Source organism: Rhipicephalus microplus, chromosome 5 (genome assembly GCF_043290135.1).
Source record: "Rhipicephalus microplus isolate Deutch F79 chromosome 5, USDA_Rmic, whole genome shotgun sequence".
Classification (NCBI taxonomy): domain Eukaryota; kingdom Metazoa; phylum Arthropoda; class Arachnida; order Ixodida; family Ixodidae; genus Rhipicephalus; species Rhipicephalus microplus.
In genome coordinates, this window is record NC_134704.1 from 166643307 (window position 1) to 166715395 (window position 72089).

The 72089-nt window shown below is 46.0% G+C and overlaps 1 protein-coding gene across 2 annotated transcripts; it reads left to right on the forward strand.

Moving 5' to 3' along the window:
• Positions 1 to 12674: 12674 nt before the first annotated feature.
• Positions 12675 to 45723, forward strand: LOC119174135 (uncharacterized). Of its 2 annotated transcripts, XM_037424949.2 has the most exons (5): positions 12675 to 12846; positions 21894 to 22045; positions 24264 to 24331; positions 30975 to 31058; positions 45525 to 45723. In XM_037424949.2, exons 1-5 carry the CDS (start codon positions 12751 to 12753, stop codon positions 45659 to 45661), a joined length of 537 nt encoding a protein of 178 aa, XP_037280846.2. In that variant the 5' UTR covers positions 12675 to 12750; the 3' UTR covers positions 45662 to 45723. The 2 variants fall into 2 exon arrangements, with proteins under 2 accessions (XP_037280846.2, XP_037280845.2); XM_037424948.2 differs by lacking the exon at positions 30975 to 31058.
• The last annotated feature ends 26366 nt before the right edge of the window (positions 45724 to 72089 follow it).

The following is a 72089-nucleotide window of genomic DNA, read 5'->3' on the forward strand; positions in this document are numbered from 1 at the left end:
GGCTGGCGTATGCAACGACTCGCTCTCGCGAAGAGTTGTCGCGTTGCAGGAGCACGGCTCCTAAACCGCGGCCGCTAGCGTCTGTGTGCAGGAAGGTCGGTGCATCATCGTGAAAATGAGCAAGTACAGGGTCGGTCGTGAGGGCACTCTTCAACCTGTCGAAAGCTGATTCACATTCCTGAGACCACTGAAAGGGCATACCGGAAGCAAGTAGCTTATGAAGTGGTGCGGCTATGGAGGCAAAGTTTTGTATGAATCGCCGAAAGTAAGAGGCGAGACTAAGGAAACTTCGCAAATCTTTTGGTTTGTCAGGGCGAGGGAAGCGAAGCACTGCAGCAGTTTTATCAGGGTCTGGGCGAATTCCGTCCTTGCTCACAATATGACCGAGTACCTTGATAGATCTGCTGGCGAAATGGCACTTTTTGGTGTTAATTTGAAGACCAGCGCCCGCAAGACAAGTCAGGACCTCGTCCAAGCGTTGCAGATGTTGAGAAAACGTCGATGAAAAGACAACAATGTCATCGAGGTAACATAGGCAAGTCTTCCATTTCAGGCCACGCAGCACGGTGTCAATCATGCGCTCAAAAGTTGCGGGCGCATTGCATAGACCGAACGGCATAACATTGAATTCGTATAGGCCGTCCGGCGTTGCAAACGCAGTTTTTTCTTTATCATCTTCGTGCATGGGGATTTGCCAATAGCCTGAACGCAAGTCGAGGCTCGAAAAGTATTCAGCACCCTGTAAGGAATCTAGGGCGTCGTCGATGCGTGGCATGGGGTATACGTCCTTTCTAGTGATCTTATTGAGTGCTCGGTAATCGACGCAAAATCGTACGGAACCATCTTTTTTACGCACCAAAACCACTGGAGACGACCAAGGACTGGTTGAGGGTCGGATTATCTCCCGTTGCAGCATATCGTCTACGTTTTCCTCAATGATTTTTCGTTCGGCTAGGGAGACGCGGTACGGACGACGATGCACAATGGATGTTCCGTCGGTCTGAATACGTTGTGCTGTAGCAGTTGTCTGACCCAGGCTGGATGAATGAACGTCAAAAGAGTTTGCATGCTTTTGCAACAAATCAAGCAGCTGCTGCTTCTGCAAGTCTGTCAAGTCCTTGTTGATGGCTGCTGTAAAGGCCGAGGAAGCAGCATGATCTCCAGGATGGCCTTTAGAGGAGGCAGGGGTAAGAGGCACGACGTACACAGGCTCCAGATCGGCAACGCAGGCGACAGTAGTGCCCCGTGGCAGTAAAATTTTATCTGGTGTGGTGTTCGTAGCAGCGAGGACAGCTGATCCATCGTTGAAGCGAGCCACACCTGATGCCAGAGCTATGCCTTTATTAAGGCAATACGGTGACGGAGTGACCAAAATGTCACCGGAGTCGACGTCGTTGGACAAAACTGTCACTAATTGATGTTCGTTTGGTGGTAACTCGATGTCTACTGCAGCGATGAGTCGAAGTGGCCTGTAGGTTTTGTCGTTGAGCAAGTGGTCCGTGTCAGTAAGATGGACGACACGTTGTGCACAGCAAATAGCCGCAGAAGCAGAGGAAAGAAAGTCCCAGCCTAAAATGAGTTCATGGGAGCACGGGGATAGCACAGCAAATTCTATATGATGAAGAATTTCGTCGATTAGTACACGGGCAGTACAGAGAGCGGAAGGGCGAATCATTGTTCCCTGGGCTGTAACCAGTGTCGGTCCATCATAAGGCGTCGTGACTTTTCGAAGACGGGCACACAAATCAGCACGAATAACAGAAAACGCAGCCCCAGTGTCCACCAAAGCATCAACGTCCACTCCCTCAACTGTGACCGCAATCATATTGTAGGGGCGCGCTGGAGGAATTGGAGTCTTGTGTTGGAATGCAGTTTGTCCTCCAAAAACTGCATCGCTTAGTTTTCCGGACGCCGATCAGAAGTAAGGGAAGCGGGCTGAAGAGGAGAAGAAGAGCGACGGTAGGGCGACGGTGAACGGCGTTGGGTTGATCGGTGACTACTGCGCAGTTCACCCGATGCTGGCGGAGATGGAGACCGACGCGGCGGTGACGAATAACGGCGACCCTGGTACCAGGCTCCTGCGGTATAGTCCCGTTCGCGTATGTCATACCCTCGGCGCTCGTCTTGCTGGTGCTTGCGGCAAAAGCGTGCAATGTGACCACGATAGCCGCAATAATAGCACGTAGGCCGAGTCGATCGATGAGGAGGGTAGTAGCTTGCGCTAACTGCACCAGGAGAGAGAGAAGTCAGAGGGACAGGTGACGGCTCACGCGGTGGTGATGAAAAGCTCGTGGGAAAGCTTGTGGGAGGTGCGGCAGCAACCGACGCGTACGTTCGTGGCGGGGACGTCGAGCTGACGGTGCCTGGTGGTGCGGCGGCGGTGTGCGGGAACGATGGTAGAGTACGAGAGACAATGGGCTGCAGGTTGGCCATGGGGGTCATGGACGTGAGCTCTTCCCTGATGACATCCCGCAATGACGTTGAAGAAGGCTGAATGGTAGATACTGATGGTAGTGTGAATCCCATTGATTCTAATTCTTCGCGTATTATCACCCTTATCGTTTCTCGTAGGTTTGGATCAGTCGTAATACGGGCTGCGTCACTGTCCGGTTGTAGGCGCATCGACTCAAGTTCTTCGAGGCGCTGACAGGTTGTCGCAACGTCAGCAACGGTAGCCGGATTCTGGATTGCAAGGGCATTGAATGCGACGGGTCCAATGCCCTTAAGAAGCTGGCGTACCTTGTCTGACTCTGTCATTGGGGTGTCAACCCGGCGGCAAAGTGAAAGGACATCCTCGATGTAGGATGTATACGACTCCCCTATGTGCTGTTTCCGAGTCGCAAGAGCTTTCCTTGCGAGAGCTGAACGGACAGCCGGTGTTCCAAAGACATGGCGAAGCTGATCTTTGAAGGCTGACCAGTCGGGGATGTCCATGAAGTGGTTGAGGAACCACGTCTTCGCGACACCCGTGAGGTAGAATGACACGTAAGCGAGTTTGTAGGTGTTATCCCACCGGTTAGCAGCGCCGACCCGTTCGAAATCGTCCAGCCATTCCTCCACATCTTCCCCGCGCATACCAGCGAAGGGATGGGGCTCACGCTGGAGGCTGTTAATGACGTGAAAAGGCGCGGCACGCGGTGGCGGAGTGGGAACGGCTGCAGCACCGACCTCTTCTTGGTGCGACATATTTCCGGACACCTGGCCCAAGCGGCGACCTGAACGTAGCTCCAGGGGGTAGAGTGGTCGAGAGGATGGCGGGGGATCCAACAGCACGCTCCACCACGTATGGAGTCTTGGTTTGGAAGACCTTCATTAGGCCCGAAGAACCGGCAGCCGACAGCTGAGATGATCGGACCAAGATGATGATGCTACGCGACAACGATGGGGATGCATGAGCCACACATGATAATGATGATAATGTACCGGTGAAGAGGATGCGTATACTAAATGCCCACAATATATATATATATATATATACCCCATTGAAAATCCAGGGTTGGTGGATGCTGCAATTGTTGGTGGATATCGTGGAAATATTAGTGGATATGGTGGAAACTAGTGGGAACATTGGCTGATGACAGCGAAAGTGGAAAAAGTGATGGCAGATGGTGGTGGTGGTGGTGGCGAGCCAATAGTGGTGACGGTGGAAAATGCCGGCTCATGGTGGCGAGGCAAGACGTGTTCGGTGGAAGGCTTGGTGAGCAAGGTTGATGAAGGTGGCATAGTGTAAGCTTGGTGGATGATGGTGGCATGATGAAAAGCACAGAACAGTATGCGAAATCACTTATTTGTAGTTTCATTCTTGAAGGCGCAGAGTTTACGGTCAAAAGAAAGCAACGTTGCTCATTATGCTTTCTAGTTCTTTTTTTTAATTCCTGTGGTGTCAACAACGCTTCAATTTGCGTGGAGAATAGAATATGCGGCCGGGAATATGTTTACATTTCGTGCACGTACTTACATCAGTTCGACATCCGCGATTTGTTTCTTTGTGGTGAAGTTTAGAAGACCAGAATTGTCACTGTGAACTTGACAGTGAAGTTTTTACATCGGCGTGCAGCTGTCGACCAATAAATGGGCTCCAGTTCGCAAACGCCCCTTTCAACGTTAGAGCAGAACACAGCGGTCCCTCGATGTTGCCATGCTAGAAACGCAACTCTGGTTATTCTTGCACACTCTATTGTTAGGGCAGTACCTTTAAGTTAACAAAGTGTGTGTGGATATGCATAAACTTTCACTTTCAACATTCTTCGAGATGAGCCCCAGCGAATTTGATTCTTACCCCTGTGTTCTACCACCATGATTTCCACCAAAAGTTAGTCATACTGACCGAGCCCGTAAAGTGTTTTCGGTGCTTCTGAGTTTCAGATTACCCAATTTTGACGAGTAAAAATGACAATACTGCACAGCTGCGGCATCATTTAACATAAATGAAGGCTTTCTCATCGTGGACGGTGTCCTCGCAAGAAGCGACAAACATCGATGCGACGCGCTTGCAGCACTTCGACCAAAGGTACGCCTCCCCTCACCGACGAGCCACCGGTCGCACTCGCCGGCACTTTACTGGCTCTTATGCGAGAACAAAGACACGTCATTTTGTATGCTTACTGAACTAATATGATAGAATAATGTTTCTGGCGCACTGCATTCGTTTTGGCCAAGCCGTTATGTAGTCGTTTCTAACGACAGAGCAACAGCAATGCACTGGGACAGCTGCGCTCTTTAGTTGCGCGAAAAACATCAGAATCAATTGTGTGGGCGTATCTATCGAATGAGCATAGAAACGTCATAAAGCCTGAACTGAGATCGCTCTTTGGAAGGAGCGAGAAACGAATAATAAACTTAGCAGTAACAAGCGATAAACTCTACCTGCTCCTGAGTCCACTGAGTTGTTTTTTTTTTTCATTGCGGTTGTAAATTGTAACAAAAATATAGCGCTGTTGCCATTCTCGCAGTGGCAATCGTTACAGGCAGGAGTTGTTCGTGTTTATCAAATGAGCCAATTTCAGCAGATGCAGATCCCGTCCCTCCCGAGTCAAGAACAAACAAAACTGAAGTTAAACAGTGACTTCCTGAGTAAACTACCGCTTTAACACCCATACCGCCAACTTTCGGCATGGCGAAACGGTTAATTTGCTCAGTTCAGAGTTCGGAGGTGGCGGGTTCGATTACGCACTGTCGCACCTTTTTTTTGCGGGTGCTTTCTACATCGTTTGTATACAATTATTTTTAATATTTTTGTGGCAGCTTGTCGCGGTGGTTCTGACGCTGCTAAGCATTGCAAGCTGGAGCGAGCCATCCACCATCTGCTTCACCATAGTCACGATACACCATGTGCCACCAACAATTCCACCGCCATAATCCACCAAAATGGTGGACGTTTTTTCAATAGGGTATATATATATATATATATATATATATATATATATATATATATATGGCACAGTGGAAGCGTTGTCAACGAGGATAAATATATATTTTTCCCAAACGTTTCGGGAGGGGTCCTTCCTTCATCGGGAGATGAGCTCATCTACTGATGAAGGAAGGACCCCTCCCGAAACTGTTGGAAAATAAATATATTTATCCTTGTTGACAACGCTCCCGTTGTGCCATATCCCATACCTTCACGAAGACTAACTGGCCCATTGAATTATTACTCCCACTATATATATATATATATATATATATATATATATATATATATATATATATATATATATATATATATATATTGTTACGGAGCTCGCAAACACACGGAAGAGAGGAATGAGCGTATTTCCTATATTTACATGCCAAAGTGACGCTTCAGAGCTGCCAGTCTCTCGCGCGGCGAGTCCACCTCTTTTTCATCGAACTGTTGTCCACGACGGTAGAGCCATGCCCACTGCCTCGTAATATCACCCCCGGCGAACAAAGCGCCGTCACGGCGCCCCTAAGTCAATCAGGACTGGCAGTATAGTAGGGCTTTAGGCGCGACACATGAACAACATCAGTAGATGGTGTAGCAGAGGATGAGTGCGGTTGAACGGGAGTGATGAGGTAGTCGACGTCGGTGACCTTGCGGAGAACTTTGTAGGGTCCTGTGTATCGTGGGAGGAGCTTCTCGCACAAACCTTCACGTCGATACGGCGTCCAGAGTAGGACAAGAGAGTCATCAGGGTAGTCAACGTCGCGGTGCGAGTCATCGTAGCGGACTTTTTGTGCGGCCTGAGAAGCACTGAGCCGAGTGTGCGCGATTTGGCGAGCGACGCGGGCTCGAGAAGCAGCGTCCTGCGCATACACCGTTGGTTGGATAGTAGCAGAAGGAAGGAGTGTGTCGAATGGCAACGCAGGGTTGCAGCCGTACAAAAGAAAGAATGGAGAGTAGCCGGCGGTGTCATGTCTTGACGAATTATATGCAAATGTAACGTAGGGGAGCATTGCGTCCCAGTCACGGTGGTCAGCAGAGACGTACATAGACAACATGTCTGTAAGAGTTCGGTTGAGACGCTCCGTGAGACCGTTAGTCTGGGGATGGTAGGCAGTAGTAAGGTGATGTTCGGTAGAGCAGCTCCGGAGGATTTCGTCGATAACTTTTGCGAGGAAGCAGCGGCCCCGATCCGTCAAAAGCTGGCGCGGAGCTCCATGCCGCAGAATGACGTCATTTAGGAGAAAGTCTGCGACGTCTGTAGCGCAGCTAGTTGGCAATGCACGAGTTATCGCGTATCTGGTCGCATAGTCGGTTGCGACAGCGATCCACTTGTTGCCTGACACGGACGTCGGGAAAGGTCCGAGCAAGTCGAGGCCGATGCGGAAGAATGGTTCCGGGGGAATGTCGATAGGTTGGAGCAGGCCAGCCGGACGGAGAGCAGGACGTTTCCGACGCTGGCAGCGCTCGCAAGCAGCGACATAACGGCGCACAAATTTATACATGCCAGGCCAAAAGAACCGTTGCCGCACGCGGTGATAGGTGCGTGAAAAACCCAGGTGTCCCGCCGTCGGTGCGTCATGCAGATGTTGAAGAATAGTGGCACGCATGTGTTGGGGAATAACTAACAAATATTCCGGGCCATCAGACTTCATGTTGCGACGATACAGAATGTCGTTGCGAAGGACATATTGACGGAGAGAAGGGTCGGAATGTCCTGAAGATACTCGCTGAATGACCTTCTTGAGGGTTGCGTCCCGGCGCTGCTCTGTGCCGATGTCGTGCAAATCAGATATGGCGAGCACACAAGAATCGCCTTCATGGACAGCGAGGCTAGCAGGGTCCACCGGATAACGCGAGAGACAATCAGCATCTTGGTGCAACCTGCCCGACTTATAAATTACGTCGAAGTTATACTCCTGGAGACGTAGAGCCCAGCGACCTAGGCGACCAGTTGGGTCCTTGAGCGACGACAGCCAACACAGAGCGTGGTGGTCCGTAATAACTGAAAACTCGCGGCCATACAAGTAGGGGCGAAATTTCGCTACAGCCCAGACCAACGCAAGACACTCGCGCTCTGTTATCGAATAGTTTCGCTCAGATGTGGAGAGAAGGCGGCTGGCATACGCAATAACACGCGTTTGGCCTCCCTGGTGTTGAGCGAGGACGGCGCCGATTCCGTGAGCACTGGCGTCTGTGCGTACTTCAGTCGTCGCAGACGGGTCAAAGTGAGCCAGTATTGGTGGTGAAATGAGCAGGTCGATCAGCGTGGAAAACGCAGCTGCTTGGTCTTGGCCCCACGAGAAGGGCACGTTCTTTTTGAGAAGATCAGTTAGTGGTCGTGCAATTGTAGCGAAATCGCGTATAAAGCGGCGGAAGTACGAGCATAAGCCCACAAAACTCCGAACATCTTTGGTTGAAGAAGGCAGAGGGAAATTCTTGACAGCGCTAATCTTGTCAGGGTCAGGTCGGACGCCAGCAGCACTTACAAGATGACCAAGGATCGTGATTTGTTGTCGGCCGAAATTGCACTTTTTCGAGTTCAGCTGGAGTCCTGCTCGACGAAAAACGGCTAAAATGGTCGACAAACGAGTTAAGTGAGTTTCAAATGTTGGGGAAAAAACAATCACATCGTCGAGGTAGCAAAGACAGATGGACCATTTATAACCACGAAGAAGAGAGTCCATCATGCGTTCGAACGTTGCCGGGGCGTTGCACAGCCCAAAAGGCATAACCTTGAACTGATAAAGGCCGTCCGGTGTGATGAAGGCAGTCTTTTCTCGGTCTAAGTCGTCGACAGAAATTTGCCAGTAGCCCGAACGCAGATCAATAGATGAGAAGTATCGCGCGCCATGAAGGCAATCAAGGGCGTCGTCGATTCGTGGCAGCGGATATACGTCTTTGCGGGTTATCTTGTTCAAGGCACGGTAGTCAACGCAAAATCTCCAGCTGCCATCCTTCTTTTTCACTAAAACAACAGGTGACGCCCATGGACTTGAAGAGGCCTCTATGACTCCTTTGGAGAGCATTTTCTCGACTTCTCGTTGTATGACCTGGCGTTCGGACTGGGAAACACGATACGGTCGCCGTCTAACAGGATTAGCATCGCCGGTATGTATTTGATGACGCACGAAGGACGTTTGCCCTAAAGGGCGGTCATCGAAGTCGAAAATATCTCGGTAGGTAGTCAGAACGTGGTGAAGTTGCGCCAACTGACAGGGCAGAAGATCAGGGGCGATCATCATCGTGATTTCGTCGCTAGGTGCGTTTGCTCGGCTGGCTGCAGTAGGGGACGAACAGTCTTCAGGGTCCAATGCCACGATGCTACATGCATCAAGTGGGGAAACGTGGGCTAACGAAATGCCTTGCGGGAGAACTTGGGTCGAACTACTGAAGTTAAGGAGCGGAAGCTGAACGTAGTTGTCCACAATAGTCACGATTGTATGCGGCACAGCAACACTTCGAGCCAAGAGCACATCCACCAATGGAGACACTATGTAGTCACCGTCAGGAAGAGCTGGTGATATCGTTAAGGCAACACACGTGGTGGCTTGCGGTGACAGCCGAACATAATCAACAGCGCACAAGCGGTGTGACGGTGAGGACGGCACAGGTCCAAGTCGAGGCAGTTCAAGTTGAAGAACGCCGGTTGCACAGTCGATGAGAGCAGCATGGGTGGACAAGAAATCTAAACCAAGAATTAGGTCATTTGGGCACTGCTCAATAACTGCAAAGAGAACAGATGTGGGGTGATCGGCGATAGTGATGCGTGCTGTGCACATTCCTGTGATGGCAAGACTTCTTCCGTCGGCGACACGAATAACGCCAGGGGCAGCCGGTGTGAGCACTTTCTTCAGGCGGCGACGAAGTCGGGCACTCATCACAGAAATATGCGCCCCAGTGTCAACAAGTGCAGAAACAGTCAGGCCGTCAACGTCGACGTCGATCAAATTTCGTCGTGTCGGCAGTACAAGGAGAGGATTTGAGGTCGGTACCGAGGATGCAGCTTCACCTCCAAGAGCTGCACCGCTTAGTTTCCCTGGTGAGAATTGAGCGGGGAGGTCGGGCGTCGTCGTAGAGGAGAAGGGGACGACGGGCGACGTCCTGGCGGCGAACGAGACTGGTGACGTCGAGGCGACGGTGAGCGGCTGTGCTGCGTATCAGGGGCATCGCAGGCGTAGGAATCGACGGGCAGAGGCCGGCGGTAGTTGTCGGCGATCGGCTCAGGAGGTTGGAAACGACGGTAGCTATCGGTGCGGCGAGCAGTGTTATACTGGTTTCGGGACGAAGACCAATGGTTGTGGTAATACCGTGCGACGTGACCTATGCGGCGGCAGTTAAAGCAGATCGGCCGATCATCCGCAGTTCTCCATTCGGCCGGATTGCGAGAGCGTGGATAAGACCTTTCTTGGGGTGGTGACCTGGGGCGAGGCGGCGACCTTGAACGGAAGCCAATTGGTCGAGACTGAGCAACGGCGCAGACATCGAAGCCCAAATTGCTCAGTTCTTCCCGCACAATCGACTGTACCAAGCAAACCTGAGGTACTTGCAAATCGACGTGGCCGTTGGCGGGAAGAGTAGGTGTAATTGCTTCGATTTCCCGCCGGACAATTCGCGTAATTTCAGACGCTGGTGAAGACTGCCGATGGGAGGACAGTCCATCTTCGCAGGAGGACGTCGCTGCGGTGTTCGGCAGTCGAGTAAATGATCTTGAAATCCGCCTGCTTTTGGCCAGTTCAAAACGCCGGCATTCCTCAATAATTTCGTCGACGGTCGCACAGTTCCGGCACATTAGCAGGTTGAACGCGTCGTCCGCTATGCCCTTGAGGACGTGGCCAACCTTGTCAGACTCCGACATGTCGTTGTCAACTTTACGACATAGAGCCAGCACGTCCTGTATATATGAGATATACGGCTCTGTGGACGTCTGAGCACGTATAGACAACTCCTTCTTTGCAGCCGCCTTTCGACCGATGGGCTTCCCAAATAAGTCGCGAAGCTTTTCCTTGAAGGTGTCCCAACTGCCGATCTCCTCCTCATGGTTCTCGTACCAGACTTTGGCCGTGCCTTTCAGGTAAAACAGCACATTGGCCAGCATAAGAGTCGGATCATACCGGTTGAGAGCACTGGTGCGTTCGTAGTCGGCTATCCAGTCGTCGACATCAACTTGGTCCGTACCGCAGAACGTTCCAGGATGCTTCGGATGCGTCAGCACGTACGTGGGTGGGGGTGGGGCCAGTGGAGGCGTTGCCGTGGATGGTGCGGGCGTCGCCGAAGCCGATGGAGAGGTGGCCGTGGGATCAGTCCCGTGTTCCATCACGGAAACTCCGATTTGACGACCACTGCGGAGCTCCGTTGTATGGCGCTTCGTTACCCAGCACTCCCACCAATTTGTTACGGAGCTCGCAAACACACGGAAGAGAGGAATGAGCGTATTTCCTATATTTACATGCCAAAGTGACGCTTCAGAGCTGCCAGTCTCTCGCGCGGCGAGTCCACCTCTTTTTCATCGAACTGTTGTCCACGACGGTAGAGCCATGCCCACTGCCTCGTAATAATATATATATATATATATATATATATATATATGTATGTATATATCCTGATGAAGGCCAGACTCTAGGCCGAAACGTCGAAATAAATCACGTTGTGATATATATTTATATATATATATATATATATATATATATATATATATATATATATATATATATATTGCAGTGTAGTTGGTTCAAACTTTGAAACTCGACTGGCAGCGCAAACTTCGCTTTTTGGTGTCTCCCATTTAGGTTAGCCTTGAGCTAGTGCAGCAGGTCTAGTTTTCGAGTGTCCTGTACGTCAATGAGCCTCCTTACTATGTGTAATAATGCGCTGTCTGATAGAATCGCTCCTGCAGTGAATATGAGAGAATCGAGGAATGAGCTGGCATTTTGAAGGCCTACTCGTTCCAAACCTTGAGGCGTATTTACTCATCGTCATCATCATCAAAGAACGGCGGAGTTAAGATAGGTGCGCGTCTTGGTTTACGAACGCATGCTTGGGACATCACGAATTTGGCAAAAGCAACAATTATTCATTCTGAAAACTTCCCACTACAAATTGCAGTGGGCATTCTGAAGTATTTCAAAGCAATGAGTTCAACATGTACATAGAGATTCCTTTCTTGAGGTACCATAGAATAGCCGGCAGGAAAGGAAATGTGGGCTATAGATTGATGAGGTGATGCGGACTACGCAGGGCAACACCATAAACGCGTACTAGTTAAGAATATCCTACATGACACAAATAACAGGTACAGAGTTGTCAAAGAGACCATGAAGCTCTGTATGGAAAATACACCCCTACAGTAACAGGAATATGACATACACGTTTTGCGCTAAACTCTATAAATGTCAGCCACAATTACGCACGCGGAAGATTATGAAAACAGGTTTACCAAATATTTGACCTTGGGTCAGCAGCCTCGAGAGCCCACTTGTTAGTTTGACGTGCTCCGTTTGACCTTTCCGGTTATTTCTGATAGAAGAAAGTGTAGTTTTCCTTGTTTGTGTTATTCTCAGTTTTTCAAGATATTTTTCTGAATATTCTTATATATCCATTCTACTTTAGCGCGATTAGCGCTGCAGTAGAAATAAATAAAGAAATGAATGAATAAATAAACAAATGCGGCTCGTGTTACGCTTCCAGAATTGCTCAAATATAAGTTCATTCTTTCCATACATTCTGACTTAGTGTTTAGGCCTCAGAAAGCAAACAAACTTGCAGAGATCCTACTTTAACGGTAAATTTCCAAAAGAATAACATTCATGCGTATTATCCGTGAAAATATAGCATCTTTCATAATGAAATAAGCGCCAATAGGTACGAGGACTCAAAAAGAAAACAAGACAAGCGCTCGTCCTGTGTCCTTTCAGAATTTTCGTGTTCATAAGCGTTTGTTTCATCATGAACTTAAATCAGCATGCCGAACTGGCAGTGATCCTATATGAAATTGTAACATCAATGTCAAAGGTTCAGCAGCCGAACGATAATGGCAGTTTTTCAAAGTCTCTGACACCTATATCAGCTTAACGCCACGCTGCAAACATCCAGCTTTATATCAAGACGCATGACAGCAAATTATATTATGGCTGTCCAAGGATAATGAACTGGTGGAATTCAATTAGGACAGAGTATAATTTTTCTCATGCAGAAGTGACTTTCTGCCTCCTGACGCCAGCAGAGTGAATGGAGGGGGGAGAAGGGTACCTGACGTTTAGCATTAAACATCGACAACCCACAACAGCTGGATATAAATTCTGCCTGGGCAACATAGAGAGAAGCAAACTGGTGATCTGGTGAAGGAAATGCTGCCCTGGTGCTGTGCAATCTATATTGTCCTGTCCTTTCACGAACCAGGACTGGCTTTCCAAGAGCAAAACAATGTGCCAGACGCCTTCAGGGTATGTAATTATGCAAAGAATCGGTTACTGGTAGTGAGCTTTCTGTCAAAACGAGGAATTCTTCATAACCACCACGAGTTATTTTAGTAGTTATGTATTGCCTTTCGTAATTTGGACCTCTCTATTCTAACAAGCCATTTTAGGCTTCTATTCACAAAATGTCGTGTGTTGATGGCGTTGCCGCAAAAGTGATATTACTGGTGCAGACGTTCAACGTTTCATTATAGAAACGGGAGGAACGGTAAAAAGCAAACGGGAATACAAAACTTCATGAAATATGCCTTAGTTTGCGGTTTTTGGTAAGCGCAACAAGGTAGGGGTGGCACAAAGTAAACCTACATTATGGCTTTGTGTTGCAGCTGTTCGTTACTTGGTTCTTAGCAGCGAATTTATGTTGTAAATGGACTTCAGATGTCAACTTTGTTGTTCCTATACTAACATCCGCCTAGCCGTGTTCACCAAGAAGGTTGTTTTGATTTCAAAAATTATCGCTGTTTCTTCTGCTTTTTTTCTACTTTCTTCAAAGCATCAACCACGTTTAGCCTATTTAATTGTTTTTAGAATGTGTGAGCTTCAGCGCAACAAAAAATTTACAGTTTTGTGTTTGCATTTTCATAATCAATGCTTCAACGTATAACAAAAAACAAAGCACTTTATTTTCGCTAAACAGCATGTTTTAGCGAAAGGAGGCGCTCAAATCCTCAGAAAAGTAATTAACATAGTAAATAAAATCGATTACTCTGTGTGGTTTTTCTGTTTAAATATTTTGAATCTTAATACACATCATGAATGCGCTGCAAATCATGAGGGCATTATTACGAGGCGTACATAAACGGAATCTTCAAGCCACCAAAATCACCTTTTGTAATAAGCCGCAGTCATGTAATCTCGTCAGCTGCAGTGAATTTCTCCTAGATGCAGTGACAATTAAAGAGCCATGCCTAGTGCTCTAAACCAGAACATATGATTCTATATGGCAACGTGATAAATACCAGTAGTGATGGCGTATCCCTCTTACGAAGATGTGGCCTGCGCTACTCAGTCAAACTAGGCACACGAGAGCCATCTGATATGGCCTCACATTTCTTGTGCTAGTCATCTATAGGCTCCCGTTCATATTTATCACTGTGCTTATTTCATACGTGTGTAATACTAAAAAGAGTGCCAGCTAGATGTAATGTAAAGAATTGGCCGTGTATATGCGTGCTTCGCCGCAAATGTCTTCGAAAGACTATAGCCTATATACACTCTGGAGCCACTAAATGAGATACGCATACCACCAGGCAGTAATTCTCGAGATAGGAGCTTGTACAGAGGAGAGGTCCACTGGCAGGTGGCATCATCATGTGGTTGGCAGAACAAATTTTTTGCGTAGGTGGCATTTTCGGCATATCGCAAGAAACACCCGCTTTTTCGTCCAAATTGTTGCATTTTCAGCATATTGTAAGAAACAAAAGGGTCTCTAGAGTTTTGTTTATATCCATTTTGCAGTAAAGAACACCACCACGAAATGCTGATGTATTTATATAGTGACTCATGTAGACATTATACTTGATTTTGGATCGACAGCGTTCACAAGTATAAACGCAGTCACCAGATTAAGATCGTTAGGCCTGGAGAAAGTGTATAAATTATCGCTGGCTGGGAAAATTGTGTGACAGAAATCATAGAGACAGACCCACAGACTGACAAAAATTTTAGTTTTAAAGTACCCCATTGAAGCCTATTATCCTGAAAAAAAACGAAATAAACCACAGTATGTTATTTACCTATAGGCAGAACTTTCCGCTGGTGAACTCAATGCTGCGCCTCGCGCACTCTGTTTCCGCACCGCTAGTTACCACTTGCCGCCGGAATCGTCAAATTGTTCACTATTGAGCGGAAAAATTCACCCTTGTCAGTATAAACATTGTAGGCACTCTTTCATCCCAATCAGAGGTTAGCGTAAGACTCATCACTGAAGAAGTGGACAAATCCAGACAATACTATAAAATTCTTCTAAGGGGTCAGGAACTTTTCTAGTGATACCAAACTTTTTGCAGTGGTGCCTATTCATTCTCACAAACGCACCTTTTATTTAGGGCAGGCTGTCGAATTATTCAATTATTAGTAATTTCATATCATAGCGGTAAACCACCCAGAAGCTGACCTCCAGCGTCCACACTCATACCGATGACCTTAGCTCATACCATCGCCTCCTAGAAAAATTATGCCTGGAACATGAGCTGCGAATGCGCTGCCCTTCCCTTGAATGTTACCCTCGCCCTCCGATACGGAGGCGAACGCCTCTGGCGGTCGCCCCCTTTGAACACAGCAACGCTCTCACAGTTGCCTCCGAGCAGCTGTGATGTCACGTGACAGAGTGGTATGGAGGCGAGCGGTCCCACGCGGCCGAGTGTCCCAACACGCGGTAGGAGGCATGGCCTCCAAGATTTTGTGCTGGTAGCAAGCTTTCAATTGAAGAGAGAGCTACGTTCCAGGCAAAGTTTTTCTAGGAGGCTTTGCTCATACCTATTACTCCCATTGCATTTCATCATGCCTTCTCCTAACCTGTTAACGAAGCTTCGCGTAGTCATCATACATTGTCGAAAGCATATGTCACTGTCTTGTTTTTTTCCGCCATTTATTTTTTCTCTCTTTCATTATGTAATTACCTCAAAACTATTTAGGAGAGTCCAAGTACTTTTAAATTAAATGTGCAATTTTCGTTTTTGCTTCATTTATTGCTGTTTTTTGCTATTTGTTCTCATAGGCAGAATTCATTTTCTTGCCCGCGATGTATTTTATTACTTGTTTTTTGTGTTAATGTGTACTGCGCCAAATGATTTCAAGTTTGTACCTATTTTTTAGTGTTGGCAATCTGAATGAGGTTCTTCTTATCCGCAACTTTTTTAAATGATTAGATGAGTAGAAAATCAATTTTTTACTCTGACAAAGTGGCTCAATTTACTAATATATGATATGCCACTAATGTACAATTGATGTGGCTGGCTACAATAATTGCAATAAAATTCTTGAATTAGTCGCTTTTATTTGTAATATGTTGAACACGGGGAAGGTAATTTTTTTTCCATGGCTACCAAGGCTGAATCGTTGCTTTAAAGAAAACTCCGTACTTTATGTAGAACCATGTGGCGGTCGTATCACTTATTGCCACAAGCATGCTTTTATCAGGCAGAGGGAAACAAATACAAAATTCATCAGAATGCTTCTCGCAGCAACGTGTTAGGTTGCTTGATCGCTTCTATCGCTTTTGATATTAACGAAACCTAATTTAAATAAGGAGAGTATCAAGCGTGAATTGAATGGCGTTCTAGCTTCAGTGCGCTCCGGTTTTCTCCGCGCACTGAAGCTAGAACGCCATTCAATTCTAGCTTCAGTGCGCTCCGGTTTTCTCCGGTTTTCTCCGTGCAGGCAATGCGTGGGGTACTATAGCATGCCCTAATTCTAGTTCACTCGCCATGTGTTGCCCAAATAGCTTCTTTTTTCAATATATTGCACTGTTTACAAATTTATTGAAGCATAACGCGTTTATTTCAGACCCCCCGGAGACGTGGAAATCTGAAGCGACAATATCGTGATTTTAAACGAAGCTAGAACAGCTTCTTTCCACGCCTATAGGCAAATGTTTAGTATCAGCAAACTGCTGCACACAAGTTAAGGCAGCCATTCTCACAGGTGAACTTAACTGTTATTAGTGAACTATTATGTTATCCACCAAGTTCTTCAACTCTAAAAGTTGCCAAGTTTCGCTCAGGCTAAGTGCGTCAAACTGCAAATTGTTCTTTGCTCAATACTGGAGGGGTCCTGTGCTGATGCTGCCATATAATGTGCTGGCAAAGCTTTAATTTCAGCCAGTTAGTATGACAGTGTATTGTAGGTGCACTCAACTAAATGCTTTTTATCAACTTTGTTCTTATGCTCCAGCTTTGTAAATCTATTCCACCGTCGTATCCATGCTAGTTCTCGCTGCTCCGGCTAGAGGAGCAGCTGTGCTCTCAGTTGGCTTGACTGCCGCTTCCTAGCTGGCGCACCGCCGCTTAGTTGGACAGGCAGTCAGACGAACCGGCGAATGGAGGGACGAACGCACGGACGGACGAATGGACAGACAGGCAGACAGACAGACAGACAGACAAGAACAGATGGATGAACGGACAGACAGGCGGGCAGAAGGATTAAGCTTCTTCATCTTCATTCACTTCGTAGATATGGTGTATTTTTTTTCTGCGTCCTTTTTGCCTTTCGCTCAGCGTAAATTACACCATCTGTATACCAATGAACCTAATAAATGCTATATGTAACGTTTACGCTGCGCAGAGGCGTCAGTGGTGCTGTGCTCTGCTAAACAGCATGACTGTACACAGAACAGAGATACACTCTATCGCAGCTTTTCTGTACAGATTCCCGGCATGTTAACGTGACATTCGGCATGTTCGCGTCAACTTTTGACGCAACGTCTTCACCTCGCGACGCAACGTCTCCCCTCGCGAGGAGTCGACGTTGTGTCTGCGAGGGGCCGAATGTCGACTCCTCACGGATCCCACACCACTCTTTCAGGTGGGTTGGCTCTGTGATATCCACGTGAGATGCAAACTTCTCGTAGACCACATCTGCTCGGACACCGTCCACGGCGTCGATGCCACCTAGACACTGACGAATCACAGCCAACCTTGTGTCGGCCATCCCAGTAATATCATGTGTCTATCGAGGCACGTGCCTCGCGCTTATAATTCTGGTCACGACCGTACTATAGGAAGTGTTCATGTTAAAACTCGAGGCTTGTCCACACTCGACAGCCAGGGCCTCTTGAGTGTGCCCTTTGCGGTGGCTTCCACCATGCAACGGCGACTTGCAAGTGCGATGAGTGCTGCTTCCGCTGCGCTACCAGTCTACATCGCCGCACTGCTTAAGTGCAGCGAAACTTGACTCGAATCGGGTGGAACCTTGACTCTCTCTTTCTTTTACTTCTACCCCTCCCCTCTCTTCACATATCTTTTTTTTCTCACATTCCTACCACCGTGCACTACAGTTGAGGTGTCCTCCCCTGAGAGAGACTGTTGTGGGAAGCACTTTTTGACTGAGAGGTACGCACCTGCTTTACCTCTTAGTCAAACTGCGATAATTAACGCGATAGGTGTCTCATTGTGTTATAATATCTTTTAATTTAGCTGTCATGGGTCCTGTGATATTTTCTTGGAAGATATACCCCAGTGACTCAACATATTGATACCCCGCTGTAGAATTTTCGGAATATACCTAATTCTCTACAATCGAGTCTAGCTAGGAACCGAATGAATGTGGAATTCTGCAAGGTGAATGAGTCTTTTCCCACAAGGGAGGGCAGTACCATCGGTAAGCCATGAAGCTGACCTAGGTGTCTCTTTACATTGCTGCAGGGGTCTCCATCAAAACAGCAATTAAGCTTATAAGCCCAATGCTTCCGTGATTGTTTACTGGAGCTGATATGAGATACCTTAGAGAAGGTCAAGTTTTCTGCCTGCGTTTTCAAATGTATTATTGTTGGCCGTTTTCATATGAATGCACATGCTACAATGTTACAGTGGGTCACGGTGTCGTAGCATCACTGATGCATGGCTAGAATAGTGGCCCTGCTGCATGGGCTCCCTTGACCCCATTTTCAACCGCTCGTTAAAACAAACCAAGCGGCATATCTAAGGGAAGAGCAAGCCATTTCCTCAAGGCTGATCGAATTACTCAATCCATGCTCAGGAGAGTCTTCGTTGCAATAGGTCCTAAGATCAGCTGACGTAGAGTCGAGGCAAGTAGAAGCGAAGGAGAACATAGCGGCACTGAGGTTTAGGCAGTAGTTTGAATACCTTCCTGAGCAGCGTTCTTAGCTGTTTTTCACGAGGTTTTTTCAAGTCCTTTTACTACAAAGCAAATTCCTAATTTTTCCGCGTGGAGGTACAATCGATGACTGCTAATGTGCTCACATGAATGCCAAATCGTGCGTCACATTGAACTTTCGAGCACTTGCCATCCTAAGATTTTTTCGGCAATGACCATAAACAAAACATTCAGCTGCTTGCATCTGAAACTTGCATCTGAAACTAACATAATTTTGCAGAAAACTCATCTATAGCTAGGTTAAATAACAGAGGCCAAAGTGGGCTGATCTGCCTAACTTTCGGTGATCGATGAACCAAGAGGGACTTCCCCGAATGAAAGTACTGTTATTGATATTTAAAAGTCTTCTATGTTCTCTTTGTAGGTTCTCTTGGTAGGCATTGCGCACTAGAATGATTTCTTAAACTCCTAAGAACATTTCAACTACTTATCACAGTTCCTAGGCCTGGGACGCTCTTGGGGGTTATTTCGCCTTAACCCATATGTGCCCAGTGTCCTAGTGTATGACGCTGAATCTTTTCAGTGTACTGGAATGTTTTTTTCTGTAAAAAAATAGCGCCACCTAATCTGTGTTTGTGATGCCCTCTCGTCGTCACATGCAAGTCTAGGTGATCCCTGGCCTCTAAATGAGGACGTACTTGCAGGGACAAAATGGCCAATTTACGTGCACGTACCTGAGTGCCATACCGCGAAAAAAATATAAGTAGTATCGAGTCAAATTGTTCTTAATGCTGCTGATATTTTTGACGATTGTTTGTTAGTTATTGGGTGGGCAGGAACTTTCGAGTGACAGAGATAGACGCTAATGTTTTTGTTCACTGTGTGTCAAACACAAGTTTCCTACAAACACTACGGTTCCAAAATCAGTATTTGAAAGAGTTTGTTTAAATAAAAGCCTTACTCTGTATTCTGAGGTCGTAAAAGCAATCATTTTGAGGAAATAAATTTGTTTTGGTAATTTCCCTAAGTTTGGGCATATATGGGTTAAGATTCCATACTCCTCTTCAATGACATTGCGGTGGTTTACCGCAGAGATTTCAAATACTTCCTCCACTACAGGGTCAATCTCAATGTTGACCTGGCTGCTCTGGGTGCTCGGTGGGAAGAACCTGTTCTTAAGTGCCTCCACCTGCTTTATGTAGTAATCTGCCCTTCTGGGTGATTTATTGGCGTCGAAGCTGTCGTGTGGAGAAGCTTTTGTTAATCGAGCATTAAGATTTGTAACGTGCTGGCCCCGTAATTCAATTTTCATTCTCGCCATTAAATATTGATGCTCTTTTCCACAGTGCGGTTTATTTTAGAGAGCGTGACATCTGCAATGTACTTGTCAGAATAGCGATGCCATCACTGCCAACTTAGACCAATCAGACCGCGAATGTTGATGATCACCCATGGCCCCGGAAATTTGACTTCGCCTTTCGCTTCAGCCCTCCCCAAAACACTTCAGTGAGGACAGGGAGAGGGGGATTCCCACTGCTTTCTCGTCAAAACCCTGCTCGGAGGTGCACTGATAGACATCTCAACAAGAGGTGCTTTTAAGGCACTCACTTGCAATGCCACTCTGAGAGGTGGCTCGCAGAACGCGGGCACATTATCCTCTTTGTCATTAAATGAACATAGTTTTGGAAAAAATCTGGACCTTCCACGCACCTTATCGCTTATTCCCGAACTCACCTGGGCTGATAGACAGCAGTGGCCTAACCACACGCATTCACAGGAGCAGTGCCATAAGCAGATAGGTGCTCGCAGGGGACCGCAGGTGTTCTGCGAAGAACGAGTACCCATAAGCGTTCGGAAGAAGCCGCGAGTTTCACGGGCGCTTTAACGGCGTTTAAAGATGCCAGGTCAGGTGGTTGTCTAGGCCCATGCCCGTCTTTAAACCTTGCCCCCATTCTCACCCAGGTTAAGCCCCAGTGTCTCAGCCTGGGTGAGACGCAGCGTTTCGCGTGTGTGGCCTTGCCTCGGCTGGCTGTTCTGTCTTATTGAAGGAACTTGGCACATCGCCATGAACATAGGAAAACAGTAATAAATTGAGTGACAACAGATGAATGGGCTGCAAATGTATCCACCTTCTTCGTGTCCACGTGTTTTGCAACTGGCAGAGGCCGTATGCTCCAGCAAATACTCCCTTCAAGAGCTTTGATTTTGTGCATTGTCATTGATCTCCAGCTGCTGAATTCGGACTTACAGCCATGCGTTGTTGTGGGACTGCTTCTTGCGGTACGTTTTTAGACACTGGCCGCACAGTCTGGGCTTTTGTCGTACTTCTCCGATTATGCCATCGCTGTGTGATGCAGACGCTACCACATCATTCATGGTTGCAAGACCCTGGCACACAAAAGAATAAACACCGCGAAAACAACGGCACCAACATGCCACTGAATGTTTTTGAAGACTTGAATGAAGACAGGGAATCTGGGGTGATCGGAAGTACTATAAGACTGAGTCAAAACCGCAACTGCTTCGCCCATCGCCTGTGCACATTGGCTGCATTTACGCCTCAAGCGTGTCCTAATTATGGTTTACCCTAAATAAAACAATGCCTGAATTACGTGTCCCTTTGATGCTTTACGCTAAATACAACAATGTCTGAATTACGTGTAATATTGATCATTTCGGCTAAATACAACAATGTATGAACAACACCATTACGTTTTTTGCATTTACGCTGCCAATTGATTGATTGACATGTGGGGTTTAAAGTCCCAATACCACCATAATATAATGAGAGACGCCGTAGTGCAGGGCTCTGGAAATTTCGACCACTTGGGGTTCTTTAACGTGCACCCGGATCTGAGCACACGGGTCTACAACATTTCCGCCTCCGTCGGAAAGGCAGTTGCCACAGCCGGGATTTAATCCCGCGACCTGCGCGTCAGCAGCCGACTACCTTAGCCACTAGACCACCGTGGTGGGGCATACGCTGTCGATTCTCACCGACTAATTCACCGTAATGCATGTAGCCTGAACAAGGCTTTAAAGCAACGGGTCTCAGATATTGAGTGAGTGCTTGAACTGGCCACGTATAAAATAAAGTGTGCTGCTTTATTTTGTTTTTTTTAGCAACAGTGAAGCAGTGACGCACTACACAGTTACTATAGATTCAATAATGTCTGACCTGGTAAGTTGCATATAGAGTTTTTTCATTGAAGTTTTCTTACTGTTTTGCTCCAATGCAGATTCTCAACCAATTTCCCACTGGCATAGCCATGTCGGATAGCAATAATGATACTATGTATGAATGCCTCAAAGCAAAGAGAATATGGCTGAATGCAGAAGCAAAGAAAGGAGAATACATTTGGGTGCTAAAGGGTGAGCAAGGAAAACCGAGGTAAGTGAAACGCATAGTTGGCAAAGGTCACTTACCTACAACAGTAATACAAGTACTGAATTTTATCTGGAGAATTCATTCATTGAAAATTCTGTAACAAGGCGGTCGGCCTAAATAGAAATCACTGGCTCGAAAATGCGTGGCATCAATGTTCCCGATTTTAAAGAGTTCTTCGTTTTTAAACTTTCTTGAAAGCGTTTTAGGAAGCTATACCTAAGGTATTCTGCATGTTAACCTTGAAAAATTTGCATGATATGATGGCTCGCAAACTTGATGTGATGTCAGCGCTCTGCATTTAGAAAACTAGTAGCGTGAAAACTGCCTCGATACAAGAATTGGCCGTGCTTTAGTAAAACTTATTACTACACAAGGGTTACATAGATATGATACAAAACAATTGCATTATTCCGTACAGCTTCCAAATTTGTCGCTCCTAATGTAATTAGATCACCATCAAGGAGAAAATATATTTCTCACTGAACCTTTTATATGACTTCGTGATGTCTCTTGTGCAAAAGTCTGCTTGTTAAAGACTGAGGGCGGTTTTCTGCTACCACCACTAAGGAGTATTTACACCGCAGGCGTGTGTTCTATGGTCAATAACAGATGTGATGGTAAAGTAAGGTAGCACAATCACAGTCCGGTAGCGTATTATTCGTTTCGTTCTATTAGAGCCGCAATGCCCCACCAAAGTAGATTATAATATGCTCAGGAAATAATAATCATTAAAATGAATGACCGACCCATTAACTCAACGTGTTGATAACAAGCTGTGGGCGTAAACAAACGTACAAACGCAAGCGTCCTCAGCTCGCTTAATATATCTCAACATCAGTGTCTACTAAATCCAATATTATTTTGACATATCACGCTGCCACAGCTATACAGCTTCAGAATGAAAGCGCTGACGGATATTTAGGCGAACTTTGTTTGGCACCGAAACCCAAGACACCTGCAAGTTTTGAAGTCTAGCGCGATGAATGTGTCATCATAAATACCACGAAGCCATGCTGTAACCTTAAGATGCATCTTGATCGATTACGTATCGCAACAAACAACATTTCTTGCCATACTGCAGTGCACCTCTAACGTGTCTCGAATGTGGGAGACTCTGACCGTACTCCCAGTTTTAAGTTGTTATTGAGAGTAGAAGATTGCCGAAAATATTTTTGTGGCATACGTTCGACACAATAATTTTTACTCTAAATTTCTAGCCGACATGGAACAATAAACATATCTGATTTGAGCATCATGTCAATATATAGCATAATCTCGGTTGCAAGAATTCGTAACATGCAAGTTTGCTCCTGACACAATACATTGATACAGTGAAATTGATAGCCAATAAAATACATAACGTTTAGGCTAAAAAGTTTTCGTTTTTTTGTATATTTGAAACAAGATTGACAAAGTAAAATATCTATATGTTTTGTAATAACCACCAAATGATAGGATCATGTACCTGTAGAGTAACTGTGATATATATATATATATATATATATTAATATATATATATATATATATATATATATATATATATATATATATATATGTATATATATATATATATACATATATATATTATATATATTATATATATATATTATATATTATATATATATATACATACATATATATATATATATATATATATATATATATATATATATATATATATATATATGTATATATATATATATATATACATATATATATTATATATATTATATATATATATTATATATTATATATATATATACATACATATATATATATATATATATATATATATATATATATATATATATATATATATATATATATATATATATATATATATATATATATATATATATATATTATAAGGCGTATCTCTAGTCATAAAAAGTACATTGACTAGGTTTCCTCTCGTCATCTGCCTTTTTGACATAAAGCACTAATTTGGTTATGATGCTCTTAATCCTCGCAATACATATTGTACAGCGGTTTCAGTAACATTTTCTCGCTCTCGATTTGTAGTATCAAGTGTACCAGTTATCTGCTCAAAGTGTTTCAAAGTATACCAGTTATCAGCTGAAAGTCTCTGTGCAGATTATCAGCACAATTACATAAGCGCCACTTTAAACACCTGCTTTCTTAACTCAGCTTTATATTGTATATACCACATATTTTGTTCGCACATTAGAGCGAAATGTTTGGCATGCTTGTTTCATTGCAGAAAAAAGATCTCGTTTTATTTAAGCGAAGGAAGCAGCCCTGACAAATTTACATATAAGGCCGGATCAGGTAGGGACACATGAAGAACTGTTTTGTTATAGTCTTCTTTGACTGTGAATGCTGTAAAAAACAGTAGAGAGCTGTGAAGCACTGCAACGCATCATTTTATATACCATAGTTGTTACTGATTACTCAAGGAAGTTAGTATACGTAATTATAACGCACTTGTTTAGTCTCTCGAATTTTCTACGCAGCAGGTTCTAACGTATCATATCTTTGTAGAGCAGTTCAGTGGTGTTCACCACCGACAATGCTCGAAAGTTGTATTTCCATGTGCTAAGCTCAGTGTGTAGATAAAAATAGATCAGGAGCATTGAAATAAGATGAACGTGTTTCCTCATTCCTGTTTAGCAGATGTTCTGGTTAAATAAAAAAAGGAAGAGTTTTGTGAGATGAATTCATGGAACTTATTGGCACGTGCAAGAACATAAAGAAATATTACTAGGCAGAGATCGTTTCACACCTCATTTCTACCACGCTAGCGAAGAAATATTTCTTTATCGCTTAGAGGCGTGGATAAGGTCACTCATTTGGAAGCCTACAATAAGGACGAGTTTTTGCCACTGTTGTCTTGCAAGTGAAAATGCTAAATAAGTAAACATGGCACATCAACGTGCACTAGAAGATCTCCCAATGGTGAGCAATAATAGTGATGCTATGGTGATACTAGGTGAGCAATAATAGTGATAATATCCCCATTTATTGTAGCAGAAAGCTATAAGGGAAACCCTCATGGTCTTCTCAGCATCAAAAATTTTGCTTCGTTCCATTATACTGCCCTTTCGTAGAGTATAATTTCAAGCAGGCATTAAGCTAGCACTCCCATCAATACGCTAAGATTAACAATAACTCGTCACAAGATTGTTTCAGACAGGGAAATTTATTGTAGACGTTTGGAGCATCAAGCCTTTATAACACTTCGTGCGGATGTCTAACGAAACAAGCTGAACAAGAGCCCTCTGAATCGAACCATTTTGTCAGCAACAAAAAAGCTGTTTTATAACAGCATGCGTGCTTTTTCAGTCTCCCTTTGAGCTACCATAAAGCAGATTATCTTATTTTCCGGAGAATAAATGTTCTTTTTTTTCTTTTTAGTTTCTCAAGCTTAGTCAAGAGCTTTATTTTTGCAAGAAATACAACCTATCAATAACACTTATTCTTTTAGCCTGAAATTGAGCTGCACGACTGAAGTCTCAGCGTTCTTTTTTTATCGCTCAGTGCAGTACAATAGGAGTGGGGAACTGAAGTCTAGTCAGATGGGCACTAGAAACACTGTAAATCAAAACCTAAGTTGGTCCGCAGGATATAACCGCTGTCTATATTGTGCTGAATAATACAGGGCTCTCTGTCTGAAGTAAAGATGTGTGTATTGAAGGGTCAGGAATATAATGGAGCTTAAATGCATCAATTTGGATTGACGTGAAAAGAAGAGCAGCGTCGAGGAATAGGAAGAGCAGAAAAATGAGGAAATGAAGAAACGATGGTGATATTAGCCAGTTCCGATACCGGCTCGATGCTCTAGGCTGGAAAAAGCAATGGAGCGGAACGTTTTAGGCGTCAGCGTAGACGTGCGCAAGAGGGGGACCACTGGTGGCGCCTTCCTTTTCCGAGCCATCCAGTGGGTGGGGCGAAGTCAGCCCCATACGAACCGGTCTCGTCACTGATTAGGACGAGAGCTATGTTCACACAGAATTTAGAAGGAAATGAAAGCCGATGGCCCGTGACACTGCCTTTCAAGAACTTTTTACCTCCCATCTTCACTTCAAAAATGCCAGGGCCCAAACGCCACATGGGGAGAAACTGATCGTTGCTTTATTCTTGTCAGTTTTTTTCATTCATCGTGAAACATGCCCCATAAAGTTGATCAACAGAGATGAGGGGGGTGGTGGCGATAAAATTTTTGCACCCTGTCTTAAGGCAAACCCCAAGATCAACTAGAAGTCTTCACCTCCTTTGAAAAAGAAATGCCTTTGACAATCTCGCAATTATTTTGGCAAAAAAGTCGTAAATTACCGGCGTCACCACGAAGGAACGGGATCTCAGTGGGGCAAAGCGGTGTGATTCATAACCATGAATTTGAGAGAGATGAAAACAGGTTCGTGAATTGTCTACAGTTGTACAGTGCATTTGATGAGGCCAGGGGAAGTCACGTTGCATTGATATTTGAAAGTGCAGCGTTTGGTAAGATCTCTCTCTGGAATTACTCTGAAATTGGCCGCGCCTCACGTGATCGAACTTTACCACTAAGAAAAAAAGCTTCTCTAGAGAAATTGCTAAACATTCGTTCCCTCGACTGTCAATAAAGTTTCACTCTATATTTGTTGATCATGCCCATACGTTGTGCATATTGGTCATTTTGATTCATTTTAGCATCAGGTAGAAAAGTGGAATGAAAGAACATAAAAAATATTACTAGGCAGAGATCGTTTCACGCCTCATTTCTACCACGCTAGCGAAGAAATATTTCTTTATCGCTTAAAGGCGTGGATAAGGTCATTCATTTGGAAGCTTACAATAAGGACGAGTTTTTGCCACTGTTGTCTTGCAAGTGAAAATGCTAAATAAGTAAACATGGCACATCAACGTGCACTAGAAGATCTCGCAATGGTGAGCAATATTAGTGATACTAATATATCACTAATACTAATACTAATATACTAATAAATACTAATACTAATATGATACTAATATATCACTAATGCTCACCATTGGGAGATCTTCTAGTGCACGTTGATGTGCCATGTTTACTTATTTAGCATTTTCACTTGCAATACAACAGTGGCAAAAACTCGTCGTTATTGTAGGCTTCCAAATGAGTGACCTTATCCACGCCTTTAAGCGATAAAGAAATATTTCTTCGCTAGCGTGGTCGAAATGAGGCGTGAAACGATCTCTGCCTAGTAATATTTTTTTATGTTCTTTCATTCCGCCTTTCCACCTGATGCTAAACAGAATCAAAATGACCAATATGCACAAGGTATGGGCATGATCAACAAATATAGAGTGAAAATTTATTGACAGTCGTGGGAACGAATGTTTAGCAATTTCTCTAGAGAAGCTTCTTTTTCTTGGTAGTAAAGTTCTATCACGTGAGGCGCGGCCAATTTCAGAGTAATTCCAGAGAGAGATCTTACCAAACGCTGCACTTTCAAATATCAATGCAACGTGACTTCCCCTGGCCTCATCAAATGCACTGTACAGCTGTAGACAATTCACGAACCTGTTTTCATCTCTCTCAATTTCATGGTCATGAATCACACCGGTTTGCCCCACTGAGATCCCGTTCCTTCGTGGTGACGCCGGTAGTTTACGACTTTTTTGCCAAAATAATTGCGAGATTGTCAAAGGCATTTCTTTTTCAAAGGAGGTGAAGACTTCTAGTTGATCTTGGGGTTTGCCATCAGACAGGGTGCAAAAATTTTATCGCCACCACCCCCCTCATCTCTGATGATCAACTTTATGGGGCATGTTTCACGATGAATGAAAAAAAAAACTGACAAGAATAAAGCAACGATCCGTTTCTCCCCATGTGGCGTTTGGGCCCTGGCATTTTTGAAGTGAAGATCGGAGGTAAAAAGTTCTTGAAAAGCAGTGTCACGGGCCATCGGCTTTCCTTTCCTTCTAAATTCTGTGTGAACATAGCTCTCGTCCTGATCAGTGACGAGACCGGTTCGTATGGGGCTGACTTCGCCCCACCCACTGGATGGCTCGGAAAAGGAAGGCGCCACCAGTGGTCCCCCTCTTGCGCACGTCTACGCTGACGCCTAAAACATTCTGCTCCATTGCTGCAGTCAATTGCGGATAACGAACGGAACATAGATGGCGTGCTCCTGCGTACTGACTAAAATCCTGTCTATAGGGAGCCCAGCTATAAAAAAATACCCGTGACGTACGCGCAGCGCGGAAGTCACGCATACAGACGGTTAGAGGAGGTGCAAGAAGGAAAAAAAGAAAAAAAAAGGAGAGCTGCCTCTCCGTCGTGCTAGCCTGGTGCCAGGAGCCGGCATCAACTTACGCAGAACTGTTCAGCCACAACCGAGAGCGCGGAAAAAAAACGAGAAAGAAACGCCCCCTCCTCCTGCCATCACAACGCTAGCTGGGCGCCCAGCGCCGGCATCACGTTCACCGTCGCCTGCATGCTGTGGAATTTGGGCATCGTCATTTCGTCCCGCTGTCTTGTGATGGTCGTTTTTCTACAAGATGGCCTGGGACGGAAACATTTTCCAGTGCTATATGGCACGCTTTATTCAGGGTATCATACATCTCTCAGCATTAGGGCATACACTGGTATGCGCAGCCCCATTGTTACTCTTCCGACTTCAATAAAAGACGACAAACAACTTTTAGTTGTTGAGGTATGACACTGTGTCATGCACTAAATAAAAGAGTACTAGTGCATGCGTGACAGCTTACTGAAACACTGGCGTATGTATGTTGATGCTCATGTTCTACGAAGCAAGTTGAACTGATGATTTTAGGAAAGCAATGCAACTAAAAACAAACCGAAGGCCGCGAGACAGAAAAAGATGAAAATTGAAAATCGCTTGGTCGATGTTTGTTGAGTGGTTGCGTAATTTGATGAAGAACATAAAGTACAGAAGTCAGAAGTCAGGTGTAGAAGTCAGCAGGACAGCCCTACCGCCGTGGTCTATTGGCTAAGGTACTGGGCTGCTAAACCGCAGGTTGCGGGTTCGAATCCCGGGTGCGGCGGCTGCATTTGCCGATGCAGGTGGAAATGTCTTAGGCCCGTGTGTTCGGATTGGGTGCACGTTAAAGAATCCCAGATGGTCTAAATTTCCAGAGCCTTCTACTACGGAGTCTTTCATATACATATGGTGGTTTTAGGACGTCGAACCCCACATATCAATCAATCATCAAAGTCGGCAAGAGAGCGTAGGTGAACGACATTTGCTCACTCCCTTGAATATTAAGTACAGTTCTCATACTCCAGCATGGACTTGTAACAGTGAACCACGACCAAGACAACCAGTGTACTGCTGTGGAGATAATGTACCAGCTATAAAAATTCCCATTTTCTAAAGAGCAACTGCGAGCAGTAACAGTAAATATCTTAAGGTTCGTTCGGCCCCATTTCTTGACCCTAACTGCACGCTGACGTTCGCGAAAGAGATGTGCAGAGGCTTTATTTATTTGGAGGAAGACTGACCTGCCCGTTGCTAGTTTGTGTACGTGATACCTGACTTTGGCGCGCGTTTCGGCATTCATTTGAACAGCAGTGTGATGCTGAATAAAGGTTAGAGTAGCCACTCCCCATAAATATTACCCGTTAAAGACTTAAAATGAGTAAAAACTACTCTATAAGGCGAAATAATGCGCATAAATTATAATTTCAGAAATAAGTAATTGGTAAACTGCTAAAAAGGTGCTGTTGCCCCAGCGTGCAGCTCGCGGCAGTTCGCGCGTATGAAATGCAAATGTTAGAGTGGACACGCTAAAATACTCATGCAGCGTTTACGTGCGAAAGCGAATTGTCTTCAAACAGCTGAGAATAGGCTGCTGTCACTGACACTAAGTACCTCCTGACACAAATCAGCGAAATTTCTCAGAGCACACGAACGTGCGAGAAACATACACAGGTTTCGAGAGCTGAACACAGTCTCGTCCGCGAATTTTGGTGAGCGTAACACCCGCAGTTCACGGGGAAGCACTAAAACGATGCACAAACACACGTTATTCGTTCTTGTGGAACGGCGCACCATGAACCGAAGTCGGAGCCGAAAATGCTCTCCGTTGTTGCCTCGAGTTCATGAAGCCCTACAAACTATTTGCTGATCAAATTCATGCACATGGCACAAAACACTTCAAGGCTGTGAAGACAGTTTGCAAAAATCCACTTGGTAGATTTGTACCCCCACAAGACGACTCGCCTTCATTCGGTGGCGCTGTGGTGCTATGATCAAGACATCTACTTCACGTGCATGTGGTCCCGAGTTAAATTCTGGGGCTGTGCTTTGCATGTTGATCTCGCAAATATAAGTATTTGTGATAATATTGGCTATCTAAATATCTGTAGTTGTTATATCCGCCACATTCTCTGCGAGAAACCGCTCTCATAAGCGTGAAATACTGCTTCCTTTCCGCCACCGCATCAAGGCCGGGTCGCCTACAGAATGTCATGTTTAACCGCAGGCCGTATCTTGCGAAAAAAAATTTGATCTAAAATCCCGGCGATGTTTAAGGCCACTTCAAGTTGGGCCGGTTTCTCTGGGACACGGCTATAAAGGCGCGTATAGTGGCAATAAATTGACTTGATTTCTTGCCTGCCGGCGTGTATTCTAGCCAGGATTTGACTAAGAGTGTACTCGTTTACCGTGAAACTTGAAATCTTCATCTCTGTATTGACACCTTTAGAGACCGGCTTTCCGCACACCTAGCTTTTGCCTACACTTTGTTTAGGTTTATGGTAGACGCTGCAGGAGACAAATTGTGGTTTCGCGTTTTGTGAAGCTACGCAGTACAAAAAAACAGCGACTTATTAGAAGAAGCGAACAATGATGAGCGACTAAAACAGTACTGAATAGAAGAGCAATTTTACATAAATATCTCATTGTTATAAATATGGCTATCAACTTAGCTTAATTACTATATATCATTTTTGCATTCCTAAGAGTTCATTTCACTTTTTTTCTAGAAGGCACCGATTCCGAAGAAGCAACGTTCAAGTACACGGACTATATACACTGCTCAGTACTTGAGATGCCCTTTTACGGCCATCGTGAGTGGAGTAGACGCCAAACTTCATTTGTTTGCTTTGAGTCTTCAAACTGCTTTCAGTGTGAATCTGTCTACCACGCATCAATAAGAAGAGGCTGGTGCTGTAAATTTGACTTCTTTGGGAACGAGGAAATCGGCGTGGTTGAGTGAGGTCATTGAGCCGATGCACCCCTACAGAAAACAAGCTGTCGCGCCAACGTTTAGACACTGCACGCCTATTGAGTGAGCCTAGAGCTTCTTTGCAAAAGGAGCACAACACGCGGCGCCCGCACTGTTGGCGAAATTTGAGAAAGGCTACCTGCTCTTTGGTGTTTACGTGGACTGCCGGTATAGCTGTACCTTCTTACATTTGAAGCTTTGTAGCACCACTCACATCAATTGTTTCTTGGAACTTCGTTTCTTACAGTGATAGCTGTTATGAGATGACAATAAGGGTCCTTTTTGGTGCTGTAGGCGGCCGCCCTCTCCACCGCCGTGTTCGTAGCTAGTGTCGCGCGAAACAGGAAAAAAACGATGTAAATAAAAGCACCTAAAATATTCCAACCCACATTTCTTGCACCCAGCCCACTATTCTACCACTTAGTCATGTCGTTTTAAGGGGCGAAGGTCCGCTCAGTCTAGTCTCGTCCTGCGTCAGGCGTAGCCAGCAGTATCTTCCGAGCAGTGTATTAGATAACGCTTTCTGATCACCATTTCTTGTCTCATTCCCTAGATGGCATTGGTCCAGTAGATTTGTGTGCAATAGGACGGATGAACGGATGCACTAGCAGATAGACGGGCACACAGACGCACAGAGAGGCAGACAGATGAACCGACAGACGGATGAACAGACTGACTGACAGACAGAAATACACAGGATGGGACAGACAGACAGACAGACAGACAGACAGACAAACAGACAAACAGACAGACAGACAGACAGACAGACAGACAGAGGACAAGTAGACGGACGGAGGGATAGACAGATGGACGCTTCGCCCCACTCATCATTGACTCCGTGAATATGCTGTGATTTTTTTTTAATTTCCGGTTTAACGTCACACACAAAGGGACAAGATTATTACAATACACAACATGACAAAAAAACGCTACTACGGGCGTCAAGCACGGCTAAAGCACATCACGCCCTAAAAATTCTTCATAGTAAGCAGGGATTCTACCCTTTCTAACCATCAAAGAACACATCAACTTGTTCTCAATTTCGATAACTGCCTTACCGAGCATATGGCGCTCGCATGGCTAGATTTCACTGAAATTATGAGAGTAGACCAGCGAGACTGTATTTTAATAAAAAGTACGCCAATGTTTGTCTGAGCCGAACTGCTGCTTAAAACTCCGTTGCAAACTGACACCAGGCAGACTTCACGTTGGGAAAAGAACCAAAAAAGAATAGATAATTTTGGTACAGCGAAAGAAGAACTAGGCACCACACTGCGATTTCCATAACGAGGGGTCGTCAGACAATTAAAATGACTTGTCTTGTCTTGTCGCCTAGAAGATCTTGGCTCATACCCACAAGGGGGAATGGCCGCACTGTACCTAATATTATAAAATATTTAAACAACGCTTCCTAAAAAAGAAAGAAATTAGATAAGAACAATAATATCGTTCTTTAAAAAATGAAAAAAGTGAGAAGAGCAGAAGAATTTGATAAACCAGAATATATAACTTATTTGCAAAAATGAAGATGCAGAAAAAAGAGCTAGGTGTAAGTTCAACTACAGAAAATGTTCTAAATTTTGGTGCCTCTGTTTTGGGAAATCGCCGCAGTGCATTCGATGTGGTGTGCAATTTCATTCAAGGTTCTAAAAGTTTTCCAACATAAAGCCCACGTTAACAAATATTCAAAAAATAGCGGGTCAAGAAGTAATTTTTGAAACGCGGATAAATCGGCGACATACCATATTAATCGGGTTCGGCAAAACCAGCTGTCTGGTCAGCTCCTAAAATCAAGGTATAGTTATTAGTGTCTATTTCGTTGTTCATTTTTTTCGCACTCTCTGAATCTTCGTTTTCTTTTTCAGTATACTGTCTTCATTCTACAACTTTCTCTTTCTTTTTTTTGTAAGCAATGGTGCAGTTATCATCCATGTGAGACTATATGTTCTCTAGGCAAATCCCCCAGAGTGGGTATGAGCCATGAATTTTAAGCTACAAACAAATAAACAAACAAAAAATTAGATATATCGGGTGGTACCACTAGCAGCGTATCTTTCTGGTTGCCGTATTTGTCTTCAGCCAAACCATAAAACTTTTCAAAAAATTCCATGCAACTTTGTAGCGCGTGCCACGCTTCTCCGAAAAATGACGAAGGATGGCATAGTGAATGCCTGCTTACAACACCAATGTTACGTTTTATGGTGTGGTGGGACCCTGCCAGTGAGCTTTCTAAAGCTACCCAAGTAGTTTTGAAAAAGGCTCTACAAAGGTCGCTTTTCCAGCTTCTGTCGGGACTGTGCCGCCGACGGCACACAAGCGTGGAAGTTTTTAATTACACTGTTTTTACCTCATTTCTATTTTAACTATCTTCAATTTTGCAAGCACGTCCACTTAATTACTAGGCAAACCTTTTGCTAAAAATCACCAGACCTGTGCGTAACCAACGCCTTCTAAATAAACTATGCCTGGAACGTCACTCTCCTTTTCTTTGGGAACCTGCTGCCAGCGCGCAGTCTCGGAGGCCTATAATCCTGCCGCATGTTGAGGCCGACTGCCGTATGGGATCGCTCACCTTTGTACACTCAGTCACGTGAAAGTACCTCGGCAGTTACTCGGAGGCAACTGTGAGAGCTATAGGTTTGCAAGGAGCGGCCGTTAGAGGCACTCGCCTACGTACCACCGGGACGAGGTAAATTTTGAGAGCAGGTCAGCATGTTCACAGCTCTCGCTCCAGATATAGTTGGCATAACACACAGCCGAAATTCTGAATGAAAGAAAAGCGTCCTTTTTCTATTGATTTATTTTTTCATATTTTCCTAAATATCTCACATGGAACAATACATGACGAGTGGGCGAACAAAAAAACTGTCAGACTAGTTTTTATGACAGCAAATAATGGTGTTCAACGGTACTTTTGGATTGATGAAGATCGGTGATGAGGGCAATATGTGAAGAAAGGGCATTCCATTTTCCTACAGTATGCATAAAAATAATATTGATAGGTTGTGGTGTGCGCATCTAGTTGATTCAAAACATTACGTTGCGAGTGGCAAGAGGAACGATGTGAAGGAATGATTATTTTCTTGTCCTGAAGGCAGAGAATGTAAAAAAACCTAAAAATAAGACTGCACGAGCATTCTTGCGGCGGTAAAGGGAAGCATAGCTCCAATTTTGGGTGGTTACATTCGTCCTGTAGTAATAATCAGAAAGAATGAACATGGCAACACAGTTCTGGACCAATTCAAGAGAATTATTTATATTAACTGGGTTGTTGTAATAGATAGTAGAGTCTTAGTATAGTTTCGATCGGATTAACGGTTTAAGGCAAGTGATTTGAGCGTAAAGGATGCTGATGATAGGATGCTGATGATTGCAGGAATTAGTTAGTTGGCTTCATTGATGGGTGAAGGATAGATCGCTAGATATATGAACTTTGTAGGTATCTAGATGTCGAGTACGGAGCAAAAGTGCTCTTATGTAAGAAGACGCTACATAGTTACTTCAACTATGAAAGGATACGTGGAATAAATCACTTGGGTTGAATCGCATGCACCATCAGTTCTACTGTCTCGATGTCGAGGAAATCCTGTAGAGATAAATAGTCTATTGAAATATTTATTTCACCACACAGAAAACAGTCATGCATAGAGGTATAGATTTGATAATACGTAATTGGCATCTCAATAATACCTTGCCACCTGGAGTTCTGTGCCAGTGAACAGTGGGCCAGTTCTGTGTCAGTGATTGAAGAAGACGAAGACGAGTAATTCGTGCCAGCAGGAGGTGTCCATCTTCGTCTTTGAGACTTTTGACAGTCGCGTCTCCTTGTACGTTTCTTCGAGCTCCTAGTGTGTGACAACTGGTGAAGGTGCTGGGTACCCTATGCACCGAACCCCTACCAGTACAACAAGCTCCAGCCCCATACCAGTGGTTTACGCCTGATCACCGTGCCAGCCGAAGGATATGACGACTGGACACTGAGTTCGCACTTCTCCCACAGAGGATGACGGCTCCTACTATCTTAGGCAGCACCGTCCCAAGTGCCTCCCACCCAGCCGGTATGGAAGGCACAACGCAAATAAACTATACGCTGTTCAAACCACGAATGCCGAATCCCTTTCATGGTGCTGCCCATGAGGATGATGAGGATTTGCTAGTGCGCTGTGACTTCGTTCCCGCTCAAAACTTGTGGGATGACACAGACAAGCTCAGACATGTCTACTTCAGTGTGAATGATGGGGCACGTGCTTGGTGTGAAAACAGGGCGGGTGTGTTCACGTCATGGGAGAACATCAAACTCCGGCCTCTCAATACGTATGCAAGTCCCGATTGCCCAGAGCGAGCTGAGCAGGAACTCCAGTGCCGTATGGAAATGCCAAATGAAAGCGTATGTTGAAGACATGATGCGTCTTTTTCGACGAGCCGACCCTCAGAAGACGGAAGAGAAAAAAGTGCGATACCTGATGCGTGGGGTGAAGGAGCAGTTTCTCGGTGGTCCTGTACACAGCCCATAAGAGACTACATTAGAGTTTCTTGCTGAAGTCTTTCTAATTGAAATCACTCTACGACAACAGGGTGAGACGTACAAGCGACAAGTAACCTTCGCCTCCACTACGGACTACAATGGTGGTCATGGGGGCCACGTTGACTTCTCCTGAGAGCTCATACGCTCTGTTATCCGCAAAGAACTGCAGAACATATCAGTGCCCTTGGCGCCCACTGTCAGTTCTTTGTCCGGCATAGTTTGAGATGAAAATCACCTTGCACTACACGAATCGTCCTGTCAGACAAAGCCACGGCACCCAAGTGACGTACCTCGCATTTAGTTTGCGCAATTTCTGCTCCAGCCAGTGTGACCTTTGGCTCCGCTTCCCAGCCCGGCCCCTGTCATGCTTCCGGTAGACCAAACTGTGCGCCAACCGACATAACATTTCACTCCGCTTGACACCATGGCCCAGCCATGCTTCAGGCATCCAAGTGGGCGCGTACCTCAGTGACCACCGACCAATCCTGCGAAAATCAGACGTGTGGCGGGCCCCCAGTCGAAGACCTCTTTACTATCTCTGTGGTGAACCTGGGCACATCTACCGATAGTGCGCTTATCGAGAGCTGGGTCTTTGAGCTTTTTCGGCCAGCTCTCCACTTCCTAGGTACGGCCAGTGGGCTCCGCAAATTGCTGACTACGTTGGCCAGCATCGCGGATCGACATCTCGGCACCACTCACGTTCTCCATCACCATGGTGATTCTCGCCTAATCGTCGCACCTGTTCGGGTATTGTGCAAGGCCGCTCACCTAGCCCGCGTCGGGAAAACTAGCCACAGCAACCTTCGAGGGCAAGGCCGTTCAGAGTGGTCATGCTCAAGGCCGCCTATCAACGCGGATTCACAATACCAATTATTCATTGAAAACGACATCACCGGCTGATTGTGGAAGAGTTTCCCTAGATATTCCTGTTTTGTTCGATTGTCGCGAAGTCAGCGCTTTAGTGAAAACTGGTGCGGACTATTCCTTAAGTAGCAAAAAACTGGCCGCCCTTTTGAAGTAAGTAACGACGCCTTGGAACCAAACGCCAATTCGTACAGCTGGCTGGCATGTCGTCACGCCACTCAGTATGTGCACGGCAAGCTAGCAAGTCTGCGGATATACGTTGGCTGCTAGTCTGAGCGTTTTCTGACGGTGTTCTTGAGACCTGATTATAACCTTGGATTTTCTCAGGGAGCATGGTGCTATAATTGACATTCGACGACGTCAAGTCACTTTCATGACCACAAATGCCACGACAGCTTCCACGGTCTCCTGCCATTCCCGAGTATCCCTTCGCGTCGTCGACGACGCTGTCACGTTATCACCAAGTGCAACTATTGTGATTCAGGTGGCGTGGGACAGAGTGATGCACTGTGAAGCAGACGTGGTAAGCAATCGCTTACTTCTGCTGTCTCGGGTTGTTTGCGTAGCGAGAAGCCTCATTTACCTTCGTGATGATCACTTCGGTGTTCTTGTCACAAACCACAGCTACGAGTGCCGGCACCTTTTCCCTGGAACTGTCATTACCTACGCCGACCCAGTCGCCAATGTCACCGAGTGTTTTGCTTTCGAGGCCATCGGCACGTCTTAAGCGCCTTCCAGCAGCGTCGACAACAGTCCAACGCTTTTTGAAGACAACAAACAGCGTTTGAGAGAGCTGTTGCTAGAATTCCACACATGCCTTGAACGTTCTTCGAAGATACGCCAAACACCTATATAGACACGCCGTATTACCCCATACGGCAGCAGCCTTAATGTGTTTCGTCAACGGAATGGCACGCGATTCAAACGCACGTCAAGGAAATGCTTCAGGATGGCGTGATACAGCCTTCAAGCAGCCCTTGCTCATCGATGGGTGTTCTTGTGAAAAATAAAGATAGCACACTTTGCTTTTTTTGTCGACTACAAGAAGTTGAACAATGTCACAAAAAAATACGTGTAATTGTTGGCCAGAGTCGATGATTATCTGGAAAGTTTGCGACACGCGAAGTATTTTTCGTCCGTGAACTTGAAGAGTGGTCATTGGATTATTATCCAATCTCGACAAACGGTCGACATTGGTCAAAAAACCTGACCGGGAAAAGGCGGCTTCTGAAACTGTGGGTGACTTTATGAATTTAGAGTACTCCCTTTCGGCCTCTGTTTCGCTCCAGCCATATTCCAGCGAATGGTGGACACTATACTAGCATATCGCAAGTGAAAAAACTGTCTCGTCTACCTTGAAGATGTTGTGTTTTCAGAAACGTTTGACAAGCGGCTTCGTCACCTTCGAAATGTACTCGAAGCAATTATGTCGTCCAATCTCACACTTGAGCTTCAAAAACGTCAGTTCGGCTAGGAAGAACTACACTTTTTTGATTGCTTGATATAAGTGCTTTAGTGTCATGAAACCACCATATGATTATGAGAGATGCCATAGGTAAGGGCTGCAGAAATTTTGACCAGCTGGTGTTCTTTAACGTGCACCCAAATCTCAGCACACGGGCCTACCACAATTCCGCCTCCATCAGAAATAGAGCCACCGCAGTTGGGATTTGATCCCGTGACCTGCGGGTCAGCAGCCGAGTACCTTACTCACTAGACCACCGCGGCGGGGCAGCTAAAGTTTCTTGGTCACAATGCCAGTGCCGCTGGTGTTCGACCTGATTCTGGCGAGACTGCTGCCGTCGCCACTTTCCTAGCCCCAACTGAGAAGAAACGTCTTCGACGATTGCTTGGTCTCCGCGCATATTACAGGCACTGTATTGAAAGTTTTTCTAACACTGCGGAGCCACTATCACGCCTCACGCATGATGGCACACTATTTGCCTGTGCTGACGAACAGCAGACCGCCTTTTCGAAACTACAGCACCGGCTCTCATCCCCTCCCATGCTCGGCCATTTCGATGAAGATGCTGACACACAAGTACGCACGGATGCCAGCAATTTTGGTCTTGGAGCTTTTTTCGTACAAAGACGAGATTGAAGGGGTGATAGCCAACGAAACCCGCACACTGTTTCGTGCAGAATCTGACTATTCCACATCAGAAAAAGAATGTCTCGCGGTCATTTGGCCCTATCTCTATTGAATGCCATTTGAAGTGGTAACTGATTTTCATGCTTTTTGCAGGTTGACCAGTCTTCGAGACCGTTCAGAATGATTAGCACAATAAAGTCTGCGCCAACAGAAATTTCTTGTCTCCATCCTGTGCCGTTCAGGCAAAACGCACAAAGATGCCGACACGCTATCACGAGCTTCAATCCGTGAGTACAAGCGCTAAGAGGTAGGCGCCTACATGGCATCTCTCAGCGGCCGGATCTGATGTCTCTTGAAAGTAATGACGCCGATTTAAGACTGATTATATATCACCTGGAAGGTGGCACCATGCCCATTCCTCGTCCAATATCGCAAAGGTTGCCATCATTTTGTCTGAGAAATGGCGCCTTACACAAAAGGAACACCGGTGCTCATGATAGGTCTCATCTTCTAGTCGTGTCTTCAGCCCTCCTGGTTGACGTTTTATTAGCTTGCCACGACAAGCCCACATCCGGCCGTCTGAGCTACTCGAGAGCTCAGGATCGGGTGCCATAACTTTACTACTGACCTAAAATGTCTGCCTTCGTCAAACGCTATGTGGAGAAATGCTATAAATGGCGTCGCAAAACACCGCCCTTAGATCCTCTAGGCCATCTAAAACCGATCGTTCTACAACGGACACCATTTTACCAAGTGGCAATAGACCTTTTAAGGCAATTTTCTTTGTCTTCTTCTGGAAACAAGTGGATTATTGTCGCAACCGATTACTTGATACGTTATGCTTAGATGAAGGCACTGCCACGAGGGACTGCATCTGAAGTTGCCAGTTTATTTTTATGCATCAAATCATGCTACAGCACGGCACCCCATACTATGTCATCACTGATCAAAAGAGATCATTGACAAGGAAGCTCTTCGATAAAATCTCCAGGTTGAGCTACACAACCCATCATAAGACCACTGCATATCACCCTCAGAGCAAAGGTTTGACAGAAAGACTAAACAAAATGCTTGCCAACATGATCTCTACGTTTGTAGTTGTGCAGCACAAAACGTCAGACGACACACTGCCGTACGTAACGTTTGCGCACAACGCTGCAGCGCAGCGAACTACACTCTTCACGCCATTTCGACTCGTTTATGGTCGAGATGTCAGAACTAGGCTAGACGCCATGATTTCGTACGAGGACATCGACCAGCTCAACCAATTAGCTCCCAACATCAAATAGTAAATTCAGCGCGCTGAAGAAACGCGTCGAATGGCCCGTGTGCACAAGAGAAGTCAAAAGTGAGCAGATCCACGGTGGTTCAACATCCAACATTGAGAAGTTAATTAAAAACCTGGTGGCCAAGTTTGAGTTTGGACGCCCATTGGCGGCGAGGTCTCGGTGAGAAATTCTTTAGGAAGTACTTCGGACCTTACAAAGTACTCAGACATGTGATCGACGTCATCTACGAAGTGATTCCAGACGGAGTCTTATCATCATACCAGCGCAGGTTACCACGCTCAGAGATTGTACATGTCGTCCACCTAAAACCATACTTTACGCGGTAATGCAAATTTTTTTTCGTTTGCAAGGGAACTCTTCATGTGAACAGTGAATGTCGTTTATTTCCGATTGCTGGGCCAAGAACACTTTTTTCTCATATGCTAGTTTGTTTATTGTTTGTTTGTGTTGCCTACTTTGACCCACTGCTGTGCACTCTTTTGTTTGAGCAGCGGGTCGATGCTTTCTTGGGAGCAGGTGTAATGCTACAGGTGTTCTGTGCCAGTGAACAGTGAGCCAGTTCTGTGCCAGTGAAACAAGACGAAGACGAGAAACTCGTGCTGATTTTTGGCGCGAGCATCAATTGATAGAACAGAAAATCGGTACTTCCCAAGTTAGAATACTTATCCGAAATTTGATATAAGAAATTCGCTATTTTTAGAGATAGTTCAGAAAATGTGAAAAAAAGACAGGTTATCACCACCTCTAATTGCCATGGAAAGGCCAGTGGAGTCAGTCAAAAAAACTTGAAATTATCATCTCCAGATTCCGGTGCCATGTTCACCCATTAAATTTTTATTCACACAGAGCTGGTCTCACACTTTACCCCCTTTGTCCATTCTGCGAAGAATCAGAAACTATTGAACATTATTTTGGCTCATGTCGGAACTATGCAGTTATTAGGAAAATACTTCCAGCTACTCAATTTGCGAAAGTAGGTTTGAATTTAACCAAGGAAAATGTCTGGAAATTGCCACAGAGATTCATTCGATGCAGTATGTAATTTTCTTCAAAACTCTAAACGTTTTTCAAAATGAGGCCCACGTTTACAGATACTCAAAAAATACTGGGTCAAAAAGTAATTTTCGAATCTGGATAAATCCGTGACATACAATATTAATCGGGTTTGGCAAAACCAGCTGTCTGGTCGGCTCCCAAAATCAAGGTATAGTTATTAGTGCCTATTTTCTGTTTACTTTTTTCTCCCTCTCTGAACTTTGTTTTTTTACTATACTGTCTTCATTCTACAACTTTTTTTGTTTTTTTCTGTAAGCAATAGTTCAGGTATCGCCCATATGAAACTATATGTTCGCTTGGCCAATCCCCTGAGTGGGTATGAGCCATAGATTCTAGGCTACAAACAAACAAACAAACAAACTAACTAACTAACTAACTAACTAACTAACTAACGTGCCAGCCGAAGGCATCCTTTTTCATGTCTGAAATTTTTGGCAGTCACGTCTCCTTGCATGCTTCTTCTTGCACGCTTCTCTTTGCATGCTGTCTCCTTGCACACTTCTTCGAGCTTCTAGCGCGTGACCATATACAAGAAAGTCTTCAATCCTGCAAGTCAGTGTGCAACTTTGTTGCAGACTCACTTGCGCCACGTATTGCAAGCACGTCTGCAATCTGCCTACATAGTCGCAAACCACACTAACTTTAAAGAAGTAGGGAAGTAGGCACTATACCATGTTCGTTATTCTGTGGATAAACAAAATATACGCAGCAAATTTGTAAGTCACTATGTGCACTTTATGATGAAGCTCATGACGGTGTGGAATTATTGCTGAGCGTTTTACAAGAAATTGAAAGAACCCTACCATCCACTGACTTCACAATTCACATTGTCTCATGCTTTATGGCTATTTGACTCTTGAAGTGCGCCTGTTTAGTTATGTTAAAAAGATATTTACCCGAGAGAACACCTGAGCAGACAGTCTTTGGGAAAGGGTTTTAAAGCACTAGCATGCCGCTACGGTAGAATAACTGACGGTGATGCAGAGAGCTGGCATCCCATTTTATCAATTCCTAAAAGTATTTTTAAATAATTACATTTTTATCATTTGGAACGATACGGTGATTAACACCAGCCATGCCGGCGGCGTATCACTCAAGTGCCAAGATCACCTCTGGTGATCAGACAACAAATTTCGCCATCAATACTTGAGCATCTGCTGCTGTTGTGAGAGGCAAAGAGTTTCCGCCGCCAGATAACTACTAGATAAATCGGTATAAGCGCACATCTGGCCTGGTGTACGGCAGAACAAAGTTGCAGTCGCTTCGGCGGGCACCCAGCTGGTGGGAAATTGGCAGGATGGGCCCGAAAGACCTAAAAATGAGGTCGTTCTCTTTTTTTTCGGGGACGAATTCATATACTCTGTGAGACATGCCAAGGCTTTGTAGATGATGATAGTCCGTAAGATGGTCTAATTTTGCCGTTTTGCCTGATTTTATTGTTTCTTATTTAGCGTGATAGCGGGTAAAGGCACCGCTGGCGGCAGTGGCATGAAACTTCCACACAGCAACATTAACCACTTTTACTTGAATAGCGCTCTTGGTGACCATTGCATGAGGCCGGAAATAGCTGCCGTGAACGCTATCGGTGACTGACACTGCCGCTGACCACAAATTTAGCGCTGCTAATTAGCCGACTCTGATTGCACACGTTACAGACATCTAACATGATCACGTGCTACTCAAAGCAGACGTGCCCTTTCTCATGGCAACGTAAAATCATGGCAACGCCGACGATCAACGGCTGTGAAGTGACCGTCTGTACTGAAGAAGCTTTTCGTCGTTGCCTTCGCCGCAGACTCGGCAGGGAGACGAGGGAGCGCCGAAGAGGAGAGCGATTGGAAAGGGGATGCGCATGTGCAGTAGGTTTATAAACACCAGAATACTGACGTGGCGTTTTGTTGTTTTTTCAGCTCCGACTCAAGATAGGGAGAGAGAGAGAGCGTAGAAGAAGGCAGAGAGAGGGGAATGCGCATGCGCAGCAGGGGTGTGGACGTCCCTTGAAGCCGGGAAAGACAAAGCCTTCACCATAAGCTGCTTCGCATCTAAGAAGAAGTCAGAGCAAGCGATCTACGCAAAGAATAAGCAGCGCAAAAAGTGCAAAAGTGGCACTTAGTCGTCATCTTTATAACTGAGGGTGATGGCTTTGCAAATGTGCAGTGGTCTTAGTCACATTTTTTACAGTGAGAGTTCTGATTAGACGTCGGTCACTCTTAATGACTATCATCATCAACAAAGCGTTTGTACCTTTAGCAGTCGGCAAGGTTCCGCGCTCTCAACTGCGCTCTCAAGAGATGATTTGATGTCATCAATACGGGCGACAGGTACTGCTGAGGACGTGTGGTGCCTTCTGCTTCCATCCACCTCTTACCCGTGTGCTCAGATTTGGATGCAGGGTAAAGAACATCACGTGCTCTAAATTTCCGGAGTACTCCACTAGGACGTCTCTCATAATCATATGGTGGTTTCGTTACGTTCAACACCACATATCAATAAATCAAATCCACCTCTTACCTAACAAATGGTAAAAAAGGCACGGTTTTCCCAGCCACAACTCATGTTTCAGTGATAGCGTTTGGGGCTGACAATTATATGACAAAAAACAATTTTTCGCTTTCACCACAAGAGCCACTTTTATCGCCGTAGGTGACAGCTGCCGCTGGTTTTCATACCCATCTTAGTGCCATGTAAGATTGAGCAATAAGTGGACTGTTCATTGCTCCCAACTCATTACACAAGGCTCAGCCATAAGCCTTCATTGCCATTGCCAATTGCACAGGACGCTTTAGAGATGGGACATTGTCTTCAGCCTTCGCATAATAAAGTGCACATGCTACCTTCTTGCACATGCACTGAATAGCGATCAACACTGTAGCGGCTGTTTTCCTGCCTCATGAGAGTTACGATGATTTATGGCGTAGTGGGTACCTTGTATGCGTACTAATACTAGTCGCCCCAAGATGGTCTACATCGGGATCTGGAAAGGCCCCTCACCATCTTTTGGTGCGACTATGCTGCGTGTTGCGCACAAGCCTTGTGGTTTCTAAATCGCAAGATTTAGTCTTTAGTGTTACGCTGCAGGATGGTGCGTAGCATTAAAAGGGCAAGTGTCATGAAATTGTCAAACATACCTCGTTTCGTAAACGAACTTTTTTGGGGGCAACTTTATGGACGACATCGTAGCATTCACCATACCGGTTTGCCCTGGGCCTGTTTGTTGTTCGCGCAGCATTACCTAGAAAAGAGCATGAGTTATAGCCTGCATTCGTTAGGAAGCTTGCTTTCAAATATTTTTGTAGTACGCAAAAAGAGTGGCATGCTCCAGGCTGTTTTTTAAAGAGAGAAGACAGAATGTTCTTGATACTCTTTTTATGATTACTTCTGAAAGGTGCAACTTTTGGACTAAAAGTGAAGTCTTGCATGTCTACCGGTTCAGAATTACTGCTATCATGCTCCGTCAGAGATACATTTGAGTCGATTACCGGGAGTTAAACTGCCAACCTAATATGGGGAATCGGTCTACAAATCTTCTAAGGGTGTGGAGTATGAAAAACTTGAGCTAGATATTCTAATATTGATATGAATTGAAATGATAACAATGATGAACATTGCCACAGGCAAGGGGATGTATGATTTTGGTGGAGATTGGTAACAATTTGCGTGAGCGATGAAGAGCTAAATACCAATTGTACACGTGTGGCAGAATTAAACTTGATAATGTTGACAATTAGTGATGAATTGTTCCAACTGCCAGACAATGATCGGTAAAGTTAGCATGAACTTTCTTTAGATAAGCGTGGTACTTACAAGAGGGAAAGAGATGCTAAGGAAAGACAAGCGCTAATATAAGCTACGTTCATGGATGACCAACTCGCCCTACCTACTACACTGAAGCCTATTATGCATTTGACGACTTACGAATGGGCTCATATAGGGTGTTATTGTAGAATATTTAGATACTTTACCTTTTGACTTGACCCCATAACAATTCGGAATTGGCGAAGTTATTTCGATGGTTCTGTCACAATTAGAAGATGGCATTTGAGACGTTATTTTTTGTGAAGGTTCTTATAAACTTAGGATTTCAACACCATTCTACTTGACCTGTCCAGCTGCACTTCAGTGTGTGGCTTGGTGAGCCTAAGAAGCGCCACACGCTGTGCTATGTACTGTTTAGCCCACGTGACCACATAGGGGCGTCTACTTTGGCAACACGTCTATGCTTTCCCTGCGTAAATTACTCCACATGTTACCTGTTCTCAGCGGGAAAAAGTTGTAAAGCGAGTTTTAAAGCAAATTTAGAGCGGTGGATAAGCAAAGAAGCATTCCTCAACTGGTGTAAAGTTCGCTGTACAGCTTCTGTAAGAATAAGAATGTATTCTGTGTGTATGTTGTCTGTGTTATAGTGCCGGGCATGTGAGAATGCTAACAAAACTGGCTTTTCGTATGTTTACTACTACTAAATAACGGCTTTCTTCTTTTCAGAGTGCATTCTTTGGTTATCGGAAAAAAGCAAGGACTCGGTACCGCAAGAGTGTTTGGATAAATTTCACACTATCTGTGGGGTTGGCAATACGTTATACCGAAAAGATTTATGTCCGGATGAGGAAACCAGCAACTAACTGCCAGAGAGCCCCTGTTTGGCTGAGTAGAAGAAAATCATAAATAATTTCAAGCTTGTGAAGCAAGTTTCTTTATTTCTCCCCGAAAGGTGTTGTATGCATCGGTCAGTGGACTTTACAAACCTCATGAATCACTTTATATTGACAGTTAGTTTATAGCAACCGACGCCGAGCAGCGACAGCATTTGTGGCGAAGCGAAGACTAAAAAACGTACAAAAAAGAATAATATTGCTTCTTAAGACATCTAAATTGCAGGACACACGATTTACAGTCAGAGTTACGCGAAAGAGATAGTAACATATTGGTGCTTAAGCACCAATAAGTTACTGTGTGATTTGTGTAATGGAAAAAGTGTGAAAACTTATATAGCTTCAATTATAGAAGCCTAACTAACACTGTGGACGTAAAAACGTTATATGGCGCGAAGATTGCCGACAGACATTAACATTGCAGTAGAATTCATGTTCTTTGCGATGATGTAGAAACCAACTCTACCCACTCGGCGCCCGAGATGCACCACCCGAGTTGGTAAAGCAAAGTGGGAGACAAAACATGCGGCCGCTATTTCAATAGCGGCGATTGACTTGCTGGTCGCTGGAAGATGAAGCAGAAACGCTGGGTAAGTTTCAGTAGGCTGAGAAAAACTTGTATTTACAGACTGTACAAAAGTTACACAGGTACGGATATCAACGTTACAAAATAAAAAGAAAAACACTTCGAAATTAACGGTCTTCTGTAGGGTGACCCTATGGGTCTCGGCAGAGTGGACGGTGCCTAACACCTGAAGCGCAGTTGGAACACTTCGCAGAGCTTTAGGGCCTCTTCCTATTCTCTCGGTTCTTCGCCCTTACACAACTCTCGGCGAATTGTCGCCTGCTTGTTCACCTATAGGACACCACTTGGTAAATGAAATACCCCGCCACGAGAACACCACCTTCGTGCACATGCATATTCATGCCCTTTCCTAAAATAGGACATCTAAAATATAAATAGAACACAACTAGAAAATGTCATGGAGGCAAGAGAGAGCTTAGCGGCACACAAATATCTAGACTCAGAGCTGCACGTACTGGTTTTCTTGGCCATAGAAACCGCTTCACTAGAACACGTCAACTTCTTGACGACGGAGCTCGTAAGTAGAATCACCAGTGGTCAGCGAGCGGTTCCTCTGTGCTGTAAGAGGAACCACTCGCTGACCACTGGTGGTTCTACTTACAAGCTCATTTGCGCAGAAGCAGTCGAATACACGCTAGTGCGACAATACGCACCCAATCGCCGACCGGGCGTCCGATCATCGTGACATCCACCACGCTCTCACCTGTCGCCAGCTCACCAGCTTCGATAGCTACCGAAGCCGGAGTGAGACAAAACTTTGTAGGTGACCTGAGAGTTTTCCCACTTCGCGCTGCCTCGAAAAGGCGTTTGTGAAGACAGCATGCAGCTGGGCTTCAGCTGAACCGAAGTGAGGAGTCACCGCGCCGCTCTGGGTGCCGGAAGAGGCCCATTGATGCGCCGACTGCCAGCGCCGTGAGCAAATTAGGGGGCCGTCACAATGACGTTCTGAATCCCACCACTTTTGCTGCCCACGTGGCGGTTGTTGTTTTTTTCCGAGTTAACAGCAACTGGAAACGCTCGACTGTGTCTGGCGCTGCCGAACTACGTGGTGCACCATGGCGGCACCATACTGTCCGTGCGCCGCGGTCACGGCGAATCCAGTTGAACACGTTCCGACTGAGTGCCAATAAGTTAATGCGGCCTGCCAACGACTGGCCAGCCTTCCCAACCTTACGGCACAAAAAAATAACCACCGCGCAACCAATTCTAACCACGATCCTATAGTTGCCATCACGCAAAATGACCTCCTTCGTCTTTTTTTCCTTCACTGGCTGGCTGCATTTCTTGTACTTTCCAGACCGCGCCCCGCACCAGAAGAAGTACGCAGCAAGTATAGTCCATACAACTTGTACGCGCCTCTGGAGTGCAGTGCCGACTTGCGTTTTGGTAGAGAAAGACCACAAAATACCACCGTGACCATGATCTGCCTGGTATACTCGAGGCCTCACAAAGGGCCAAGTCAAATAATCGCACAGGTCACAGAAGGCGTTGTTCTTCTTGCATATCTAAAATGCCCACAAGCGTTAAAGCATGGTTTGTTATTTTACGTGAATTAGGCTTTTCGCTAATACGGCGATAAGCCTGCGTAATCACACAAGGTCAAAGCCTCTTTCTAGGAGTGTGACACTTGGTCAGGCATTCGCAACTTTTTGTAATTCTTCTTCACAACTCATATGTACATTTGTTATTTGTCGTTGCCTGATATAAAAAAAAAGAAATACATTTTCAAATAAAGTAGGCTCGCAGGAAACTGTAGGGTGGGAAGGGCTGGAAGGGGGCTCCTTCGCAGACTGCGTACGCAGAAGCTAAACCAGCTATGAGGTATGTGCTGGTCCAACTCTTTGAAATAGTGTGGACAAAAATTGTGGTTCATAAATGTTTGCTGATGTCTCATGTGTTGCTAATGAATAGGCACGCCAGTCCAGCGTTTTTGCGCAAGTTTATATACACAACTGTTCCATGTGGCCATTTATTTGAACCTTGCGGCAGCACTTCAGACACACCACCGAAAAAGCAGGTAAATACAGTTATGTAGTGTCAGCAAGTAGGCTGCTCTGTAAAACTTGGACCAGGCCAAGAAAAACAAAGACCACAAAATATGATTATTTGGTCAGGGTTATATCTCAACAACTTCCTCATGCACAATGACTTTGTGCCTCGGTTAGCATTAAAAAAAGCAATTAAAGTTATCTGGCTGCGTAATTTTTAAAGACACTTGTGAAATTCATTATACTCGAAAGAACGAAGAATCTTTCATAGTGAACCTGGACTTTCTCGACATTTTTCACAAGTTTCATGCCCTCTATATGAGGGTCTAAAAAGACATAGATGTGTACCGCCATGGTAGACAATATATCAAATATTCTCCGATTAGCTAGTACATATGGCTTTAGGGAAAGAGAAGAACGAAATGAGTAGAAAGGATCTACATATATTTGTTGGTATTCTAAGGGAGAGCTATGAGGTATAGAGCTATAACCAAATCCTGTGAGCTTCAGCTGCAGAACATCTATTCAGGAAATACGAGCGTCTCTTTTAGTGTGGTTCTCTATAAAGGTAGTTTAATGGTGAAACTGAATGAATGTTGGATAACCACTGCTTACCTTTGAGTACCATGCAAAATCAGAGCTTACTTCCCTCGCGTTTTCTACGATCACGGGTGCCTAGAACAAACTCCATGGTGAGGCTACGTCTGTACAACAGACAGCGCACTGAATTCTAAATCAATACAAATGGAATAAGAGCAGTGTTGAAGCTTTTCTGATGGCTCACCATATATTGAAACACTCTTGACAACTGGTGATAAGAAATTGGGTACAGCTTGCTAGCGAGACAACCAAGAGGATCGAAATATAGGATATTTTTGTTTAACACTGCTACAGAAAAGCAATCATACCTCTGTGAGGATCCGCAGGGTATCCACGGAGCAATCTTTCCAGGGAATGAACAGTGGAAGCTTCCTTTTCCGAACCAACGTAAGCTGCTGGTGAAATATCTGCCACTCGACCAGGTTATAACAATTTTTGCTGCATTGAACAAATTTCCGATGAACCTATGGGGTATGACAACACATGGCACAGACTGCAAGAATTCGGGGTGACAAAAGAGGCGCGCATATGGGTAAACTTGTATGCTGCATAGTATTCAAAATGCTTGAAACCGTGACATACTTCTATTCATTGATTCATCAAGATAGTATCAAAATATCCAAGCCTTTGTATCCAATGTATCAAGAAGACAGGTCCCCATTTCAGTTTTTCGAACAGCGGCAACAGGTAAAAACGTGGGCTTACCTTTGGCGTGTTGCCTGCCATTGTCGCGTGTTGCTCGGTGGGTTGCCTGCCAAAAAGAGAACGATATTCGTGCGCTGCTTGGCAAGGGAGACAAAGCGAGTCATTTCATCCAATCTGCAGCAGCATCAGTTATTTACAGAATGGTCCAACTGAGCACAATTTGTGTATTGCCAGAAACTGATAACGGCGAAAACAAAAACACCTGCAATACACACCCTTAACTTGGCGCACTCTATTTTGTTGTAGCCTAAATTATTTACACACTCATTTGCCTGAAATATTTCTTACACGTTGTGGAACAGCTTCCAGGTCAATCAGGGAAGTATTGGTACTCTATCACCTTCCAGAACACAATGAATAGGGACACCTAACATGTATACTTCAATTAAGAACAACTGATGTAGGCCTTGGAAAGAGCGCTCCCTTGAATGAATAAATAGTGTCGTCCTACCTTCAAGCCTCGGATGCTCTAGCGCTGAGATTATGGCTTCCTCAAGGTCCTCCTCCTAGAAGCGCGCCATTTGCCTGATGACGCCCGAATGCATTCGAAACTCCGTCTTCCAAAACGAGGCCTCGTCACACGTGCAGCTGCATGTACAGAAAATACGGCGGTGTCAACCTTGCGTTTTCAGCTGACATGCACGAGGGCAGCTACAATGTTTTACATGCGAAAGGAGTGCGAATATTTTCAGATGATGTGGCGGCGAATATACACCCCAGTTATCGTAAGGGCTCCTTACGAAACTCACGCAACATTTTAAAATATTTTAGGATGGTTTTGCAGCGATGATCTTTGAGAAGTGCACTTCAATTGATGAAACACGTTTAAATCTTTATATATATAAATATATATATATATATATATATATATTGATACGGGGTATCACTAAAAGGAAAAACAAGGGAAGCGCGGATAGAGAAGGAAAACGACGTTGCCTCCACTGCGATTCCCCTGAGTGGAGTGGGTACGAGCCATGGCGGTGGAGATCATCATCATTAGACGGTGATCGCGGACTCAGGGTCCATTAAAAAACCCCCATTAATTTACCTTGCCTTGTGTAACAATTTGGTGGAAGGTGCTGGGTAGGACGAACCTAAAGACGGAGCTTCACTACCAGGACTTCGTCGCAACCGCCGCCTTGCCGGACTTCCACCTTGGCCGATCGTAATGGGCCAACGCTTCGAGGCCAACTCCGATGGGTTCCGTGCCGTACTACAGAGTGCCACCAAACTTCGGCGGGACCTCAGGAGAAGACGTCGATGTGTGGCTCAAGAACTACAAGCGGGTGAGCAGAAGCAATGGCTGGGACTCGAACAAACAGCTCAATCATGTCGTATTCTCGTTAACTGGCACCGCCCTCATGTGGTACGAAAATCAAGAGGACATGTTCACGACTTGGAAACGTTTTGTTCAAGAAGTGCAGAAGGACTTCGGTGATTCGGACGCAAAGATAAAACGCGCATAGCAGATATTGTCTCAGAGGGCACAGCTTCCAGTAGAAATATGTACGACATACATTGAAGAAATATTGAAGCTGTGCAAAATCGTGAATGGGAGGATGTCTGAAAAAGACAAGGTTCGACACGTTCTCAAGGGTATAGCTGAAGACGTGTACAATTTCTTCATTGGGAAAGACTGCTTGAACTCCGTGTACGACGTGATGAAGCACTGTCGTACCTTTGAATCCCTCAAGATGCGACGAATTTCTCCGAAATTTGGCCGCTTGTCCAACGTGCCCACTGTGGCTAGTGTTGAAACAGTGCCGCCTAACGACCTTGCTTTGACCATACGGCAGATTGTCAGAGAAGAGCTGCTTCGATGTCAGCAGACCTATCATCGCCCCAGCAATTTTCAGGATGTGTACGTAAGCAAACCAGAACGTGTGCGGACTCCTGTTTCTCTTCCGTCATGGCAACCATCGATCAACGCAGCAGACGCTTATGCATATCAAACGCGGCAGGCTGGATTTCCCCGTCAACCACCTCCCAACTACGAACGAAGTTTTCGCCCGCCTGTTTACCCAACATCGCCTGTCTACAGTGCCCCCGAAGGGCGGCACCACTATCCCATGCCTTCCGAGAGGAGTCGTTACTCTGAGCAGCCACGTGCCCCTCGACCAATTCGGGTATGCTACAACTGTGGCGTCCCGGGTCACATTGCCCGTTTTTGTGACCATCGCCCATATCAGCGACAGTCTTGGCACATGTCTCACCAACCTTTCGATCATCCGCTCTCCACGTCACGGAAACCACGCGCACCTACAGGGTCACGCTACCCCTCGCCGGCCTCTGATCGAAGTTTGACGCCACCACCAGCTCCCCGTGCTCCGCGATCGCCGTCGCCACGGCGACGGGCAAGTACACCGCCGCCGGAAAACTAGTCGGTGCGGCCAGTGGGGGTGAAGCCACGAGATCACAGGGGCTATCTACAGATATACCCCCGTCAGCGTTTGTGTTGAAGAACAAAGTTCATGTAATTGTCGATGGAGTGGCTACTATGACACTTGTGGATACAGGCGCGACAGTCTCGGTGATGAGTGTAAATTTTAAAAACCTGCTAGGGCCAAAAGTGATGTTTTGCCTGAACCGTGGTGTGACATTTCGTGGTGTAAGTGGTGACGGGTTGTGTCCGGTGGGATATTGTACTGTGGACGTCTCGCTGTGTGGCAAGGTGTTTTGCACAGAGTTTGCGGTTATTACGCGGTCTACACATGACGTTATCTTAAGTAATGACTTCTTGTTTGTGTGTGGGGCAACTGTAGACGGCAGAAGTGGGCATCTTTCTATACACGTTACTTTCCCAACGGCGCTCTTGGAAAATTCCTGTCCGGAGGAATGCATCTTTTTCGTCTCCGTGGACACAGTCGTTCCTGCATTTTTTGCCGTGTGTGTTGCCGTGACATGTTCCAGCAAAAACTGTGGCACGTTTGACGCCACGCTCGAACCGATTCCCTTGGCATGCCTGAAAAAGAACATTCTCATTCCCCATTGTATAGTGTCAGTCGTTGCTGGACGGGCAGGTGTGTGGACAATGAACAGTTCCATGGAGCTTGCAATTCTGCCAGGTGGCATGAAACTTGCAGTATTTAGACCCGAATCATGTACGACGCTGGTTGTGCTTGTTGATGCTACAAGCCAAAATGAACGTCTAGGCTTAGAAGGCTCAGAAGATGCCCCATTGCTACAAATGGTCAGCAAGTCACTTGACCAAAGCGAACGTCATACTCTGCTCGACGTTCTATCTAAACACTCGAAAGTGTTCGATTTTTCTAAACATAGCCAAAGGCCCTTAATCCAAGCGTCCCGGATACGTCATCAGATCCGCACCGAGTCGGCGCATCCCATTAGGCAGAAACCTTACCGAGTGGCACCATTGGAGCGCAAGATCATCAACGAGCAAGTCCAAGAAATGCTGGAAAAGGGAATAATACAGGAATCGGCAAGTCCGTGGGCTGCTCCCGTCATTCTAGTGAGGAAGAAGGATGGTACGTGGAGATTTCGCGCTGACTACCGCCGACTGAATTCTGTTACCAAGAAAGACGTCTATCCACTGCCGCGCATCGATGACGCTCTAGACTGCCTGCATTCCGCGTCCTACTTTTTATCTATCGACCTGAGATCAGGTTACTGGCAAATTCCGGTGCACGCAGCTGACAAAAAAAAGACGGCAATTGTTACAACCGACGAACTTTACGAGTTTAACGTTATGCCATTCGGATTATGTAATGCTCCTGCGACATTCGAAATATTTATGGACTCTATATTGTGTGGTTTAAAATGGCAGATATGCATGTGTTACCTTGATGATGTCGTAATTTTTGGACGTACGTTTGAGGAGCACAACACTCGCCTATACCTAGTGCTCAGCTGCATTGAAAAAGCTGGCCTTGTATTGAATTCAAAAAAGTGCCACTTTGGCGAGCGACAGCATTGGTGTTAGGACATCTCGTCGACAAAGATGGCATTAGACCTGACCCACAAAAGACAGCGGCCGTTGAATCGTTCCTGCGTCCTAAATCTGTGAAAGAACTGCGTAGCTTCATTGGGCTCCTCTCGTATTTCCGCCGGTTTGTACCCAAGTTTGCGGATGTCGTTCACCCCCTGACGAGCCTTCTACGCAAGAACAGCCTGTTTCAGTGGACCTCCGAGTGTGATGCCGCTTTCCACAAGCTGAAGTGTTTGTTAACTTCGCAGCCAATACTTCGGCACTTTAATCCTTCGTCGCCCACGGAAATTCACACAGACACAAGTGGCATCGGTATCGGTGCCGTTCTCGTTCAGCGTTCTGGCAAGAAAAAACACGTTGTGGCGTATGCAAGTCGTTCTTTAAGCAAGCCTGAACGCAACTACACAGTGAACGAACAGGAATGCCTAGCGGTAGTCTTTGCCGTGCAACGGTTTCGCTGAGACATCTATGGTCGCCCGTTCACTATCGTCACAGATCACCATTCGCTGTGTTGGCTGGTCAACCTTCGTGATCCAACCGGCCGCCTCGCACGATGGGTCATTCGTTTGCAAGAACATGTCTTCACCATCTCATACAAGACCGGCCATCTACACGCTGATGCAGATTGCCTCTCCAGAATGCCACTACCATCGACAGATTGTGAAGCCGATAACTTTGACCACCTTATCGCTTCTCTGTCGTCTGGCTTTCCCGAGTCCGTGACCTGCGCCGCTGAGCAGCGTAATGACCCAAGCTTAAAAGCTCTCTTCCCTGGAGAGAGAAATTCAATAAGCGAAGGCCGATTCTGCGTCCGAAACGGTCTTCTTTACCAGAGAAAATTGTCCACGGCCGGCACCCGCTTTCTGCTGGTTGTTCCTGCGTCCCTCCAAACGTCTGTTCTGCGTCTCACGCATGATGACCCCACCTCTGGCCATCTAGACACAGACCGAACACTTAGTCGCACAAAAGAGCGGTTCTATTGGCCGAAAATGAGCAAAACGATTCAGAACTACGTGGCCAGCTGTACGCAGTGCCAGAGCCACAAGCGGCCCTCCTCGGGTCCAGTTGGTCACCTGCAACCTGTAAAACCTCCCGGTTCCCCTTTTGAAAAGGTCGGCATTGATCTGATGGGACCATTTCCGCGCTCCTCAAAAGGTAACCGGTGGATAATTGTATGCGCCGACTACCTCACGCGGTACTGCGAGACGGCTGCCTTATGCTCCGCCAGGGCAGTCCAGGTTTCGGAGTTCCTGTTGCATTCAGTTATCCTCTGACACGGACCTCCTCGCGTCATAAAAGGTGACCGTGGACGACAATTTACCGCTGATATTGTCGAATCATTACTTCGTTTGTGTGCCTCCAAGTTCCGACAATCATCTGCGCATCATCCACAAACTAACGGCCTCACTGAGCGCACAAACAGAACATTGATCAACATGTTGTCTATGTACGTCACCTCCAACCACAAAAACTGGGATGAAGTATTACCATTCGTCACGTATGCCTTCAACACGTCAAAACACGAAATGACAGGCTACAGCCCTTTCTATCTGCTCTACGCTCGCTCATCTCGACATACGCTGGACACTATCTTTCCTTTTGTCGTCCATGACGATTTAACAATTGCGGAAACTTTGTGTCGTGCGGAAGAGACACGTCGACTTGCCTGCTTACGTACACTGGCAGCGCAAGAGTTCTTCAAAACTCGCTACGACAGTCAACACAGGCATAACCTATGCCCCCGGTGATCTAGTGTGGATGTGGACCCCAATACGCAGATGCGGCTTGAGCCGAAAGCTACTGGCACACTATGCCGGTCCTTTTGTGATGCTCCGTCGTCTCAGCGAGGTCAACTATGAAATTGCACGTGTCACCACTAGTGGCCGACGTTCAGGCAAGACAGAGGTGACGCATGTTGCCCGCCTGAAGCCGTTTACTCGAAGGATGCAAGAATGACTTGCCCAGAGGGCTTCGTCTGAGACGGGAAGAATGATACGGGGTATCACTACCAGGAAAAAGCAAGGGAATTGCGCATAGAGAAGGAAGACGACGTTGCCTCCACTGCGATTCCCCTGAGTGGGTACGAGCCATGGCGGTGGAGATCAATCATCATCATTGGACAGTGATCGCGGACTCAGGGCCCAATAAAAAACCCCCATTAATTTACCTTGCCTTGTGTAACAATATATATATATATATATATATATATATATATATATATATATATATATATATATATATATATATATATATATATATATATGCAGACGTGGTGGTTGAGTGGCCGTAGCGTTGCAAGTAGTCAAGTCGAACCTCCGGGAGCCATCACAACGTGGTTTACTTCGACGTTTAGGCGTAGCGTCTGGCCTTCATCAGGATTGAGGATACAGTTTGTTGGTGCTCAGCTTTACACAATCTAGAATCAGAGGGGAGAGACAGAAAAAGTAAAAAACGAAAAAAAAGAAAAAGAAAAAAACGAGAAAGAAAAATAAAGGGTGAACTTCCCCGGGCACCTCCTTTTAATATTCCTTCTCCTTCTCTCTCCATCTCCCTCCTTTTTCTCCTTTTCACCTTTAGAATATCTGCGGTCTGTGTATTTTTCCTAGGCCGAAACGTCGAAATAAACCACGTTGTGACCGCTCACGGAGGATGTACTTGACTATATACAAATATATATATATACTTCAACTAGCTCCTCCGAATTACTAATTTAGTTCGGCGCGGAAGAAAAGAAAATGGTTTACGAGAAATCAGCTTTTTTTAGTACCATGGTAATGATTTATCTTTTATTTATCGAAGATAATTTCGTTAACCAAGTTAAAAAATAGCATACGCGTAGGTTTAAAAACATGGAGCTTACTCAGATTCATTCAAGAAAAGCATTTCGCTTCGAGGGTTCGCTGAAACAAAGATGTCTTTATTGCCACAAACACTCAGTAAACGTTTTTTAGCTGACCAGCACATTACTCTATCCGACTGACTAAACAACTCATTGAGCGTAGTAAGTCAACGGATGAGTCCACCAACGTTAATTTAACGATGTGGATGATAGGGTCAATGCACTTTAGCGCCAGTACATACATCTGCTTTATGACTCCTCTAGGCTCATTTATTAAATACGGCCGCACAATTAACTGAGTAACGCGATTGTTTTGCGCGACGAACAGCACAGCCGTACCAGCGTACTGCTGTAGCTCTATCGTTAGCAACAACTACATAACTGCTTAGCCAAAACAATTGCAGGACGCAGGAAACATTATGCTATCATATAGGTTCAGTAAGCATACGGTTGGACAAGTTTGTGTTCTCGCATAAAAGTCAGAAAAGGGCCGGCGGCTGTCGATGACGGGAGGCGTACGCTGCTGGAAGTGTTGGCGCCGCGTCGCATTGATTTTTGTCGCTACTTCCTCGGACACTGTTCACTACAAAAAATACTTTATTTAGGTTCAATGAGGCCACGGCTGTGCTGTATTGTGATTCTCACTCATCGAAATTTTGTATTCTGAAACCGAGAAGCACCGATAACACTTGTACGGGCTTGGTCGGTCGGCCTAACCTTTGGTGGAAATCATGGTGGTAGAACAGAAGGGTAAAAGTCAAAGTTGCTGGGAATCGTCTCGCCGTATTTGTAAGGTAGATGTTTATGCATTTTAGCGTTGCACTCACTTTGTTAGTTTAAAACTACAGCTCAAGTAATTGTGTATGCAAGAATTGCAAGAGTAGCGTTTGTAGCTAGGCGACATCAAGCGACTGCTGTATTTTGGTAGTAGCGAGCTGGAGCTCATTTCCTTCTCAATAACGGCGCGGCGATGTAACACATTTACTGTCTCTGTTCACAGTGATCTCTCTAGTCTTCTAAATATCACAACAAAGCACCCTATCTCGCATGCCATACTGATGTATTCGTGCACGAAACTTAAACATTCACGGCCACACTGTACGCTCCGCAAAAAATGAAGCGTCGTTGACGCCACAGAAAAAAAGAAAACGTGCTGGAAAGCGTAATAGGTGGCGTTGGTTTCTTTCCATCGTAAAGATATTTCTCCGCGCCTTCCTGAGTGAAACACTACAAATATTATGTGATTTCACATACTGTCATCTGCTTTTTTATCACGCCACTATCCTACACCAAACATTTATGATACCACCGTCATCCAGCTTGTTGGCCAAGCCATCCACCAAACACGTTTTTAATAGTCACTATCATCTGGCATTTTCCACCTTCACCAGCATTGGCTTGCCGCCACCACCACAATCTGCCACCACTTTTTCCTCTCTCGCTGTTATCAGCCGGTATTTTCCGCTGACGCCACAATTGGCTCGCCACCAATAACACTATCTATCACCATTCTTTTAACTCTAACTATCATCAGCTATTATCACTACTACAGCTTTCACAATATCTAATATCAATTTCAGCATATCCACTATCATTTCCACCATATCCAGTATTATTTCCACCATATTCATCAACGATACCAGCATCCACCAACCCGGGATTTTCAATAAGGTTATATTTGTTATCCCTATGAAAATAAACGTATCGGTAGCACCCGGAATCGAATTCAGACATTCTGCGTACCACTTAGGCATGTTACTACGCAGCTGCCTAAAAAAAGATTGTATGAAGGCGTCAGGTTGTGGAAAGGTCAATTGTTGTTGCAGTGCTGTTTTTCTATTTTTTTGAAAGTTAGGCTTATCAAAAGTTATGTGAATCCGTGGTGGAGGTGACACATCGGTTCAACTATTGTATACATAAGTGTAGTGCACTGAAGCCGATTGACGTAACAACGGCTGCACCAGAGAAAGCAAGCTCATGTGTAGCACAAGTACTACACATAACTTTGCATCCCCTGGTGTTGATTGCGAACATCGCGCCAGTAAAACAACTGGATATATAGAAAAATTTGGAAAATCACACATACCAAGAGAATCGATGTTTTGCGAAGCATGCGGATGGAAGGTGAAGGTGCTTGATTTTTGTCGTTGAGCGAGACGTCCTAAACTGGCGCTAACTATAATACCACCTGGCCATGAACTGTGGTGAGCACGGGCCCGCATCCTGGAGAAACAAATGAACAAGTAGTCTAGTACAGTGCGCTCTTTCGCTGCTCCTCACTCAGTCTTCTTCATTGTGTCGCGTCACTAACCTTCGTCTCTGCAACTACGCGGTATTCTATGCCCAAAGTCCGTATTGTTCACGCGTGACAACTGGTGGAGCCACTCGATATTGCGAGCCATTGATCCAAACGCCTTCTGGTAGCCCTGTACCTGACCAGTCATAACATTTGTCCACCGGACAAGCCGGAATATCCGAGGATTGCCCCCTTGAGCTTGAGCCCCAACAGGAAATGACGCCAACTACACCAAACCCGAGCGGTACAGGAAATACTCCAACGAATAATTACACGCTGGAGAAGCCACAAGTTTCTAGGGTGTTTTGTGGCTCATTTTAAACAATCTCGTTGACTGGTTCGCTCACTTTGAGCACGTTGCTGCTTTCAACGAGCGGACCGACGCCGACTTGCTGCTGAATGCCTACCTCAGCATTGATTATAGCGCTCGTATTTAGTACGAGAACAGTGAGCCCTTCGCTTCGTAGACGATGTTTTGCCTTCGTAAGCTGGCAGGTTACGCCGACCCCATTTCCATGAGCGAGCAGAGTGGGCCATTCAATCACGCATTCAAATGCCAAAAGAAAGCGTGATGATGTACGTGGAGGATATGACGAGCCTTTTTCGTTGCGCTGACCCAGGTATGGCAGAAGACAATAAGTTACGGCACCTAATGAGAGGAGTTTCTAGCGTAGCGCTAGTGGCGGCCAGCCGGCGAGAGAAAAAGAGGAACGCCGGTGGCGTGAGGGGCGGGGTGCCTCTAATGGTCCAGCTTCTGGCCTAACTGGACGCTGCAGCTGTGTCTCCGCGTAAGCGTGCGTCCCAAATAAAGCTGTGACCTCGACATGGGCTCAATGCCGCCATCTCGTCTCGTTTCTCAAAAAATTGGTGACCATAAAAACGCGGACAGGTGACCGACGTGGCACTCCTGCCGCCGAGCTCCCCAGCCTTGAAACAGCCAGCGCAAGCCTGGAAGTCCCAATGAGACCCGCCACTGCCATCATTCCGCACCTCTCGCCTAGAGTCATGGTTTGAGGAGTATACAGTGACCTTGGATCACAACGGCATCTAGATCCAAAAGTTTATGTGTGGCTTATATAAATATCATCTTCCACACAACCTCAAACGCCGCCTCACAAACTTCTTTTGAAGCCCTCGCCCGTACAATCATCTGCGAGACGCCATGATCACGTTTTACGGTATCAAACGTGATTCTTTTCCTAAGCGCGAAAGAGTGGTGCCTTGCTCATCACCTTCTAGGACGCCTCAAGCACCATGGCCACTCGAGACCATTGCACTGCCGGCTACGAGCTTCGCAGGTGATGGAGACTCTCTTTCTTCTTTGATCAAGCTGTTGACTGAGAGACCCACGACCACGGAGTTCACGGATACTGCCTCTGGTGTACCGGTGCTGCTAACAAAGGCATTACTACTTCTCTCCATCATGGATTCCACACCAGCCACTACTTCGTGCGCCTTCGGATTCATTGGAGAGATCTGGTCAGCTGCACCATCTGCCTCGGGCGATTCGACGACCTCAGCCAGGCAGCTGACCTGCCTGCAGACTCCATGCCTGTCTCGGCAGCTGTACCAGCCTGTGGGTGCCACGGTGCTGCAACGCACGCTGCCAACCTGCTCGCATGCCTACATTGACCATGACAAATCAATGAATGCCGAAAACAGCATCTATATTTATCCTAGTTCTATAAATTGACAAAACACTTTTGTTCAGTACAATCGCCAGCGGATACCGCACTCCACTGTACACACATTGTTTGTGTTGTCATGCTGAGAAACTCGAGGATGGGTTCGATTCTCTACTGCGGCTACATCATTCTGACGTTAGTGAAGAGCAAGAATATGTTTCATGTCCCGTATTCAAGTCTTGGTATTTACACATAAATAACATGCTTACATTAATAGGTTGATGTCTTCACAAGCGATTTCCTTCAGACATACGAGGTTTTCACTTCCAAAAGTTTTTGTATTGAACACATTGACCTGAATTACAACGGACAGATATTTTTCGCCTGTGTACCGAGCTCTACACAAAGTTGCAAAAACCCGTGTAGTATCGAGGCTCACAAAGTATCTCTGAAGCACTTGGATGAGAATGCCACTGCAGCTGTTGTATTTGTTTCTACTGTGTACTCGCTTACTCACCATGTAGTTTGAGGTTTTCCTCGCAGTAATATTGGTGCTTCACGCAGCTATAGAACGAGTTGAGGTTGAGAGATTTGAGATTTATTTTTTCTGTACGTGCAACTGCAGAAGCCAGTACTTAGAGGGCAGCATCGTCGCAACGGCTCCGTGGCACTCGCAAGTATACCCGTTTAGATAGTTCACTCGTAAATTATTTCCTTGCATTTGATTACACCTGAGCTTCATTAACTTGTATGTGGGAATGACGTACGAGAACAGACGCTGACTCATTGAGGTGAAGACCGTTTAATTAGCACGTGAACCACGTCCCCGTGAGCGCCCTCAAAACTGTTCACAACACTCATTTAGAATTACAATAACTTGCTTTGCAAACGGCGCGACGTTTGATCGGAGCAGCAGTTCATACTGACTGGAATATACAGCCGCATAATTATGGGGTGACTAGCTGTTCAGAAGAAATATTATATTTAGGTACACTAACATCTCAGCATTTCCCTGAGCGTTTTGTGTGAAGATATACGTTTGTTCAACATTCTTGGTATTATCAAAGATGTATTAAAATAGTTTAATGGGAGACCTATATAACGTGATTTTCAGTAAAAAGCGCAACATTGTCAAATCGCCCAACTGATGTGCATAAAAACCACAATGTAATTAGGGAATTCAAAGACATCCTAATTTATTTGTAATTCTTTGGGACGCATGTTCCAACCCCGAAATGTACACCAAGTTGTAATGAGGCTGTTTTCATTCATCACCGTAAAGCTTTTTAGCACCGCTTTCTTGCCACAAGCGGTGAAAACAACAAAGGCGTTGCCGCACTGCAAAACAATTTTCAAAATGACTCTCCCGTTCAGACGGGAGTTTCGCCCATCAGATTGTCACAACTTCATTCAACTTACTTAAGTTTGGCTAGCAGTGTCAACAACCGCTTTCTACCTTCGTAGATTTGCATCATAGCAATGTGCAGTTATCCCATCCATATCGCGCAAAACCGGGCACACAGCGAGCGCAGAAAGAGGCGATACTCGGCCGTGAAGCAAGTAAATCCTTGCCGTGACGTCACTTCAACCCGACTGCCGCACCAGGAGTGTTCATTCTCTGGGCTAATATCAGCATGCGGTCGAGTCACGCTGTCTGCGCCCGTTTGTGTGAAGTGTATCGCCACATCGCTCCTCTCTTCCGCCCCCGCGGAGGGCAGAGCCCTCAGGGGGTCTGTAGAAATCTAAGAGGCGTACCACAGTTTGTCGTGAAAGGAGCAGGCTGCGACATGGCACCTGCAGAAGGACGCTATTGACTGAAATTTCATAAGGACGTCGAGGCTGCGAGTGGCGCCGAAGGTGGAGAGCCATCCCGAGTGAAAAGTGCGAGCCGGTGCGCACGAGATGTGGAAATACTACCGTCGCTTCTACATCGCCATCAACCCTGTTTTGTTTGGAATGAGATGGCTCATCTACTCTTGCTGGACAGGAACGTCGCTTGAATCTGAAAGAATGAGTGGCCACAATGAAATAGACATGACACTAACGTTTGTGTTTAAGTGGTAAGCCACTTGCCAGGCGAGCGTGAGCAGAGAAGCAGTGGTGGAAGCAGCATCTCAGCTTGAGTGTCTCACTGAAAAGTATGAAGTTCGAAACGAAGCAGCGTTGTCGTTGGGACAAGTAAGCTGGATGGGAGTGTGAAAGACGCGCTGCTGGAGTCATCACCAGATGGCAGGAGCGCGCAAGCGTGCACCCTATGAGGATCGAGTACGCTCAAGTGGCATGGTAACATACGAAGACCGATCTGTTTCGTCACAACCCTGAGAGGGATCAGTAGCTTCGGTGAATGCTTGCACGGCAGCTGGTATTGGTACACCATAGAATGGTGTCGGGGCCACTTTCCTGAGGTTCATGGGTAAACGGACGCTTGGGACGGCGTTGGCAGGTGTCGTAGACAAAGCCGTCAAGTCTCGTGTAACGAGACTAGTTTGTGCCACGTGATGTGTATGGTGCCATCTTCTCAGCCGCCTCTGAAACAATGTCTTGCGACGACCGCATGGTTACCTTTGAATTAGTTGATGCTGTATCACGCAAACCCTGTAGAATGAGACTTCACATTTTTTGTTGGCATTGCGTAATTGTGCTAGAAGCTTTGGCAAGATAAGATATAGGCATGAGCACTAATTCACGGCACTTGATGCGCTCAGTGTCATCTTGGGTGTGTCATCAGAAACCATGTGATGCAATGTTTGCGTGTTCAGCTGTTAACTGCTTGATGCTGCAGACCCAAAACATTGTGTAGGTTCGATTCTAACGTTTCGCATGGTAAGTAGTGAGTGAAGTGGCACTGCCTGCTGAGGTAGGGCTAGCAAGAAACGTTGAAAATGGTTGTACGCCTGTGGTCCCGGACGAAACACCAGGCATCACAGAGGAGGTGGAAGCATGTCTATTGTGATGGCACATCTTTTATGCTGCGAGATGATGTTCCGCCGGCAGAAACCAGCCTCCATCTTGAGGAGCCAAATGACTGGGCTTCCTGGGGACAAGTTGGGAAATTCCTGTGATAAAAAAATACAGGGTGCTATGGCTGTATAAATGGTGGTGCTCCTGGAGCAGAGCTTTTGGGGGCGTGGTCGGATTGCCACAGTTTTTGAGCCAGAAGTTACTATAAAAGTTGTATTTCTTGGCGGAGAGCGGGAATGACTTCTTGCTAGGCCGTTGTGGTGCAGTTAGTTCAATATTTATATCACCACATGTGGGATGGCGGATCAATGAAGAACGGATCCTAACATAAAAACGTAACTGTTCATTAACTTGGTAGCGACAGTGAGGTGAGAATGCCTACGCTGTGCTCGAATGGTTGTAGAAACAGTCAAAGCTAACCTCGCAGCTTGAATCTTTATCCACCTGGGGTAACGTCAGCCTTTAGTGAAACTGCGGTGGCGCTGCCTCTTATCGAACTCGCGTTGCAGCATGCGGCTGAGTTAAGCTGGCTGCATCTATTTGTGCGCAGTGTGTCACCACAGATAAATATGTAGTGCATGATCATCATCATAATCATTTCCTGACCATCACGCCGCGCCTCTTATGCAGCTGAGGCTAGCTCGAGCTGTTCGAGAACAGTACGTGCGCAAGCGTCTGGTGTTTAGACGCTGCAGCCACCGCTGCTCCGCTTCGGCAATCGCATTTGATAATGAAGTGGCGAGAGAAGGACACGACCACGTTGGCCATCATCCCGCCTTCCTCTCTCGCTACATTGGTGACACAGGGAACACGCCCTTCGCCGTGCGGCCCGCTGCCATATTCCCGCGACTGTGCCGCCAGTGCTGCCATTTCACCCGGTCTACCCCCGAGCGTGGTTTATGTGACTCGCTGCCATTCTCGCGGTCAGTGGCATCAAGGCACAGCCTATGATGCACGCAATCCTGCTGGGCACCTTCCCGGTTGAGCTGCGTCATCTAGCCGCCGAGTCGTCTTCCAGCCCGCGACCCTTCGACCACCTCCGCGCTGCGGTGCTCACCTGCTATGGTGAAACTTACCGCCCGCTTCCGGGGAGCCGCGAATTCCAGGTTTCTCCTCCGCCCCAGCGAGCGGCACCAGACAGCCCACAGTCCTACCTTGACAAGCACTTCACTTCCCCGTCTAGAACTACTTCTACCTCCAGTCCGGCCGCAGGAACATCCAATTCTGCACCTGAACATGACCACAGGGTAGAAGACACCCCCACTGCAACTGACATCCCCTCTGAGAGGTGCATTTCCTCGAAGCCCACGTACTCAGTTCCGTCGCACCTGCCTGCCGCCTGCACGTCTTCCTCAACATCGACGGCTTGCGACACCGTGGCCTCACTAGACTCTACGATGACCACGTTGCCACCCGCCTCAGAGCCTGGCACAGGCAACCTTTCGCCCGTTTTCGACTTCCAGACCACGGAGCTTTCGCCTTCGACAACGTCCAGTAAACGAGACTTATCAACCTCTCGTCTCGGCCGACCTCCACGGCTCACAACACGGCTAACGGGTCAGGTTCTACGACGGCAACATCGCCGAACGCCGCGGTGTCTACCACGACTACGGACATCGTCATGCCCGCTATTCATCCCCCGGTCACGAAGGCTCAGCATCAACGATGTCCGAAGGCACCTGTCCACCCACCCCAATGATTTGTGTGTCCTGCCAGCAGCGACCATCCTCGCCCTCGCAGTCTCCCACAGGCGAAGTTGAAATCACAAGCTGTCAACCACGGCCAAACTTTCGAGATGCAGCGACTATGAGTGACGCTCCTGAAGACGACGTGCCTGGTCCGCCTATGTCACAGCAGACCACACATCTCACGCCTGCCATACAGGCACCCATCTTCCATACCGACCTGCGCACAAACCCACGTGCACCGACTACTGAAGGTCCTTCCCCAAGTCAACCTACGCCCACTGACTCTCCTCCAGAGTCCACATCTGCTGGATCCCATGAGAAGCCTCCTACTGAGTTCTTTACGGAAACCGTGGGCCAGCTGGCTTCTAACTGGAACGTAGGCACACCCTTTTACAAGCCGCATGCGTCAGTCACCTCTACCCAACGTGTACAATGCTACTTGCCCACTGCCAATGAAAGTGGTCAAGTCCACTAATATTCAAATACCACCCAAGTAACACCTGCATACCGACATCGGGGCCAGTGCTGTGCACGCCCGCGAAAGCACCATCAAGGCCGTTGCTTGTCGCAAGACTTCACTACGCCACTTCTCATTGCTTTGTGCGCAGGGGCTAGATGGCTTTTGTACACCCGCCCTCACCTCACTCTAAATACACCTCTACCTGCAATGCTCACACGCGACACTCTGTGTGCTCCCAGCTGGCCCCAGCTGGTCATCCTGTCACCCACTTTTGTACAAACACAGCGACCGAACGCTGACTTCTTCGTCCACTGTGTAGCTCCTAGTGTCGCCCAAAAGAGACCCACTGGTTCTCGATAGTCACTACACGTTGACAACCTGGACTTCACAAACGGACAACTTGCGGATTGTCGTTCATGTATATAGTCTCTTTCTCTTGTTTTGTTATATACACTTGTAGTGCATGAGCATCATCATCATCATTTCCTGACCACCACGCTGCATCTCTCGTGCAGCTGAGGCTAGCTCGAGCTGTTCGAGAACAGCCACCGCCGCTGCAGCCACCGCCGCTCCGCTTCGGCAATCGCCTTTGATAATAAAGTGGCGAGAGAACGACACGACCACGTTGGCCGCCGTCTCGTCTTCCTCTCTCGCTACACATAGATACCAAAGGGGCCTACAGTAAGCCGAAATTCTTTGCATTTATTACATGCTACTGCTCACCATATCTCTGTAAGCACTAGATTTGAACATATATTTCATACCGTTCTGCTCAATATGGACATTACACCACATTCAGCATCCCTACGCAAGCTTCCGATTACACTGATCCTCAAGGTACGTGGGAGCTGCCACTTTTCTTTGTGTCTGTAATGCTTTCATGCTTGTACTCCCACCCAGACACAGCGTCAGCGCGAGAGACTGACATAACTGAATAGGAAGTATAATGAATGCTTTATTCGCGTAACAGCATATTAGCGTCACGTGAAATAAACTACAATCTCAAGCACCACCCACCGAGAAAGTCAAGTTTAACTTTTTGTTTGCCGTGCTAAAATCGTTGTTTTTCATATGTCTCGGGAAGACCCTTTTTCCCAGTTCGAAAAGTACTCCACCACGCATTGCAGCATATCAATCATTGTACAATAAAATGCTCTTTTTAAACCAAGTATGTTGTAGAGCAACAAATGTATCTTAATATTAATGAAATGTAAAAATGTTGAAATAGTGGTTTCTAGCATTTAAGCATTTCAGTAACAGCACTATATGCACAAAAATAACCAAGACAAAAAACATTCAGAATTTATATTTTGTAGATGAATCACGCAGGAGCAATATAAAAGTTATGAATGTTGTACAAAATATTTCTTTTCACATAGACAACGAAAATGAGAAGCTGAATAATGCTTCGTTGCTCTTGTTATGTGATGAAAAATTGCTTGATTTTTTGTGAGACACTATTGTACTCGTACACTTTTCTCATTAAATATTTGTTGTCTGACTACGATAGTCTCCAGGTGTTTCAATATAGATGGATACCGCTCATGCAAGTATTCCCTCTATAAATGAGATGTCCAATAAATCTTGCCATTTCATCTAGCTTCACCTTTTTCCATGAGCCACCTTACTACGCAAAGGTACGCGTTACGATATATGCATCCCACCATAATTTTTGCATTTTTGTGCATATCGTGATAAAGAAAGGGAACATCGTGCGCAGCACTATATGTTTTCGCACTGCTTCATAGTCAGGGCAAAGACGCGCTCCGGGAGCCTTCTTGTCATTAGGAGAACCTCTGCAGCCAGCGTCAGCACACCAACTTCCTGTGAAGTGGATAACACGCACGTAACCAGAGTAGCTATGGGATTGTGCACAAAGGTGAGAAGCTGTACGCACTTGTCGTGGCAGAGACAACTTTAGGATGTAAACAAAACAAACCCATCAATGGCAGCAGGTGCCTCAGGCTAACTCAAAATATCGTGGCCATAAATCTTGAAGCTGAGGCGCTGTCATCGTTGCCCTCTCTCAATTCAGGTGGTGTAGAAAAACAATTTCGAGCAGCGAATGTGTTTTGCAGCGCTGGTGCACACCAATGCGCGCGTGAAGACGACGTCATAGGAGTGACTGTTGACACTTTATGCGACCCTGTGTTTTATACCATATTGCAAGCAAAACCTATACTGCTGCCCCACCATGTTGGTCTAGTGGATAAGGTACACCGCTACTAACTCGCAGGTCGCAGATCGAATGCCGGCTGTGGCGGCTGCATTTCTGATGGAGGCGGAATTCTTGTGGGCCCGTGTGCTCAGATTTGGTCGACGTTAAAGATCCCCAGGTGGTCAAAATTTCTGGAGCCCTCCACTACGGCGTCTCTCGTAATAGTAAGGTGGTTTGGTGATGTTAAACCCCACATATCAATGAAATCAATCAAAAGCAATACTGCTAGAAACTCTCAGAGAAGGCATCTCAACATTTTTAATGCGCAGCGAATTTTCGTGAATATATTTCATAGAACAAACTTTTTTTGGCTCCTAGGAACAGCTCTCTATTGCAGAGTTTCCATACATTTCTAGCAATTAGTGCTGCTCAAGATGTTCCAGTTGCAAAGCTGACGCTTGAACTTGATACTTGTCTTGCAAAAGAATATTTTCATTTCAGAACTTCGATGAAACTGCAGCATGATCCCGAGGCACGCACTTCTGTCAAGTTCACCAGCCTAGTGCACTTTTCTAACAATGCACGCACATTGGATCGCGCAAAGGTCTGTCAAAAATACTATGTTATGAAAATGGGCAAATTAAAATAATTATGAAAATTTAGTGGCTGTACTAAGTACTCAAAAGCACTAGGTGCACGAGAAACAAATTTAACATTACCAAATCGACGATCCAAAAGCGTTGATCGCCGGTGATCGATTTGAATAAACATGGTAACAAAAAAGTTAACAGCGTTCTGCAAAATTCACCACATCACCGAGCTAATTTATAAAGACGATATTGCACATCGAAGTTTTTATCGGCTTCATCACCCTGACAGGAAACGGAAGTGTGCTGCTATTCTCCGCTATACATTCCATGGTCACGAGAACATGCGAAAACGCCATCACAGATTTTAGTTTGTCCGCCCTTGTACCTGTTACCGTAGTTACTTTTGCCGTTAACCTGAGAAGTCTGATAGGTAGGGCCACCCGGCAGCGCTGACATGACGCTGGCAAGCACAGAATCGTTATTGTAGCAACGTAGTCTAGTCACTCTTGGTTTAAATTATACGCAGCACCCAATCTGTTAATCTCCTCACCGTAATATATATTGTCAGGGACACCTTCTCAAAACAACAAAACATGTAGCTGATCCAGTTTCTGCAGTCGTTTGTGTACTAGGGCAGTGACACGGTATTCCGCAACTATACTTCTCAGTATACTGGATACTGCGGGCGTTAAAAATCTGTATTAGCGAATTCTGGCACGTGCCGATTGCATCCGGATGGTAGTATCTAAGTGTGTGCGAAAGCAGTTGATACTGTTTTGTATGTGTCTAATTAGATTTCATTTGACAAAGCTTAGGCAAGCAGGGGCATTTCTTTCATAAAGGGACTTCACCGGTAAGCACACTCGCTCATGTAGGTACACGCTATGTTCTAATTCAGATAATGTATATCAAGTTCCTACTTATTCACAATGCATGCTTTGATGGCATTTGAAATTTTCAGGTTAGCCACCTGTTGAAGCCAAAAGGAAGACAGCCAAGTGAACGAATTAAAGCAGGCTAGCTCCACAGCAGCCAAATATTTTAACATGATGAGCGAGCCCAACTTCTCTTTTGTAGGGAAAGGATTGAACATGACAACACTGAGTCTCTGACAGAAAAGATGACCCCAATCACGCCCGAACTGCTGACTATTCCCTTACCCTCAACAAACTCTCACCTCAAGTCATCACTGACCTAAACCGAGAGGTGACATGCCAGGAGAATTGATTATGTCTTGCAAGTATAAAGGCTCTGGGCCATCCCTGGCATGGTGGCTTGCTCAGGGTTCTTTACGTATGTTGGGGAAAACCTTCTCGCATGGCAAGAATGAATCAGATTTTACGTTGTCATAGACTGCCCAGTTCATTCCGTGAAGCATGCGACATGCAAAGTCGTAGTATTTCTTTACAGCGCGTTGGCCATCAGGATAACACATAGGAAGCAAGTCTGAAAGTTTGGCTACGTGGTAGGAAATAACGGGTGAAAACAGCACGCTAATAAATGGCACAAAGGTAAGGAAAAACAACACAAGCGCTGCTGCCCCATCACAGCGCTACCTTATACTCGGACTGACCGACTGCCCACTGTTTTCACCCTTAATGCGCCATCCGAACAAGGCAGCGGCTCCATTATGCCAGCTACTAACCTCCCCCATTACCTCTGCAATTACTTCCGGCCACGAATCGTTGCTGATCACTGTATCAGACCCAGGTAGGCTGATCAAAGACTGAGACGGTCACCGATGAAGCAGGATGCAGCAATGCCTTGCCGGGTTTATTGTCGCCGCTTATATTAGGCATAATCGGTCGGTGCGCACCGGAGTGCGCATCATGAGTCATGGTCAGCATGACCCAGCACGATACATCTCCCATCCTTTTTTTTTTAACAAGGCGCAAAAAAGAAGTGCAATGCGATAGAAAAAATACAAATTCAACAGTATTCCGCCGGAACTAGCCGCTAAACTATTTGAGCAAAGTTGGGGCCGTATGCTAAACGTCTTGGTTCCTCCCTAATGCGCGCGGATCTTCTAGGTGCCGGCGAAGTCACGCGAGGCGGGCTCTGATGTGGAGGCTCTTCTGCGTCATCATCTCCGACGTCAGTGTCACTGTCGCTGGAGTACGTAAATGGCTCCGAGGTTGCCAGCAGCTGTTGGCGGTTACGCCGCAGCGTTCTCCCCTCTCCTGTTGGGACGTTGTAGGACCTCGGGGCTACTTTTCCCAATACCTTAGCCTTTTGAGACCAAGCCTGGCCTTTCACGCGAACCACGTCTCCCGGTAGGAGTGGTCTCAGCGGTCGTCCAGACGACGTCTGCTGGCGTTTTTTACAGGACTCTTGGGCTGCAGGTTGAAGTCGGGGATCCTAGTGCGTAGAGGCCTGCCCTGCAGAAGTTCCGCCGGCGACCGGCCATCCTGCAAGGGAGCAGAGCGGTAACCAAGTAACCCAAGCCAAAAATCTTCATGTGTGGTCCCAGTCTTCTTAAGCAGCCGCTTTATAATTTGGACACCCTTTTCTGCTAGCCCGTTGGAACGTGGAAACATTGGGCTCGAAGTTATATGTTTGAAATCGTACCGTCTGGAGAACGTGGCGAATTGGTGACTTGCGAACTGGGGGCCGTTGTCTGTGCAGACTTCCATCGGTATTCCATACCTTGCAAAGATGGCTGCCAGCTTGTCGATAACCGCAGTTGCCGATGTCTCCTCGAGTTTTTCAACTTCTGGAAAATTGGAATAGGCATCAAAAACAGCAAGGTACGTGGCTCCAGCATAACAAAAAAGATCTACGCCCACTCGGTACCAAGGGTGATCAGGAGGGGTTCGTAGCAAGAGGGGCTCGTCCGGTTGTTTGTACGCATAGGTTTTACAGACAGCACAATTCCGTACAACGTCAGCAATGTCAGAGTTCAAACCAGGCCAAAATACTAAACGCCGTGCCCTAGCTTTGCACTTATTTAAACCCAGATGGCCCTCGTGAATGCGGCTTAGGGTTTCTGGACGCAGTTTCTTTGGTATAACTACTTTACAGCCCTTCAGAAGAATTCCGTCGACAACTGAAAGTTCAGAGGCGAACGGCTTGAGTGTTCCTTCGAAGTCTTTGTTTAACGACAAGCTTTCTACTACCGCACGTAGCTCCGGGTCGTTAGATGTTTCCCGAGACAAAAGCTGTTTCGTTCTTTCACTCACTAAAGATGACAAAACGGCCACTGCGTGTACTTGAATGTCGCCAAAATCCACTGTGTCTTCACGCTCTGACGGTGTGGCCCTTGAGAGCATGTCAGCAAGGACCAATTCTTTGCCTGGAACAAACTGTAGAACATAGTCGTATATTAATAAGCGCAGAAAAAATCTTTGAAGTTTTGGGGGCATGTTCCCGATATCTTTGGACGAAATGGCTAGCAACGGTTTGTGATCGGTGTCGATCACAATTTTCCTACCGTACACAAACTGGTGGAACTTCTCGCAACCGTATGCTATACCCATCGCTTCTTTCTCTATTTGAGAATAACGCTTTTCAACGTCGGTCATGGCTCGTGACGCGTAGGCGATAGGACGCCAGCCACTGGAGTGTCGCTGGAGCAGTGCGGCCCCTATGCCATCCTTAGATGCGTCTGCCGTTATCTTTGTCTCTTTCGCGGGGTCGAATATAGCGAGGAGCGGGGCAGTGCGCAGCGCTTCGCAGACTGCGTGCCATTCCTGAGCGTGTTTTTCGGTCCAGTCAAATACGGTGTCCTTCCGTATCAGGCTTCGAGGAAGCTTCGTTCTATCAGCGAGAGTTGGCACATATTTTCCAAAATAGTTTATTACTCCAAGCATACGTTGTACGGCAAGTTTTTCAGTTGGTACGGGCATTTTGCTCAAACAGTCTACAAGAGCTGCATTTGGACGAATTCCTGCTGAGCTGATAACATCGCCCAAGAAAACTATCTTCTGCACTCCAAACTGGCACTTCGCCCTGTTGAA

Coding starts and splice junctions, on each gene's coding strand:
- LOC119174135 (XM_037424949.2), top strand. CDS start 12,751: ATGCTGCCCTGGTGCTGTGCAATCTATATTGTCCTGTCCTTTCACGAA. Junction 24,332..30,974: donor TACATATAAGGCCGGATCAG/GTAGGGACACAT, acceptor CTTTTTTTCTAG/AAGGCACCGATTCCGAAGAA. Junction 31,059..45,524: donor GATGCCCTTTTACGGCCATC/GTGAGTGGAGTA, acceptor TCTTCTTTTCAG/AGTGCATTCTTTGGTTATCG.